The sequence below is a fragment of the Xenopus tropicalis genome, chromosome 1, assembly GCF_000004195.4.
Source record: "Xenopus tropicalis strain Nigerian chromosome 1, UCB_Xtro_10.0, whole genome shotgun sequence".
In the NCBI taxonomy this organism is placed as follows: Eukaryota; Metazoa; Chordata; class Amphibia; order Anura; family Pipidae; genus Xenopus; species Xenopus tropicalis.
This window is the reverse complement of record NC_030677.2, coordinates 6,417,838-6,489,926: the sequence shown is the minus strand read 5'-3', so window position 1 is coordinate 6,489,926 and position 72,089 is coordinate 6,417,838. Positions and strand designations below refer to the sequence as shown.

General features: G+C 43.3%; 1 protein-coding gene across 1 annotated transcript; it reads right to left on the bottom strand.

Moving 5' to 3' along the window:
* Nucleotides 1–14,141: 14,141 nt before the first annotated feature.
* LOC100487968 (vomeronasal type-2 receptor 26) lies at nucleotides 14,142–40,280 on the bottom strand. Its single transcript, XM_012956142.3, has 6 exons — nucleotides 40,036–40,280; nucleotides 27,087–27,378; nucleotides 20,450–21,283; nucleotides 18,558–18,776; nucleotides 15,774–15,897; nucleotides 14,142–15,046 (listed from the first exon to the last, which is right to left on the bottom strand). Exons 1-6 carry the CDS (start codon nucleotides 40,278–40,280, stop codon nucleotides 14,142–14,144), a joined length of 2,619 nt encoding a protein of 872 aa, XP_012811596.1.
* Between the last annotated feature and the right edge of the window lie 31,809 nt (nucleotides 40,281–72,089).

Genomic DNA, 72,089 nt, shown 5'->3' with positions numbered 1-72,089 from the left:
TGTTTTGAGAGAACAGAACCACATGCTGTACTGTGGCGCCATTATATGCTGGGCTCAGTCACATGGAAACCCAACATGTTTCTACCATGTATATTACATCTGCAAACAGCACATGTGCGCTGTAAAGTTCATACAATGGAGAATGCAGGCTTACACAGGCAGAACTTACTTTGATAAAAGGTCCTGTTTGAATTGTGCCCTGTAATGGTTAAACTGAGCTCAGGACAGGAGGTTAGTAGAAAAACATGTTTTTCCTGCAGTGCTAAAGCATAATTTCTATGGAAACCAGCAGTGCCATCTCTTCATTGGCTGCTAGACTGGAGGGCGTGTTTGGTAAGCTGAGTTGAGTAGTACTGAGCATGCTCAGTAGCCAAGAGCCAAATTCAATTCCTAAGGGAGGAGGTGAGTGGGTTACAGGAGTAGAAGTGATTATGGGGATGCTGCAGCCTTACTATTAACCCTTTGGTGGGTATTTAAAGATTTAATGAGGCTATTCCCTGATTACATCATTGTGTTTGGGCTTTACATGTCCATTACAGGGTTACAGATATAAGGATTGCATTGTGAAATGATGTTTTATCTTCCCAGCTCTATTCCCCAAAATTACAAATATCTTGTGGATTTCCTTTATATGATTAATGAATTCAACGTGTCCCAGAACCTGACCCTGGGGTACCATATATACGACTCCTGTGGGGACCCCCGGAAGGCAGTGAGGAGCGTATTACAGATATTATCTGGTACCAGGGAGCCGGTTCCCAATTACTCCTGTGTGGGAAAGAGAAACATTGCTGGGTTTATTGGGGATCTCACCTCAGAGACAACTGTTCCCATTGGCCACATACTCAGTGTTCTTGGCTACTCCCAGGTGAGGAACATAAGCCCTTACTTACAAGCCCTGTGTTTGCACAAGTACCGTTGTCTTATCTGATAAAGTCATACAGGGAAGTCAATGAAACATTTTAGGCCAAGGAACACTGGATCCATTCCCTTCCCCAGTTCCATTTATCTGCAGTGAAAATTACTGATTCCATCTGAGTGCAGCAACATGGGGCAACTGTCACCCTGAAAACCGTGAGAGGCGGGAATATTGGGGCAGAACTTCGCTCCATGTAACTGCGCTCAGGCGGAAGCTGCACATTTTACTGCAGATGCTCCATGTGCCCAATAGGGCTGTTCTGCCCCAATAAGGGGTAATTATATCTTAGTTGGGATCAAGTACAGGTACTGTTTTATTATTACAGAGAAAAGGGAATCATTTAACCATTAAATAAACCCAATGGGGCTGTTCTGCCTCAATAAGGGGTAATTATATCTTAGTTGGGATCAAGTACAGGTACTGTTTTATTATTACAGAGAAAAGGGAATCATTTAACCATTAAATAAACCCAATAGGGCTGTTCTGCCCCAATAAGGGGTAATTATATCTTAGTTGGGATCAAGTACAGGTACTGTTTTATTATTACAGAGAAAAGGGAATCATTTAACCATTAAATAAACCCAATAGGGCTGTTCTGCCCCAATAAGGGGTAATTATATCTTAGTTGGGATCAAGTACAGGTACTGTTTTATTATTACAGAGAAAAGGGAATCAGTTAACAATTAAATAAACCCAATAGGGCTGTTCTGCCCCCAATAAGGGGTAATTATATCTTAGTTGGGATCAAGTACAGGTACTGTTTTATTATTACAGAGAAAAGGGAATCATTTAACCATTAAATAAACCCAATAGGGCTGTTCTGCCCCAATAAGGGGTAATTATATCTTAGTTGGGATCAAGTACAGGTACTGTTTTATTATTACAGAGAAAAGGGAATCATTTAATCATTAAATAAACCCAATAGGGCTGTTCTGCCCCAATAAGGGGTAATTATATCTTAGTTGGGATCAAGTACAGGTACTGTTTTATTATTACAGAGAAAAGGGAATCGTTTAACCATTAAATAAACCCAATAGGGCTGTTCTGCCCCCAATAAGGGGTAATTATATCTTAGTTGGGATCAAGTACAGGTACTGTTTTATTATTACAGAGAAAAGGGAATCATTTAACCATTAAATAAACCCAATAGGGCTGTTCTGCCCCAATAAGGGGTAATTATATCTTAGTTGGGATCAAGTACAGGTACTGTTTTATTATTACAGAGAAAAGGGAATCATTTAACCATGAAATAAACCCAATAGGGCTGTTTTGCCCCAATAAGGGGTAATTATATCTTAGTTGGGATCAAGTACAGGTACTGTTTTATTATTACAGAGAAAAGGGAATCAGTTAACAATTAAATAAACCCAATAGGGCTGTTCTGCCCCAATAAGGGGTAATTATATCTTAGTTGGGATCAAGTACAGGTACTGTTTTATTATTACAGAGAAAAGGGAATCAGTTAACCATTAAATAAACCCAATAGGGCTGTTCTGCCCCAATAAGGGGTAATTATATCTTAGTTGGGATCAAGTACAGGTACTGTTTTATTATTACAGAGAAAAGGGAATCAGTTAACCATTAAATAAACCCAATAGGGCTGTTCTGCCCCAATAAGGGGTAATTATATCTTAGTTGGGATCAAGTACAGGTACTGTTTTATTATTACAGAGAAAAGGGAATCATTTAACCATTAAATAAACCCAATAGGGCTGTTCTGCCCCCAATAAGGGGTAATTATATCTTAGTTGGGATCAAGTTCAGGTACTGTTTTATTATTACAGAGAAAAGGGAATCATTTAACCATTAAATAAACCCAATAGGGCTGTTCTGCCCCCAATAAGGGGTAATTATATCTTAGTTGGGATCAAGTACAGGTACTGTTTTATTATTACAGAGAAAAGGGAATTGTTTAACCATTAAATAAACCCAATAGGGCTGTTCTGCCCCAAGAAGGGGTAATTATATCTTAGTTGGGATCAAGTACAGGTACTGTTTTATTATTACAGAGAAAAGGGAATCGTTTAACCATTAAATAAACCCAATAGGGCTGTTCTGCCCCCAATAAGGGGTAATTATATCTTAGTTGGGATCAAGTACAGGTACTGTTTTATTATCACAGAGAAAAGGGAATTGTTTAACCATTAAATAAACCCAATAGGGCTGTTCTGCCCCCAATAAGGGGTAATTATATCTTAGTTGGGATCAAGTACAGGTACTGTTTTATTATTACAGAGAAAAGGGAATTGTTTAACCATTAAATAAACCCAATAGGGCTGTTCTGCCCCAAGAAGGGGTAATTATATCTTAGTTGGGATCAAGTACAGGTACTGTTTTATTATTACAGAGAAAAGGGAATCATTTAACCATGAAATAAACCCAATAGGGCTGTTCTGCCCCAATAAGGGGTAATTATATCTTAGTTGGGATCAAGTACAGGTATTGTTTTATCATTACAGAGAAAAGGGAATCGTTTAACCATTAAATAAACCCAATAGGGCTGTTCTGCCCCAATAAGGGGTAATTATATCTTAGTTGGGATCAAGTACAGGTACTGTTTTATCATTACAGAGAAAAGGGAATCATTTAACCATTAAATAAACCCAATAGGGCTGTTCTGCCCCAATAAGGGGTAATTATATCTTAGTTGGGATCAAGTACAGGTACTGTTTTATTATTACAGAGAAAAGGGAATCATTTAACCATTAAATAAACCCAATAGGGCTGTTCTGCCCCCAATATTAACTAGTTACTTATAAATGTCCTGTATTTTATTAAAGAAAAAAAAATCAGGGCAGGTTGTCTAAAAATCAGTACCAGTTTTCACTGGGCAAGCTAGGTACATCCCAAGAAATGTCCCCTGAAGCAAAAGAGCATAATATGTTTAAACTCCCCCCATCAATTTTTAAATTTGTGAATTTGAGTTTGTTTCTCTAAATTGAATAAACTCTCATATCAAATGCTCACTTATTTATTAATAAGGAAAACTTGTTTGAATCAAAAACTTGAATGCCTCAAATTTTTCAAATTCACAAACTCGAAAAATTCAAGCTTGCCAATATGGCTTGACTTTCCTAGGACAAGTCCCACTGACTTATAGACACTTGCAAGCTTTTACATTTTTTTATTCAAGTTGCACTTAATAAATACCTGACATTTGAGGTTTTGAACCACAATTTGAATTCAAGTTTTTTAATGCAAAAAACTCGAATCATGAAAACAAACCCACATTTTTTTAACATGTTTTCATAGGAGGGAATGTAGTGCAAGTTTTTCAAATGGATCAGGTTTATATTGGGCATTCACCATGGCTTTATCTAAATGAAAATCAACGTCTAAAGTAAAGATTCCTTTTGGTGAAAACAGGATAATGGCGGAGATCATATTTAGCAGAGTGTAGGGGAAGGTCCTATTCTAGAAGCAATAGGTAGTGTTAGGGTTATTTAGCTAAACATGTCAGTAATAGTGTTTATTGCACAAGTAGTAGGGGCCCATTCATTAAACCACAATTTTTTTGTGGTTAAAATCACGATATGCAAAAAATTCGGAGTAACCACGATAATTTTTGATGTTAAAAAATGTTCCAAAAATTCTTTTATTACTCCTACAAAAATATTGTGGTTGCTTTCCAACAGTCAGACAAGATTTTCAGATCCAAACGTTTGTGAAAATCTGGTTTTAAACCTTCAATATATGATTTTGGAAGCCTTCTATAGGACCAACCTGGCCAAAAGATAGGGCTCAATGGCACTCTGCAGCTCCAACCCGACCCCAGGAAAGTCTCCCATAGGGCCCAATGGCACTCTGCAGCTCCAACCTGGCCCAAGGAAAGTCTCCCATAGGCCTCAATGGCACTCTGCAGCTCCAACCCGGCCCAAGGAAAGTCTCCCATAGGGCTCAATGGCACTCTGCAGCTCCAACCCGGCCCAAGGAAAGTCTCCCATAGGGCTCAATGGCACTCTGCAGCTCCAACCCGACCCCAGGAAAGTCTCCCATAGGGCTCAATGGCACTCTGCAGCTCCAACCCGGCCCAAGGAAAGTCTCCCATAGGGCTCAATGGCACTCTGCAGCTCCAACCCGGCCCAAGGGAAGTCTCCCATAGGGCTCAATGGCACTCTGCAGCTCCAACCCGGCCCAAGGAAAGTCTCCCATAGGGCTCAATGGCACTCTGCAGCTCCAACCCGGCCCAAGGAATGCCTCCCATAGGGCTCAATGGTACCCTGCAGCTCCAACCCGGCCCAAGGAAAGTCTCCCATAGGGCTCAATGGCACTCTGCAGCTCCAACCCGGCCCAAGGAAAGTCTCCCATAGGGCTCAATGGCACTCTGCAGCTCCAACCTGTCCCAAGGAAAGTCTCCCATAGGGCTCAATGGCACTCTGCAGCTCCAACCCGGGCCAAGGGAAGCCTCCCATAGGGCTCAATGGCACTCTGCAGCTCCAACCCGACCCAAGGAAAGTCTCCCATAGGGCTCAATGGCACTCTGCAGCTCCAACCCGGCCCAAGGAAAGTCTCCCATAGGGCTCAATGGCACTCTGCAGCTCCAACCTGTCCCAAGGAAAGTCTCCCATAGGGCTCAATGGCACTCTGCAGCTCCAACCCGGCCCAAGGGAAGCCTCCCATAGGGCTCAATGGCACTCTGCAGCTCCAACCCGACCCAAGGAAAGTCTCCCATAGGGCTCAATGGCACTCTGCAGCTCCAACCCGGCCCAAGGAAAGTCTCCCATAGGGCTCAATGGCACTCTGCAGCTCCAACCCGGCCCAAGGAAAGTCTCCCATAGGGCTCAATGGCACTCTGCAGCTCCAACCCGGCCCAAGGGAAGCCTCCCATAGGGCTCAATGGCACTCTGCAGCCAAGGAAAGCCTCCCATAGGGCTCAATGGCACTCTGCAGCTCCAACCCGGCCCAAGGAAAGCCTCCCATAGGGCTCAATGGCACTCTGCAGCTCCAACCCGGCCCAAGGAAAGTCTCCCATAGGGCTCAATGGCACTCTGCAGCTCCAACCCGGCCCAAGGAAAGTCTCCCATAGGGCTCAATGGCACTCTGCAGCTCCAACCTGGCCAAAAGGTCATGATACCAAAGCTTGAATGAATTCAGAAATGGTCGGAAGTTAACGAAAACCACAAAAAAAGTTGTGGAATTTTAATGAAATTATTGTGGACATTACGAAAAGTTCCAGAAGTTAGAAAAAATATGATTTTTTTTTTTAAAAAAACAACTTAATCATGGTTACTGAATGGGCCCCATAGTGTTTATCACTAAAACATGAAATTGGAATGAATGTGGGGAAAACAGAACGGACTAGACTTTTAAGGAACATGGCACACATTCAGCAGTAGAGCACTATGGAAGCCTGTTTCACCATTGGAGTTATTGGAAATGGACAAAAATACAAGAAAATACGAAAATATAAATGTGTTTATTCTTATTTCTTATAGCAGATAATCTTTTCATTGTTACAGATCAGTTATGGAGCTACAGACCCTTCCCTCAGTGACAGAGACACCTTCCCGTACTTTTTTCGGACAGTGCAAAGTAAAGAAGGACAGTTCTTTGCTATAACACAATTACTGAGATATTTTGGATGGAGCTGGGTTGGAATAATTACAAGTAACGATATAAGTGGAGACAGAGATTACCAGCTGCTAACCAGATATCTCTTCGGTGAAGGCATCTGCATTGACTTCACAATAAGGTTGAACAGTGAAACTAAGTCTGGAGAAAGTGAGTTGTTTGAGAAGATCAACCAAGAATCCTCAACCAGCGTGGTTATCTTCTGTGGGACAGTTAATTGGGGCAATGCTAATAACTTGGGTTTCGCATTACGTATGTTCAGTGAAAAGACGTTTATCTTTACATCTGACTGGTTGTATTACAGTGATATAATCAGTGAAGCTCGTGGATTATTTAATGGAAGTTTGGTATTTATGCAGAACATGGTCGACTCTACGATGTATGATGAGTGCTTCAGCCACTTCCTAGAGAGCATGAACCCATCTAATTACCCAGAAGACAAGTTGCTTGAAGCTATTTGGAATAAATACCTTTCCTGCAAAATGGAAAATATGACTTTGTTTAATTTGCTTCTTCTCTATAACCCTCCTGATTGCACAGGGACGGAACGACTCACAGATATTGCAGCCTTTGCTGAGACATTTCATACTAGGAATATGCTTCTTGCAGTTGAAGTGCTGTCTATAGCGAGTAGCAAGCTGCATTTTACTGGACATTCACTTAATCAAGGAAATTATGTAGAAAAAAGAAAAGGGATGATGTTTAAGTATCAGGTAAGACATTCAGATTATGAAAAAAATAGAAAAAAATAAAGGAAATACCTATGAATACAGAGTCGCCAAATGCTTCATCATGTATGTGCCTCTCCCTGATCCTCATGAATACTGTGCTGACAATTGCAGGAAGCAATGTATTCAAGGGAGGAACAGAGACTGCAGGAATTCTGCTCTTGCAGGACAATATAGAAATGATGGTTCCCATTTTCTGCAATATGAACTGTAGAGATCTAAAGGGTTAATCTGCCCCTATGACTTTAAACCCTACCATTGCCTTCTTTATCCTGTTACTGATGCCATTATTTAAGTATTAATTCCAGGGCTGTTAAACTTTCCAGAGTTAGTCACTGGGTATTTGCTGTTCAAAGTTAGAAAAAAGTGGGTGGAGCCACCAACAGCCAATCACATTTCACCTATTTAATTTCAATGGTGAAGTCCCCAAACTTTCCAGAGTTGGTCACTGGGGGGCTGCAGTTCAAATATAGGAAAAGTGGGTTGGGCCACTAACAGCCAATCAGATTTCATCCAATGAATTTTATTGGTTTAAATGTAAAATGCTGCCAGTCTCACACTGTTTATGCCAGGGTGCCCACTGTTTGGCACTGGGTGACTTCCACTCAAGGTTAGAAAAAGTGAGTGGAGCCACCAACCACCAATCACCTATTGACTTTTATTGGTTTAAATTTTAATTGCTACCGTTCTTTAACTATTAATCCCAGGGTCCCTAAACTTTGCAGAGTCAGTCAATGGGTAACTGCAGTTCCAGGTTAGAAAAAGAGGGTGGAGCCACCAACCGCCAATCAGATGTCACTCGTTGACTCTCAGTGGGGAGATTTAAATGGCTGCCAGTCAGACACTATTAAACCCAGGGGCCCCAAACTTTGCACAGTGGTTTTTACTGTATAACTGTGGCCCAAGGTTAGGAAAAGTGGGTGGAGCCAACAACAGCCAATCAGATTTCATTCAGTGATTTCACGTTTTTCAACCCAACATGAAGTTTGTTCTCAAACTTCCCTTTCTAGTTTACATTTTGCTACTTGGCATCACTAACACTGTACAACCCCCTACAGCTTTCTACCACTATGGGATTTTAAAGAGAAGCAAATCAGACCTTTGAGATAATGGAATAAAATGCAGATATTAATGCTTTATTATCATACTAAGTTCCTAGGTGGTTGTATACCGTATATACTTGAGTATAAGCCGAGATTTTCAGCACCAAAAATGTGCTGAAAAAGTCAGCATCGGCTTATACTCAAGCATATACGGTATCCATCTATATACAAGCATATATGGTATCCTGCCTTGCAACCCCCCACCCCCTGAGTGATCTCGCGCCCCCCGTGCACCCCGGGGGCCCCATGGGTCCACAGGGGACGTTACCATGCGTCTCCTCCTATGTGCGTCGGGTGTTTGTGAGAGACAATGACCAAACTCTCCTTCTGTGCTGGACGCCGCCAAACCTCTACCTATCTAACGCTGCATCTCTATCAAGCGGCCCGTGCCGCAGATCCCTCCTCCCTCCATTGTAAATGGGAGATTGGCGTAAGGCTCTGGCAGGCATAGTTGGCGGCAACCGCCATGTTGTTGCGTGTGGTCCCTAAGTCAAAGTGGAATGGGGATCGGGACGTAGGCACAAGTTGTGTTGTGAATAGGAAGCGCTGTTGGGGAAGCATAGCGCAGCGGCTGCAGTTCTGTTGTCCCCAAGCTGTATGTGTTATTGGGACCGATACTGCTTTCAGTGTTATTAAAGGGGAAGTTCTCCTTAAACATTGTGTGCTCACTCAGTGCCCCTGAAGAGACTGCAGCGTTGTTGTTGCGGTGGCCCCTCTGGGAAATGAGAACTGCGGGCTTCTGTGAGGGTGGCTACGTGAGGGTTTCCATAGGGGGCATGGGGGGTTGGAGAGAGCCCTAGGCTTATAATCGAGTCAATAAGTTTTTCCAGTTTTCTTAGGTAAAATTAGGTACCTCGGCTTATATTCGGATCGGCTTATACTCGAGTATATACGGTATATACCCCACACCAAAATATTATTTGATTTCTAGTTACAGCGCCTGCTGAAAGAAGTGCAGTTTCCGTACCAAGGCCGGTTACTGAAATACTTTAATGAAAATGGAGAGTTTATCTCAGCCTATCAAATCTCTAATTTCTATGGAACATTTAATGAATCCGTAGCTGAGACCAGAGTCGGACTGTACGTACCTTGGGCCCCATCAGACCAGAAACTCAATATCACTCCCAACGCAATCCAATGGAAAACAATAAACAGTATGGTAGGAAAATATACGGTAGGATTTATGATACTGTGCATGACAGGAATAGCGTAATAACTGTTTAGTGAGCAGTACATTGTGAGCAGCACTGAACATTCACAAAAATACAATTGTACATATCCGTTGCGACTTTCATTACATTACCCCATAAATATCAGTTGACTGGGTCTGGGTCAACGCTGACTGGGTCAATGGGATTTCCATTGGTCCCTTCATGGGTCACTCTGGTTGAGGGCACAATTAGGTATATACACTAGTGTTGGGCTTGGGGGCCTATTCACACGCAGGCTATCATTGCACATGGAATGGTCATTTTTTCTATCACCCATATTTGAGTCTCCCCTATTAGATTTGTGTTACTAAGTACTAACCCTACACATACATACTGATGTCCTAAGTGGCCTCTGCTTTCTCATGATCTCTTCCTAAAGCTTGACTTTGTAATTAGCAGAATATAAACATTAGGACCATTGGCTGGATGGCTACCAAGTGGAACTGTGAGAGGATGTGAGATGGGATCTGATTCATTAGGGGCAGTGGTTCAATTATACTTTTAGCTCTATACCTGCATTATTCTTGTAACTCCTCACTGTTCAACCTGTGGATGTTTGTCTCTTGTTGAAGGACAACTCAAAGTGCTGCAAAACCATAATGATGATAACCATAAATCATAGTCTAACCGTTGAGCAAGGGTAAACAGGAAACCTTATATAAATATCCTAGTACTGGGATAATAGCAGTATCATTATAATACTCATACTTTTATTTATTTTAAATTTAGATCCCAAGGTCTCAGTGCTCAGACAATTGCCCCCCAGGATTCAGGAAGGCACCAAGGCGCGGAGCCCAGACCTGCTGTTATGACTGTGTCCCTTGTTCCGAGGGGGAGATCTCCAATATAACTGGTATGAATGTATGTAGTAGACTATCCAATGATCTTGTTTATCCAAGTGAAATCAGAACTTGCACATTCTCTAGTCTGAGGCTACAGCCTATGGCAAGATGGCTGAGGGAGAGAGGCCGGAGAGATCAGTAAGAAAACTGGATCAGTATTAGGGATGAGCCCATTTTTTCACCAGGAATAGATTTGCTGCAAAATTCCGCATTTCCCCACTGGCAATTTTTTTTCACGAAACTGCCACAAAAATTTGGCGCAATAAAAATTGACTGGGTAACGAAAAAGTAGCGGTCGCATCAGAAAAAGTTGTAGTTGCATCAAATGTTATGTTCACGCACCCGGCTGAGCATGCGCAGTAGAGTGAAAAGAAGAATTTAAATTAAAAAGTTGGCGATTTGACTCTACTGCACATGTGCGGGGCCCTGGATTGCAGCAAAAGGAGAAGAAAGGAAAAGATTGAAAAAATTGGTGATTTTTTTGTCTCTGTGAATTTTTGCCACAGTCAAAAAATATTGATGGAAAAATGTGAAATTTGCTGCGAATCCATGCCTGGCAAAAAATGTGCTCATCTCTAACTAAAATGAATTGAGCACAATAATAAGTTTCTATTGGCTATATAAACGTATGTGAATTGCAAACGCACTCTTAATATTTACTGTGAATGAGTTTATGAATGGATGTAGGCTGGCCAGCCAATGTTTAACTAGAGTCATAAAGTTTGTTTTTGTGGTCTTGGTGTATATCTTGCTAAACATACTTATGTTAAGTTGTATTTGGATTGAGTTGGAAAGGCTCCTTCTCATGGTTTTGAGACTGTATCATTTTATTTTGACTGTTCATTTCCACTCGAGCCCCCCTGTGTCCACTTGAGAAAGGCCCAAAACCTGTTTTTTTCACAGCAGTTGATCTGATTAAATGACTGCTCTCCTCAATTCTAAGAGTTTATTACCCCTATGTGCAAAGTTGGGCAGCTAAATACTGTGTAACGTATTAGTGACATTGAACATGTATTTTCCCCATTTCTACTTAGACTATCTTTTTCCTAAAGTTGGAATGTTACTAAATATCATAAATGTTTTTGAACAATACTAGTTGTTTATAGAATTATTTGTCACCTTTATAGACAGTGAAAACTGTATCACTTGCCCAGACATGGAGTGGCCCAATGAGAAGAGGAATCGGTGCATGACAAAAACAGAAGAATTTCTTTCCTACACCAATGATCTGATATCTGTATTTATTTCATCATTCTCTGTTCTCTTCTTTCTTCTAACTGTGTTGATATTAGGAGTTTATTTTACTTACCGAGACACCCCCATAGTGAGAGCCAACACAACCGGAGCCTGAGCTTCCTCCTCCTTGTCTCCATCAAGCTGAGCTTCCTCAGTGTGTTTCTGTTCCTCGGTCGCCCTGTGGATATAACCTGCATGCTGCGCATCATCACTTTTGGAATCACCTTCTCCATAGCTGTCTCTTCTCTCCTGGCCAAGACTATCATGGTTTGTGTTGCTTTCAAAGCCACCAAGCCAGGGAGCTCATGGAGAAAATGGCTGGGAGTCAAACTGTCCAATTCTGTAGTCTTGTTCTGCTCATCCATTCAAATAATCATCTGCATGACTTGGTTGGCCATTTCTCCTCCCTTTCAGGAACTGGACATTCACACTTCCCCTGGAACCATCATCATTCATTGCAATGAGGGCTCAGCTATTGGCTTTTACTCAGTTATTGGGTATATGGGGCTTCTGGCAGCTGTTAGTTTTGTTTTAGCATTTTTAGCTCGGAGCTTACCGGACAGTTTTAATGAGGCCAAGTACATCACTTTCAGCATGCTGTTCTTCTGCAGTGTTTGGATCACAATGATCCCGGCCTATCTGAGCACCAAAGGCAAAAACACTGTGTGTGTGGAGATATTTGCCATACTCACCTCAAGCGCGGGCCTTTTAGCCTCTATATTTCTGCCCAAATGTTATGTAATTATGTTTAGACCTGAATTAAACACAAAATCTTGTTTATTTGAACATAACTCCAGGTAGTTATTGATTTATTACCAGTTCCATTATACACAATGGTTGCATACAATACATATTAAAATCGCATTTAGGAGAACATCAGACCACAAATTTATATGCTAATATTATCTGCTAAGCTTATAATAAAGAACATAAGCCATGTCTGCTAAAACCAATAAATATTGCCTCCTACTACTATTCATCTACTACTCATGTAATATTTTAAAATGCAAAATTAAAGAAATCTGCTTTGACCAGTCTACATGTAGCGTGTCATTCCTAGACGAGCCCATCATGGCCAGTATTTGTGGCTACTTGTAGTACTGATGCATGCTGTACATTTGAAATTAATCAATTTGTCCCAAATAGAGGTTGATCCCTATATATTAGGGATGCACCGAATCCCGGATTCGGTTCCAGATTCGGGCCAAATCCAGCCATTTTTTGATGGAATCCATGGTCCCGGCCGAACCGAACCTGAATCCTAATTAGCATAAATTAGCATATGCTAATTAGCATTCGGAAAGGGTTAAATATGTTTAAAAACATATGCTAATTAGGATTTGGATTCGGTTCGGGATTCGGCAGAATCCATCAGCGTGGGTTCAGTGCATCCCTACTATATATAGACATAAAAAGGCATTTGACTAACGTTTGTATTTCTTTTTTTCATGATTTGTGTTTTTTTGCACTAAAACGAAATTTTTTTCTAAATAAAAAAATTCATAATTTATTAGCAAATAAACAACAAAAAACACTAATACAAAACTTCACCATCAAAAAGTTGTCGAGGTCATGTAGAAGTCAATGAGAGTTGTCCTAGGCAAATTGTACCAATATTGAAGTCATGGTTTGAGAGGTTTTTGGGTTTTTCTTCAAAAAATTAGTGGAAAAATTTAAAAACCACCAAAAATTCTGGGTTTTCGTGTTTTTTTCATTTTAGTTCCACATTTTAATTTGTTCATGTATTTTCCATCTTTCCTGGTTTGGATTGTGTGTAAAGTTGTAGATAAAGCCGGGAGTTTCAATTCTGGATAGAGTAATAAGCCCTATAAAGTATTGAACTATATGTACTGTATTACCCTGTGGCAGGTCATTTTCAATTTCTAGCCACAATTTTTGTGTATCATTTTCCCAATCCATATTTCTTTATTATAAATTGCTTTTATTTTCCTTTTTCAAACAAAACAAGGTATAAATGGTGAAATAGAAAAAAAGAGATAGAGAAAGGGGAGAGTGAAAAAGAGAAGGAATCAAAAGTCGGAGGTTCGAAGACGATCAGATACCGTCGTAGTTCCGACCATAAACAATGCCAACTAGCGAGCAGCTTCCAGGAAACCAAAGTCTTTGGGTTCCGGGGGGGAGTATGGTTGCAAAGCTGAAACCCAACCCATATTTCTGTGGACCAGTATAGTAGCTTTATAGTTATTTAATATTGGGCATACTTAGTCCACCATGATCTATAGATTTTCCATACAATCCATGCCAATAAGGAGATGGGTAGGGGCAGGGTCTACATGCTTCCACCCTCCCACAGCTTTCCCAACGCAGTCATCATTGTATTTGTTGGAGTAGCCACAGGTCTCTTCACTTAAATGAAATGCAGAGACCTGTTCAAATTCTGCATTAAAGCAATGCAGAATGCAGAAATGAATTGGTCAGGTCTAACTGAATTGGTCTTGGTGATAGAAGTCCACAAAGTCCTTAATCAAGCAGTCTTTAATAACATTTACCTATTAACATTTTATACTTCACTAGGATTTGTTTGCAAATACATGGGATTTTGTGTTTATTTCTGGTTTAAACAGAATAACATAACATTTGGGCAGAAATATAGAGGCTAAAAGGCCGGCGCTTGAGGTGAGTATGGCAAATATCTCCACACACACAGTGTTTTTGCCTTTGGTGCTCAGATAGGCCGGGATCATTGTGATCCAAACACTGCAGAAGAGCAGCATGCTGAAAGTGATGTACTTGGCCTCATTAAAACTGTCCGGTAAGCTCCGAGCTAAAAATGCTAAAACAAAACTAACAGCTGCCAGAAGCCCCATATACCCAATAACTGAGTAAAAGCCAATAGCTGAGCCCTCATTGCACTGAATGATGATGGTTCCAGGGGAAGTGTGAATGTCCAGTTCCTGAAAGGGAGGAGAAATGGCCAACCAAGTCATGCAGATGATTATTTGAATGGATGAGCAGAACAAGACTACAGAATTGGACAGTTTGACTCCCAGCCATTTTCTCCATGAGCTCCCTGGCTTGGTGGCTTTGAAAGCAACACAAACCATGATAGTCTTGGCCAGGAGAGAAGAGACAGCTATGGAGAAGGTGATTCCAAAAGTGATGATGCGCAGCATGCAGGTTATATCCACAGGGCGACCGAGGAACAGAAACACACTGAGGAAGCTCAGCTTGATGGAGACAAGGAGGAGGAAGCTCATGCTCCGGTTGTTGGCTCTCACTATGGGGGTGTCATGGTTGGAAATGAAGACTACAAGTACTAACAGAGTTATAAGAAAGAAGAGAACTGAGATTGATGAAATAAATACAGATATCAGATCATTGGTGTAGGAAAGAAATTCTTCTGTTTTTGTCATGCACCGATTCCTCTTCTCATTGGGCCATTCCATGTCTGAGCATCTGATGCAGCTTATGCTGTCTGTAAAGATGGAAGATAGTATACAATAAGAGTATATACTGTACATATGGAATATGGTCACCTGTAATCAATGTTGCATTGCTGTTACTTGTGCAAATACTGCAAAATTGTGCTCTTCTTACACAGATATTAACAAGACATTTTGTGTATTCTGCAAATAGATTTAGCTTAATGTAACGAGTGAAATACACACACAAATTAAACAAAATCCATAAATAATGATTATACATTAGAGAAATAATTTATTTTGCCAAAAATGTCAAATAAGATTAAAAAAATGTTTTTGCCATTTAAACAAGAAATGAAATTACTATATTTTAGGACCTTCTGCCAAATATATTTTCCAGTAATGAATTACTCAGGAGGAAGTGAAAACACATGAAAGTAAGAAAAGGTCCAGGACCAGACGCTATGCACCCCTGGTACAGAAACGGGCTGAGCTCTGTGATTGGCAAACCAGTTTGCTGGCATGGTGCCAAGGGATTGGGGAATTGCCGATATGGCACCACTGTTCCACAAGGGATTCTGCTCTCAGCCTGAAAACTATAGTCCTGTTAGTCTGATTTCATATATATAAATATGCTTGTGTGTTGATAGATCTGTGTAGGGGGGTAAATATATGCACTGGGGGTCCTTTGAAACAGGTTGAACTTGATGGACTTTTATCTTTTTCAACACAAATGCAACTATAGCCAATGAAACTGTATTGTATATATTCTGTATGTACCAGTAATGTTGGAGATCTCTCCCTCAGAACACAGGACACAGTCATAACAGCAGGACTGGGCTCCGGGCCTTGGTGCCTTCCTGAATCCCGGGGGGCAACTGGCTGAGCACTGGGCTCTTGGGATCTAAAATAATGAGAGTTGTAATGTAAAAACCAGTCATCATTATTGCACTATGCTAAAGGAGAACTATTATTAAATAATATTTCTGTAGTGTTGAAAAGATAAAGTCAAGGCAAATATTTGATCATTTACAGCATTTAGACATTATGCCCCATTCTGAATTTATGCCTCATTTTATTTAAAGCAACCGCCCAAGCCCCCCCCCCCTCAGAATACCTGGCTCCCTGGTCTGTGTCACTGACAGAGCTTACAATCTGGCCACTCCCCCAGCAGCAAAAAGAGGCAGAGAAGAAGTTATGGAATGGACACAGGCTGGACTGGGTGCCTACAAAAGCTGCTTATGCACATACAGTATATAATTAAAGCTGGCAAGTCTTTGCACTCTAGCACCATCTAGAGGCAGAATTTCACATTCAAAAAGATGGTGTCTGGACATGGTGAGACAAAATGTGAAAATTTTCTGGCTGCATCTGTGCATTGCCCTTTTTTGAGAAGCTTCTTTACACTTTACCACCACTGTTTTTCATAGAAACAGCAAAGTTTGCGATGGTGCCAGGGTGAATGCCAGTTCATAGTGGGAAAAGAAAGATCTGTGATGTCACTATCATGGGATCCCCTGGTCCTTAGGCCACTAAGAAACATATGTTCTAACACACCAACATACCAACACACCACCAGTTACTGGCTTGGAATTTTCTGTGCTATGGTCCAGGGCTCAATTCAGACTATAGGTGCTTTTTGCATGTATGTTGATAAAAACTGGATTTTTATGTACTTAATTTTAGGATATTATTTTATAATTGCCTTTATTCTTGGATTACTGAAATACATAATATACATATATAAATTAAGAAGTAAGATCCTAGTGGGAGCGGGTCAGTCATCACAGAATACAGGCTGATTCTCTAGTTTGGACCTTAATCTAATGTCCCAAATATGCTGATCTTGACTTTAATCTAATTTTCCAAAATAAAAGACATAAAGCTCAAACTTTTTTAGCTACATACATGCAAAAGTAAAAAGCAGCCTTAGTCTGCACTGAACCCTGCAAAGTAGCACTGAGAATTTCAAGGCCGGAATTCAAAACTGTACACTAGTGATCCCCAACCAGTGGCTCAGGGGCAACATGTTACATAGTAACATAGTAAGTTGGGTTGAAAAAAGACATACGTCCATCACGTTCAACCATAATGCCTATATATAACCTGCCTAACTACTAGTTGATCCAGAGGAAGGCAAAAAAACCCCATCTGAGGCCTCTCTAATTTGCAGCAGAGGGGAAAAAATTCCTTCCTGACTCCAAGAAGGCAATCGGACCAGTCCCTGGATGTTGCTCCCCAACCCCTTGGATGTTGCTCTCAGTGCCCCCAAACCAGGTAGTTATTTTTGAATTCCTGACTTGGGGGCAAGTTTTGGTTGAATAAAGACAAGATTTCCTACCAAATAAAGCCCCCTGTAAGCTGATAGGGTGCATAGAGGCCCTTAATAGCCAATCACAGCCTTTATTTGGCTCCTCAATGAACTTTTATGGTGCTTGTGTTGCTCCAACTCTTTTTCCATTTGACTGTGGCTCATGAGTAAGAAAGGCTGGGGATCCCTGCTCTACACCATCAAATCAAAGGATGCTCCAGAGTTGCAGAACATATGGATAATGACTTTCCCTCTTACCCTCCCCTTGCAATCTGAATGCATTGTTCATATGTGCATTAGCAAGATTCTCTAAGGGTCGGCCAACTGATAAATTTCCATATTATTTTAGGGTGGTTTCCTTTGTCTAAGTCATGGTTATAGCGGGATCTACCCTGGCTTTTCTATGGCCATTGCGCTCTCCTTCATTGCCAATGTGATGCCTAGTATACAAAGGGTTACCAATGTATGAGGCATCAAAAGTGAGTAGCCCCATGAAAACACTATATTTTTGGAAAGTAAACAAAAAATTGTCAAATCATAACTTAAAGTTAGCATTTTTTTTAAATTAATTAATGAAAGTCATCTGAAAGCTTGCCTTTGGTAGCATCCTGTACTTTATATATCATAGTATGGGATATGTATATATGTATTGACCCTAAAATGAAATGAGTGCATATCTTGTCTGTCACTTTGGCTGCTGCACAATATGCACCCGGCTTGTGTTATCTGATTTGTTCCCACTCCGGTTACAATGGGCAGTGTACAACTTTTATTGGAATTGCCCTCAATATAGTAAAAAGTCTACAATGTGAGTTGTGTGTTGAAAGTATGTAAAAAACCCTAATAAATAACTATATTAGTGTAACTGGTGTGTTTTTGTGTGAGACAATGAAGGGCCCCAGGAACTGATGGGAAATGCCATGTGGCCCCGTATTCCCAGGGGTGATACTGAGGGGCCCGGGAAGTGAGTACAAACAGCAAATGGAGCACATTTTGCACATAACTGAGCTGTATAAAAGCAAAGGCCACTGGTTTACAGACCTGAAGGACAATGAGAACCAGATAACAGAGAGGGACAGATATAAGTTCTAGTTGTGACATTTACAAATAAGTTTAAAATCACTGAAAAATAAATGTATGTAGAATAATTGCATAGAATTACCTGTTTATTCAATATGGGAAAAGCAGTTTATGGGGGGGGGGGGGGACAACTGAAAGGAAACCATATAAATGTTAGGGAAACAGATTCTTACCTGCCCTTTACTGGTCTTCCATGTAATTTCATCAGGTGACACACGCAGTGCCCGATCTGATTTATTCCATGGGCAGAAATGTCCAACCCAATTCACATAGAGCTTTCCGAATAATTCGATATAACAGTTATACAACAGATATTCAATCTGAAAATTTCCATTTTTATCCAAAAAGTGATCCTTGCCTTTTATTTTTATTAATTTTAAAAACTGATGCAACTGTGAAATACAAAAATGTGCATTTAATAGGAAAGTTATTAGAATGGATCTATCATAGATATGAAGCCTCTGCACCCCATAAATAAAAGGGAGCTTTGTACTTAATCCCTGCCCAGAGGAGGTGTTAATCCAACCCAGGCTCCCCCCCCACTGTATTTTCTGACACAGACCATGTGCAATTTATGTCAGGTCTAGATTGACTTCAACTGTGCATGGTGTTGGGGCAAAGATTGCAGTAAAGAGAAGAGGACCTGAGTGACCCAAGTTGGGGCCTGTACCCCGCACTGTACTGCACTGGATTATGGATAAGGAGAGGAGAGGAGGAAAGCCTAGTGGAGGGGCCCTGGGTTGACAGAAGGGTTCTCTACTCTTTTTAATAAAGGGCTTCAGAACTCCTTCTGTATCGTTGTCTTCTTTCTTTTGTGTTGGAGAACCCTGTCTTGCCAATGTGCCACCAAATTACAAGAAACATCATCAGGAGCTACTGCTGCTGCATGGGCTGATGGGGTTTTAGTTTGCCCTCATTTTCAGGGAGCTCATAGAATTCAGTTGAAGCACTAGGTGCGACTTGGGGGAAGACCGTTGCATTATGGGCAAGAAATGTGGCATTTTGTTGTTCTTTGTGCACTTTGCATGTCTTTTTTTTACAAATGCTGAGAACATTAAAACAAACATAAGAACATTTGGCATTTGGCTATATAGTTACATTCAGAGAAGATCAGTAGATTATAAAGTAATGAGCTTATAGAGGTGAAGCCACTTTGCGTTATGTGTCTAACACAGAATAACTAAACTCATTTAACTCACTTATTTAAATCCCATTTAACTGACACAATTGCATCACAACATCCCGTCTAATGAAGGAAAGTTTAGTCATTTTGGATGTTTCTAAAGATGAGCCTCTATTTGAGGGGCCTTAACTTGAGAATATAAGGCAGTATAGAAGCTATGAAGAAGGTTCCTTTTTTATTTCTAGTCAGTCTGTAGTTATATGATTTCATTTCTCAGTCTTAAATAGGTTTATACATTTTTTACCATGTTGGATAGCAACTAGCACTTATATTGTAGTGTCACCACTGTGACCTACAGCACTTATATTTGCCTACTTGTGTCTGTAAGTTACCCTCCCATATAGATTGTAAGCTCTACGGGGCAGGGACCTCCATCCTCTTGTATTTATCTATTATCTTAATAACCCCCTGTCTGTATTAATGAATTCTACTGTACAGCGCTGCGTACATAAGTAGCACTTTATAAATAAAGATATACATACATACATACATACATACTTCCCAGATTGACCTTACCCCTTTAAATATATTTGTTTTTGTATAATCCAGCTTCATTGAGGCTTGGTGACTTATAAAAGCCTCAAAAGCTGTCTTTGTTTCCATATAAAAGGATTGGGTGTCCCATTGTATGATCTGATCTTTGTGAGCCCTTTTAACTGAATCATAGAGAGGTGTATATGTTTTCCGATAATGTTTGCTTGTTTTACTGATATATGATATTATCTGGCCTCTTGAGTACAGCCTTGGGAGTGTTCCAAAACAGCAAGTTCATCCATTCCTACAGGACAATCAGTTTGTGATGAAGTATTATGAACTTGCAAATAAAAGTGTAGTGTCATTTAGTTGGACAGAGACAACATTGGATAGGGGGGCTTGTATTACCTGGTTTCTGTAACTGGAGATTCTTTTGCTGTTTGGTGGAGATTTGCTACTAAATGAGAAATGCATCATATAAAGGGCACGATACATCACTTGAACTGCACTGTACACAAGGGCAGAGTGTAATACATTGTTAAAATTCCCAATATCTGTAATATGTTCCTGCCCGGTGCAGTTGTGGAGAGTTCCAGAATAAATGGTTTCATACAACTGATTCTTATCTTGATCTTCTGACAAACAGAAATGATACTGCATCCAGATATCTTCAAGTACCTTATCTTCTGGGTAATTGTAAGGGTGAATGTTCTCTAGAAAATGTTCAGTTCTAGTTGTAATGAAATTAATTGGCTTTTGCATAATTATCAAGCTCCCATTAACAATTCCCATGATATAATTCAGTGAGTCTCCATTAAGTGCCCAGTTAGAAGTGAAGACCACTGTGTTTTTATCAAGAACATCAATAAGTTTTATTAGTTCTTGTTGAAATGTAACAGAAAATGTCCCAAAAATAATAGTTACATTGACTGAAGATTGTTTAATGATTCTCTTCCATTCTTCATAGTAATTGAAATTATTTTTAGTCAACATATCCCTTTCTTTCCTCATCTTTATGTCGAATGCAACACAAATTCCAAGCCTGGAGAGATGTTTTGTCAGCAGTTGATGTTCTCTGTCTTCATTGTCCTCTTCAGTTCTAATTATCCCAACCCAGGTCCAGCCAAAATAATACAGAAACTCGGCCAAAGCTTCATAATGGGCGTCACTGTGTAAGAGCCGGAAGAAGTACGGGAAGGAGAATCTGTCACTGAGCATTGGGTCTGTAGCTCCATAACTGATCTGTCAATGTAGTGAGAATGTTTAAAGCACATTTAAACCCTACATTTTCTAACCATGTATATACATAGTTGGGCACATCTCCCCCACCCAAACAGCACCATTTGTACTGCATATATCCCCTATGATCGTCAGCACCATCACATTTTCCTAAAACAAATACATTAGCAGGTTTCACCCAACAGCCATTTTCCATCTGACTTCATCAGTGACATTTACATCTGCAAACAGAATATGTGTGCTGGAAAGTTCATGCAATCAACAATGTAGGCTTACACAGGCAGAACTTACCTTTATAAAAAGTCCTGCCTAGACTGAGCACTGTGGTGGCTAAGCTGAGCTTAGGAGTGAAGGTTAGAAGAAAAAAATAGGAGGAGACAGCTAGAGAAGAATTTTTCTGGAAATCAGCAATGCCATGTCTTCATTGGCTGCTAGACTGGAGGGCATTTGGTAACCTGAGTTGAGTAGAACTGAGCATGCTCAGTAGCCAAGAGCCAAAGAAAATTACTAAGGGAGTGGGCTGGGTGAGTTAGAGGAGCAGAAGGACTCCTAAGTGATAAAAGGTATGTTGCAGCCTTACTATTGACCTTTTAACAACCAAAGTGGCAGTCTATATATATATATATATAGCAAGACAATGAGCCGCACACGCAGGGACTTTGTTAGAAAACAAAAAATTTCTTTAATGAAAACGATCCAACGTTTCGAGCACCAACTGTGCTCTTCCTCAGGGAAGAGCACAGTTGGTGCTCGAAACGTTGGATCGTTTTCATTAAAGTAATTTTTTGTTTTCTAACAAAGTCCCTGCGTGTGCGGCTCATTGTCTTGCTATATACATGGTTTTTGCAAGCACCTGGGGCATTTGATTACTATTAGGGTGTGCTCTGTTCTTTTCTATATATATATATATATATCAGTCTTGATGGTGTCTGCACTCCAAGGCTTTAATATTCAATGGGGTGCACAGCCAAAATCTGAGTATTTAGCATGAAATAATCCATGGCCGGCACACCCTTAAAATTCAAATTATTTCATGCTATATATATATATATATAGACTGTATTCTTGGATATTATGCTTGTTCAAGAGATCTTCCAAGCCCCCCTTGAAGACATTTAAAGAATCACAACATCACCCAGCATCCCCCAGCAGGGCATTCACCAACCTCACTTCCCTCACCATGAGCAATCCACTACTCAGCATCCCCCAGCAGGGCATTCCCCATCCTCACTGCCCTCACTGTGAGGAACCCCCTACCCAAAATCCTCCAACAGGGCATTCCCCAACCTCACTGCTCTCACCATGAGGAACCCCCTACCCAACATCCCCTGGCAGGGCATTCCCCAACCTCCTCACTGCCCTCACCGTGAGGAACCCCCTACCCAACATCCCCTGGCAGGGCATTCCCCAACCTCCTCACTGCCCTCACCGTGAGGAACCCCCTACCCAACATCCCCTGGCAGGGCATTCCCCAACCCCCTCACTGCCCTCACCATGAGGAACCCCCTACCCAACATCCCCTAGCAGGGCATTCCCCATCCTCACTGCCCTCACCGTGAGGAACCCCCTACCCAACATCCCCCGGCAGGGCATTCCCCAACCCCCTCACTGCCCTCACTGTGAGGAATCCCCTACCAAAAAACCTTCAACAGGGTATTCCCCAACCTCACTGCCCTCACCGTGAGGAACCCCCTACCCAACATCCCCCAGCAGGGCATTCCCCAACCTCACTGCCCTCACCGTGAGGAACCCCCTACCCAACATCCCCCAGCAGGGCATTCCCCAACCCCCTCACTGCCCTCACCGTGAGGAACCCCCTACCCAACATCCCCCAGCAGGGCATTCCCCAACCTCACTGCCCTCACCATGAGGAACCCCCTACCCAACATCCCCCAGCAGGGCATTCCCCAACCCCCTCACTGCCCTCACCGTGAGGAACCCCCTACCCAACATCCCCCAGCAGGGCATTCCCCAACCTCACTGCCCTCACCGTGAGGATCCTCCTACACTGCTTCAAATGAAGGTTCAGTTCATCAAGTCTAAAGGGGGGGCCTCTGGTTCTATAATATTTTGTATGGGAAAAAGATCCCCGCTATCTCCTTAGTGCCTTGCTCAGCCTTCTCTGATGTACTGTGTGCATGGGTACAAGGGAACCCTAATTGGCTTGTGTTGATAGCCACAACTGAGCAAATTAATCAAAAAAGTCCTTATTGATGGCATGCCTGCAATAATGCTATAGTCACTAGGGATGAGCGAATTTTTTTGCCAGGCATGGATTCGCAGAAAATTTCCGCATTTCACCATTGGCGAATTGTTTCACGGAACTTCAGTGAAAATTGCGTCAAAATGGACGCGGGCACAAAAATAAGAAGCAGGCAGCAAAAAAAGATGACGGGGACAAAAAAGTTATGCGACAAATGCGTTTCGTAGATTTTTTGCCCTTTTGTGAATTTTCTTGTTCTTTTGCAAATTTTATGGCGAAGCGAAACGGGACAGATTCGCTTATCACTAACAGTCACAATAAACATAAATAAAATTTACAAGCACCGACACAAATCCACATTGGCACATTGCAGTGAGCGCTGGTTAGTGAGCCCCGGCAGTGACACTAGAATTCTGGTTATACACAAAGCATTGTCAGTAGGAAACATAAGCTATACCATCATAACACTGTTGAGACTGACAGTTAGAATGCCAAAGGCCAGCAAGGTTGGGACTTCTCCAAATGGAAGTTTATTTGCTAATTGTAATGACTGACGAATAGAACATTTATAAAAAATAAAAAGATTTTTTAATAAAGAAATCACATTTCTCTATTTTAAATATAGAAAGATGGAATCTAGGAAAAAGCAATTAGTTCTGTATAAACATCATTTTTGATTAAATGTCTTTCCCCCTCTTACAATTACTCCTAAAGAATAAGTAAACCTAAGAAAAATGTAATGTAAAATGACTCGGGGTACTTTTTTAAGCACTTTTGCAATTCACATTTTTTATCAGTTTCAGAGCTATTTAAGTTTTTATTACCTGCCAAACCTTGGTCCCTACCCCATGTCCATTTTGTCACAGCGCCGTTCACCACCTTGCAACTCTACACTGCAAAAACCTTATCCCCATACCCAAAGCCACTGTCCAGATATCTTCTGCCCTCTGGCTCAGTCTCTAACAAACATACCTCCATTCATTCAACCTCTTTGCAATAACTAAGACCTGGCTTTCTTCTACAGACAGTGTGCCACCTGCTGCCCTGCGCTATGGGCAAAATCTGGAAACACAGCAGTGGGTGTACCAATACATTCTTCCACCTGCTGTTTCTGTCATTTTCCTCATTTGTGGTTCACTCTATGATGCTCTTTTCTCCTGCATCACGGGACCTTCTGGACCAACCTTGTCCTTTAACCCTTTCCCTGCCAACGACGTAGCTCCTACGTGCTGGCATAAAAGATGTTAAGTGCCGAGCACGTAGGAACTATGTTTTCTTTATCTTGCGCTCATTCTCTGTGCTCGCTGCTTAATCTGAGTGCAGAGAAGGAGCGTAGGGTAAAGAACCACCTAGGGAACGAGCAGAGGGGGGTACATAGTGGCCCCTGGGGCACGATCGCCCAGGGGCCCCATGGGAAAAGCCTGACATCTAGATTCTACATGTCAGGCTTTTGCTGCTCTTCCCCCCCCTTCCTGAGCTCCCCCCCTCACTTCCTGTACTGCCCACACATGGACCCGACTGCTGCTGCTGTGCCTGTGATCTTCTGTGTCTGTCCTGTGATCTCCAGCTGTTTGTGCCCAGGTTGGTGCCAGATACACACACAATCACACACTTATTACACTAATACACACTTATACACACACTCTTACATTTTGGTGGGGGTTTCACACATTCACAGCACTTACTTGCACACTCACACACATGCACACAAAACACATTTTGCCATGTGTACACACACACTTACACACTTCCAATTTTGTATTTTTTTTTTTATCGCATCGTTGTTTTTCTTGCCTGAAAAAAATGTTTTATTGCCATTGCGGATAGCGTATTCGCTAACTGCACTGCACAATACCTTTTGTGTATTATTTTTGTGTTTTTATTACATTTTCTGTGATTTTGGTGCATTTTTAGTCATTTTATTGCATTTTTAGCCATTTTATTGCATTTTCAGTTATGCGTAGTTGTTGTTCACTTGACTTTGTCTGTAAAACTAATTTGCCCAAGCCCAAATACTAAAACTGTGATTATGACTGCAGATATCACTAGGAAAAAAACATTGATTTGAATTTTTTTTGGATTTTAGCAATTTTACTGCATTTCACATTGTTCTTTGTTACTTGTCTTTGCACATGGACATTTTGCCTGCTGTACTTCAATCTGGCTTTGTCTGCACCCCACATAGTTTGGTAAATCTATGCATATAGGGCATCAAACTGTTCAGTAGACCCCTGGCCTTCAGATAAGAGGCTGCATACTGGAAGCTTTGAGAGGATTTTTGGAAATATTATCAAAATTGCCAAATTTAAGAAAGCTTTGCAGCTTGGTACTTTGTAGTAGAAAGACATGGGTACTCATTTTAGATTTGGGGGAAAGTGTACTTTCCAAAAATATATGGCTTTCTGGGGTGAGCATACTTTTTACTAGCATTATCCCACATATAATGATGTAAATGTGTTGATTTTGCAGAAGCTGAAATGACAGAAATGGCAGATCCTATGGGGGTATGTTCACATTGGGGCCCCTACATGCCACATACTTAGGTAAACCTATACATATTGGGTCTCAATATAAAATATTATTTTTTTAAATTTTTTTAGACATTTAGAAGCCTATATCGTGTTACAGAATTGGAATTACACAAAAATTCCACCATATTTTGAAAGCTTAGGTTGTCCTGAAAAAAAACAATATAGAGTTTTCCTGGGTAAACTAAAAGTCCCCCCGAGGAAAGGCCCCTAAAGTGAAACAGTGCAAAATGTTCAAAAACTGTCTGGCAGTAGAAGTTCCACTTTGTCCAAAATGGCTGGCAGTGAAAGGGTTAAGAAACAAGATGGTGGAGTCAACTGACAGAAAACAGCAATTTATATTTTTGAGTGAAACAGTGGAAGAATGTATATTTAGCATTGGCCCTTTTTATTGGTCTCATGATGTATACAGTTGAATATGTTTTCTTTAACACCCCAGTTACCTTTGCAGTAACTGTAGGCTATTGCCTGAGCTGCAAGAAACCTATTATGTCTAATACAGCTGTCCATAGACTTTATCTATATTGCACCTCCACATTAAGATGCCAACAGAGAGTTCAAGTTCAGTGTTCCATCCTAATTTACAGACAACTTCACTCTGTAGCTGTAATCTTTGAAGAAAGTGTTCCAACCATGCCAGTTGCCCCTCTCCTGCCATTACAGTGTTCTTGCACTATATAAAATTCCATATAATGCAGTTTAAGTCAAATAAGAAACTCACCCAAGGAGACAGCAAATCTATGTAGTCACAGGGAGTAGAACAATTTGTATCACCAAGGATAGGTGGCTCTCAGAAAAGAACATAACTACTGATTTGGCCAGGACCAGTGTTACTCATATCCCAAGATACATCATGATGTGAGTGGGTTTATAAAACTAGAATACCTTACAAGCTCAGGTTCATCACGTTGTACTGATCAGATCCCAACAAATATTTGCTCTTGCTGGAGCTCATCAGTGTTGGACAGGGTTTCTGATTAGAAAGAAAGTGGCTTCACACAACATCTCCTTTGTATGTAAAACACCAAGCATTTTGACTGTATAGCAAACAAGCTGAATATAATGTTTATTTCACCTGGGTATATCCATAAAGACTCAGAATCTGGGCTATGGGTACAGTCGTCTCTGAGGTGAGATCCCCAATAAATCCAGCAATGTGTCTCTTTCCCACACAGGAGTAATTGGGAACCGGCTCCCTGGTACCAGATAATATCTGTAATACGCTCCTCACAGCCTTCCGTGCATCCCCACAGGAATCAGATATATGGTACCCCAGGGTCAGGTTGGGTAATAGAATTCGGTCTTTGTTAATGTTCTCAATAGCAAAAAGGAAATCCACATAATGTCTGTAATACTGAGGAGAAGAACTGGAGAAATGAATTGATCAGATCAGTATCCAGGGACTTACTATATATACAAATACTTAGAACGTGCATTCTTACTCAGCCATTGGTTTACAATCAAATATTGTTCATCAATTAAAATGCAATACATTCTTGTTTTGTCTGTTTTTACCTTGGGACAACAGCAAGTCGGTGGGACTACAGATGAGATTTTATCTAAGCAAAACAAATTACTAGTGATCAGCAAATCCGTGGTGTTTTACTTTGCATAAAGGTTCACAAAACTGCTAAAAAATTATGTAAAACCACAAAATGTTTCTGAAATGCATTGGAGTCTATGGAAATGAAAATCATATTGTATTTAAGTAGTTTTAGAGCTGAAATAGTATCTACATTCTCTATCAATATTGAACCTTCTAGACATCCTTCCACGCAGGTGCTTAGGCCAATAATTGTACAAATCAGTTTGATTAAAAGTGACTTTTAATTTTCCACTAATCATGCTCTTTAGAGAATACAGCTGTCTGTAAAACAAGCAGCAGGACTTTAAGGGTCTCCCTAAATGGGTGAAGGCTTCAATCCCATTGTCGATGGTATAATGATGTGTTACAAGTGGGAAATGGGAAGGTGAGTCCTTGAGGCAGGGGCTGTTACAGGGTGGAGCAGGTGTAGACAGGACGGAGCAAGCATTGATTAGAGAGGATGGGACGGAGCGGGCGTAGACTAGACAGAACTGGATGGAGCAGGCGTAGACTAGACAGGACGGGACAGAGCAGGCGTAGAATAGACAGGACGGGACAGAGCGGGCGTAGAATAGACAGGACGGGACGGAGCGGGCGTAGACTAGACTAGACAGGACAGAGCAGGCGTAGACTAGACAGGACGGAGCGGGTGTAGAGTAGACAGGAAGGAGCAGGCGTAGACTAGACAGGACAGAGCAGGCGTAGACTAGACAGGACAGAGCAGGCGTAGACTAGACAGGACAGAGCAGGCGTAGACTAGACAGGACGGAGCGGGTGTAGAGTAGACAGGAAGGAGCAGGCGTAGACTAGACAGGACGGAGCGGGAGTAGAGTAGACAGGACAGAGCAGGCGTAGACTAGACAGGACGGAGCAGGCGTAGACTAGACAGGACGGAGCGGGTGTAGAGTAGACAGGAAGGAGCAGGCGTAGACTAGACAGGACAGAGAAGGCGTAAACTAGACAGGACGGAGCGGGTGTAGAGTAGACAGGAAGGAGCAGGCGTAGACTAGACAGGACAGAGCAGGCGTAGACTAGACAGGACAGAGCAGGCGTAGACTAGACAGGACAGAGCAGGCGTAGACTAGACAGGACGGAGCGGGTGTAGAGTAGACAGGAAGGAGCAGGCGTAGACTAGACAGGACGGATCGGGTGTAGAGTAGACAGGACAGAGCAGGCGTAGACTAGACAGGACGGAGCAGGCATAGACTAGACAGGACGGAGTGGGTGTAGAGTAGACAGGACAGAGCAGGCGTAGACTAGACAGGACGGAGCAGGCATAGACTAGACAGGACGGAGCTGGCATAGACTAGACAGGACGGAGCAGGCGTAGACTAGACAGGACGGAGCTGGCGTAGACTAGACAGGACAGAGCAGGTGTAGACTAGACAGGACGGAGCTGGCGTAGACTAGACAGGACAGAGCAGGCGTAGACTAGACAGGACGGAGCAGGCGTAGACTAGACAGGACGGAGCAGGCATAGACTAGACAGGATGGAGCAGGCGTAGACTAGACAGGACGGAGCAGGCGTAGACTAGACAGGACGGAGCAGGCGTAGACTAGACAGGATGGAGCAGGTGTAGACTAGACAGGACAGGATGGAGCAGGTGTAGACTAGACAGGATGGAGCAGGCGTAGACTAGACAGGATGGAGCAGGCGTAGACTAGACAGGATGGAGCAGGTGTAGACTAGACAGGACAGGATGGAGCAGGTGTAGACTAGACAGGATGGAGCAGGCGTAGACTAGACAGGACAGAGTGGGCGTAGACTAGACAGGACAGGACGGAGCAGGCGTAGACTAGACAGGACGGAGCAGGCGTAGACTAGACAGGACGGAGCAGGCATAGACTAGACAGGACAGGACTGAGCAGGCGTAGACTAGACAGGATGGAGCAGGCGTAGACTAGACAGGACGGAGCAGGCGTAGACTAGACAGGACGGAGCGGGCATAGACTAGACAGGACAGGACGGAGCAGGCGTAGACTAGACAGGACGGAGCAGGCGTAGACTAGACAGGGCGGAGCAGGCGTAGACTAGACAGGACGGAGCAGGCGTAGACTAGACAGGACAGGACGGAGCGGGCGTAGACTAGACAGGACGGACAGGCATAGACTAGACAGGATGGAGCAGGCGTAGACTAGACAGGACGGAGCGGGCATAGACTAGACAGGACAGGACAGAGCGGGCGTAGACTAGACAGGACAGGACGGAGCAGGCATAGACTAGACAGGACGGAGCAGGCGTAGACTAGACAGGACAGGATGAAGCAGGCATAGACTAGACAGGACGGAGCGGGCATAGACTAGACAGGACAGGACGGAGCGGGCGTAGACTAGACAGGACGGGGCGGGAGTAGACAAGACAGGATGGGACAGAGCAGGTGTAGACTAGACAGGACGGGATAAGCGAGGAGCAAAGGAGCAAGACTAAGGAGCAAAGCAGCAAGGCCACAGTGCTTAATGTTAACCAATGTTCAGGCAATGTGTGTGAGGAGGGCTGGGCTTAAATAGGGCAGAGTCAGCCCTGATTGGCTGACCCCACCTAGCCAATAAGGCTGCTGGGGTGATGTTACCTAGCCCAGGACACAGGTGAAAAGAAACACAAGGCAATCACCTGCTTTCATGGCTCAATGCTTAGGGGGAGCAGCCAACAACCTGGAATCAAACCCCAGTAGATCCTAACATGGTGCCTGTGATGTTCTGGTTTTTTTGTGCTAAACAGACTGTAAGGTTTGATATAATATCCTATAATCATATATTCATATATGCATGTATTTTGATACTTTGATACACTTTGATGCTTAGCATATCATACTCCATTTTAGAAATGTACCTCCATTTTGTAACAGCAACCAGCAAGGTTTGAACATCCCATAATAAGCTGTTTTTCCCAAATAGTACCCTTGCACAACTTGCACCTGACAAAACATAAGCCTTGAGAAACAATTTAATCTTATCTGTGCACTAACGCCTTTCTACTCCTTGTATCCTCCTTTAAATTCCTGTCCCGCATTAGCCATCCTTGAAGGCCATCCTTGAAGATAATGAGGTTCTACTCCATCTTTATTTTATAATGATTCCTTTGTCCCTGTACGTACACAAGTGGTATAAATACTATGATCACGTAAGAATAAACTGGACAAGTTTGAACTTCCCTTGGAGCTGTGTCTTTCTTGCCCCCGTATACGCCTTTGTCCTGGTAGGAGGGCTCCCACGGATTACTAAATCTAAGATCGGCGGTCAGGGACCTTACACAGACCAGAGGGTTTAAAGCCATAAGTTCAGTTGCATTTAAAACCCTATTCATTAAAGGTACTTTCACCAAAATGTGCTCCTTGCACTTCCGTATAACTGAACTCGGCACCACTTAGTCCTTCTTGCCTCCTGTCCCGCATTAGCCATCCTTGAAGATAATGAGGTTCTACTCCATCTTTATTTTATAATGATTCCTTTGTCTTTGCATGTACACGAGTGGTATAAATACTATGATCACGTAAGAATAAACTGGACAAGTTTGAACTTCCATTGGAGCTGTGTCTTTCTTGTCCCCGTATACGCCTTTGTCCCGGTAGGAGGGCTCCCACGGATTACTAAATCTAAGATCGGCGGTCAGGGACCTTACAGTTATGGTACCAGGAGTGGGGTGTTGTCAGCTGGAAGGGTGAGTATAACTCTATTAATTTTGAGTCTGGCTACGGCACCGCCACATCCGTATTTTTGGCAGCAACATCGGAGTCTGCCTATAAGTGATTTATTGCGCTGCTGAGAGTGCAAGGTGATTTATTGCGCTGCTGAGAGCGCAAGGTTTTGTGTGCGCTGTAGGAGCGCAGGATTTACTGAGGTAAATTTATAGTCTGCTGTGGTAGCAGGAGTTTGGCCGCTCAATTGTTCACATTTGATTGGGAGCCTCCTGAAGGGATTTTCTTATTTTTCTCTATCTGCCAATATTGTACTGTATATATATAAATGTTCACATAAACACGCAGGGCATTAAGACTGATCGCATATCGTCGTGGGTATTGTTGGGACCTTGATCTCAGTTCAGCCCCGACGACTTTGCTTTGCCAAGCGTGCTTATATTTTTTGATCTTTGGAAATTAACGGCATTAAGAGTTAATTGTGCAAAGTAGTCAAAGGTAATAAGGAGTTTTTTGGTAAACATAAAGATAAGCCTCTAAAGGTAGGCACAGGTCTCTTGTTGCGATACTGTTGGATGAATTACTGTTTGTCTGTGTTGTGTCTTTGTTATTGTCTTTAGAAGTAAATGTTATATTTTAAACCGGTTATCTAAAATTTATTGCAACATTAAGGAATACCTCTGAATGAGCTAATAAGGTTTTTGCTTTTACGGAATTATTGCAATTAAGTTTCATTATAAGGAGTTGAAAATAAATGAAATAAAATTTCTAAGAAATTATCACTACACATTCATGATAAACTTGCAAGGAATACTGAACCTGGTGTCAGTATGATTCTATCGGTGTGCACCCACACGCTTTGCTGAACTAATTTGAACAGGAATAAATACCGTGAGGACTGATTGTGTCTTTAAAAAATTTAAGCCCAATGTGAGACTGCAGGTTTTGTCTGTCTTTAAGCCAAATATAAGGGTTCCGGACAGTTGACACGGAAGGGACGGAGACTGATCACCTCCGGGACACGGTGGGAACTTAGATTTCAGTTTCTTTACCGTGTCATCCCCATATCCTATTGTGAATTAGTCCGTAGTCCCAGTGGCTTCCTGGCAGCCAGCAAAGACAGGTTCCTCTGGCCTGCAGCCCCTTAACTGAACCTGGACATTGGTATTTATTGCCTGATTTATGTTTCTTGTTTCTATGTCGTCTTGTGTCTCCCTGTAATTGGTCTCTGTTAACCGTCCGTCTGAAGTTGTGCCTGTGAAGGTCAGTAACAGGACTCTTATGTGCAGGCATTAGAGGGGTTAATAGCTACATTCCAGCTGAGCGCTGTGCATGCTGGAGTGGGGGTAATTACACTGGATTGTGTGTGGAATATCTTAGCTTTGGTGGGTTAACCTAGTACAGTGTACAGGGAAGATATGTCGTGTAATAATTGCGTATGTGGACTTCTGTTTGGTATTACAGAAGGGGGGTGGCAACTAGCTAGTATCACGGAAGGGGGGTATCCTGAAGTTTACCTGGGTAGGAAACGTGTAATGCCCAGTGTTCCGGACATTCTGTGTTACCGGCTTAATGTCCATTTCCCTGTGGGACAAGAAAATTTAGGGAAAAGTATAATACAGATTTGGGAAAATGCTATTTCCAGCGGATACTCACCCGTGGAGTGTGCTTGCCACCCTAAGGAAGGGATGTTAGAGTGTGAGCAAGACGAACAAAACCGAGTCAGAAATTTATTGGCAAATTGCCGGTAGCTCTGTTCAGTGTTAGATACCGACTAAGGGGGGGCTGTAAACTGTCGCCTTCAAAATTTTGTTTCAATCAGCTCCCAGATTAAGGTGTTACTTTCCCCAACAGCTGCAATTACACTCTGATGTTTTAACTAATTTTGTATCTCAATTAATTTGTGAACTAACTAAAGTGCATGGTTAGATGTTCTCTTTTGTTCCAGATCCAACCTTCACTGAGGGAACTACAGCCCGAGGACTAAATGATACTAAAGAAATTCGTTTGGAACTACACCTCCCACTACAAAGGATCCCAGTTCTGGAAGGAACACTTACATCCGTGCAATAATAACTTATATCCTTTTCTGTATTACACAGTTCTGATACATTCCTCTAATACATAGCCTCATGCCTTATTTATCTTAGACATATGTGTCAGGGTTAATGCATGTAGAAATGGAAGGATTATGGTTTAATAGACAGTCTATGGCAGTTGTATTAGCCTGTAAACAAGAAGGTTTCAGAGAATATTAGAGGACATATGGCACAATTATATTAGTGTACGGACATTTGTCCATTAGATCAAATTAACCTGCCGTGTGGGCTATTTTCCAAAATTAATGTAGGATGTGTGTCTTGTACCCCCTACAAAGCATTCTTAAAGACCCACACACCTGCTTATCAAAAACAGTATCCCTGGTATCAAGAGAAGATATACGGGCCATCAACAGACTCATGCACCCGATGGTACACGTTGTAACAGACATTAACCCCTTATTTACCTCTACACCTTCAGACTCAACATACTACAGTGTCATAAATTTAGGGAATGCATACCATTCTATATCAGTAAGTGAGAAGACGAGGCCCTTGTTTGCCTTCACGTGCGATCGGCGTCAATCACCTTTGCACAATTAGCAATGAAGTACGCCGCTAACAGCGTGATTTATGGGTATGTACTCCGCGAATCTCTAAAGGGCTGGGGATATCAGTGAGGGTCAACTCCCCTGCAATATGTTGATGATTTGTTGTTATGTAGTGCAGACCAAGAAAGTTGTGAAAAAGACACTATTTCACTGCTGAATTACCTGTGTGAGGAGGGGCACAAGGTATAATTAAAAAGGTGCAGTATTGCAAACCATCTGTACAGTACTTGGGTTTCTTGCTATCACAGGGGCAGAGACTAATAAACCCACAGAGAATTCAGGCAATCTCAGCCATAGAAAGCCACAAACTAAGGAACAATTGCTCACATTCTTGGGCACGGTTGGTTTTTGCAGACAATGGATTCCAGACTGTTCATATTTTGAAAGCGTCTTAAGGAGCATACTTACAGACTCTGAATCTGACAATTTGCAATGGACTGAAACTGGCACAAATGCATTTAAAGCTTTACTGGGGGTATTGGCATCTGCACCTATACTCAGTCTGCCTAACTATAATCTGCCTTTGTGTTGTACTGCAGGAAATTGTAAGACCATGGTTGCAGGCTTAGCCCAGATTTACGGAAACAGTTAAAGACCCATAGCATACTTCTTTAAGGTGCTACCGCTCATTGCGCAAGGCATATCTGCCTACCTGTGGGTGCTAGCAGCTTGCGCGGTAGCTGTTGAGTCTTTTATTGCTAATACCTTATTCTATCCTACAACTTTCTATACTTTACAAGTGTTGATGGTAAGCCTATTGCGCATGCTATTTATATAGAAGAATTGTGACAAGCCCTTATGCTTCCACACACCCTAGTGGTAGTTAAGTGCCGTGGGCACTCTACCGCCGGTGGCTGCCCACCCAATTGACCCCCCTGCGCAGCCCCCACCTGATATTACTGCATTATGTGTGCCACATCTCTGCCACATGATTTGCTCTTATATGAGCTACAGTTATATGATAATATGTTGACCATCGACAATAATGGTCTCTGGTCAAAAGGAGGGATAATAGGTCTCCAGAAATATGCAGCACCACTGTTCATTATGTAGTTCACGGTGTCAAGTAAACAGGAAAGTCACAGCAAGTGCATATAAAAGGGAAAGTCATAGCAAGTGAAACATTGAAACTGGAGGGTATCAATACCCCTTTGTCATAGTAGACAGGTTCAGTAGGTAAATGGGAGCAAAAAAAATTCCATTTGAAATCTTAATGGGTAAGCCTTTTCCCACTCCGTGGACAAGGACTCCCTTAGATCACTATATCAGGCGATTTGGATCAGATACGGGAACAATATGTAACTGAATTGATAAAGGTTTTGAATAGTCACAACAATGATGTTTATCTCTCTTTTCACAGAAACCTACGCATCCATATTAACCAGGAGACATTGTGCGAGACTCCATCCAAAGAAAGGGGGAACCACCCCATACGGAGATCTCACGACCGTGATAGACATCACCAGAACCGCAGTCCTGACATCTGACAGCAATCAATGGATACACAAAATGCACCTAAAGAGGGCCCCCACCCCGTGCGGATTACTCCACAGGATACACCATCCTCAGATGACAACGGTGACCCCCCCCTTGAGGCCCTACCCAGTCCTCGCCCAAGGAAACGGCGATTGAGTCTGAAAATCTACCTCATCATTTTCCTCAGCAAAATTCTTGTTTTAGCAGGATTTGTCTACTTATCATTTTCCTTAGCACCATGTGTGCACATCACCATGAGGAGTTACCCTGTTTGTGTGGACAGTCTCCGGACCGCCCCAACAGGAACATAACAGTAGACAAGAGAGCATTAGACATACGTGATGACAATTGTGGGAATACATGGCACGGATTGTTCTTAACACTAGTTACAGGTGTTTAAAGGATGTCACTAGTGCAACTGAACTGATTGAGACTTGTTTTGTAGCTGTTGCTACTCCCACCATTGTGCTTACTGACATTTTCCATGCTAAAAATGACTCTGAAGTGCAAGATTCTGATATTGAAACACATGTCTCTGTATATGCTTATGTTACAGATCAAAATGCTACTAGACGCATGCGAAAGAAATTTGCTTCCATAGTTACTCACAATGTAACTGCAAGTGACATATACTATAACATGACTTGTAATGTTAGCGACATCCCTGTGTGCATTCAGGCACGTGTGACTAAGAGTACTGACCCGCACCCAGTGTGCAGTAGGATGACTTCTCAATGCATCATTATCACCACAAATATGTCATGTAATGATACCATCCTGGCACCTAGTTTAGCTAAGCATGTGCCAATGCCCAGAGGTTGGTTCTGCTCTTGTAGGAACAACTCGTTTAATTACATTCCAGCCAATATTTCTGGTGGACCCTGTGCATTAACTAGACTTAGTTTAGCTGTTCCTACAGCCCACCCCGGACAGACCACCCAGGCCCAATGCCCTAAGAGAGGCACAGATTATGAATACATACCTAGGATTGCAAGACACCTAATGTCTAAGTCTGAAATAATAGCGCTAGGATTCTCACTGGTAGGAGTACCAGGATTGACTGTATATCAGGGTAAACAAATTAATGAAATCGTTTGCATCATAGTTAAGAGCATTAATGCTGCCAGCATTGCAATTGCAAATCTATTGACTGACATAGGAGACGCTAGAAAAGTTGTACTACAAAATCGTGCAGCGATCGATTATTTGTTTTTCAAGCATAATCCTGGTTGTGAATACTTTGAAGGCTTATTCTGCTTTAATTTTTTCGAAGTTGTCGTTATTATTATCATTTGTTTGATTATCATTCAATGTGTGCCTTCATTAATCCACATGTGTTATTCATGTTATAATGATATAACTTTAAGTGTTATCACTTCGTGATAAAAGGGAGGGTACCTAAAATTCTCCCTCCATAGATTTCATCTTCAATATGTTATCACTTCGTGATAAAAGGAGGGATTGTAAGGTTTGATATAATATCATATAATCATATATTCATGTAATTATATCTTCATATATGCATGTATTTTGATACTTTGATACACTTTGATACTTAGCATATCATACTCCATTTTAGAGATGTATCTCCATTTTGTAACAGCAACCAGCAAGGTTTGAACATCCCATAATAAGCTGTTTTTCCCAAATAGTACCCTTGCACAACTTGCACCCGACAAAACATAAGCCTTGAGAAACAATTTAATCTTATCTGTGCACTAACGCCTTTCTACTCCTTGTATCCTCCTTTAAATTCCTGTCCCGCATTAGCCATCCTTGAAGGCCATCCTTGAAGATAATGAGGTTCTACTCCATCTTTATTTTATAATGATTCCTTTGTCCCTGTACGTACACAAGTGGTATAAATACTATGATCACGTAAGAATAAACTGGACAAGTTTGAACTTCCCTTGGAGCTGTGTCTTTCTTGTCCCCGTATACGCCTTTGTCCTGGTAGGAGGGCTCCCACGGATTACTAAATCTAAGATCGGCGGTCAGGGACCTTACACAGACCAGAGGGTTTAAAGCCATAAGTTCAGTTGCATTTAAAACCCTATTCATTAAAGGTACTTTCATCAAAATGTGCTCCTTGCACTTCCGTATAACTGAACTCGGCACCACTTAGTCCTTCTTGCCTCCTGTTGCACCTTGTAATGCAGAGAAACCCTGGAGCTACCGGCACCTCTGGGGAACTTTATTTGCTGCACTTTCTGTTGTAAATGACCCCTAATATATTTCTGGTCGGAAAGGATCACATGGAGAAATATAAGTCTGAATTCACAAAGAAATTGCCACTTCTGGGAAATAACTGCAATGTGAGTTCCACTGGAACTTCCCACTTAGCAGCTGATTTATCAAACTGTGAAATCCTAAAAGATTCCCAGCAGTTCAATATTTTCCCCATTTATCAAAATTTTTCAAAAAAATTCCCAAAATGAATTGAGAAATTAATCAAAGCCGATACCTGTGTCATTTTGGGAGCAGCCAAAAGCCATTTTGATCTATGGGGGACAAAGAATCAGACAGTTATTACCTAAGAAAAAAGACTGTGAAATATAAAAGGTTTGGAAACATTTCACATGTATACCAACCAATGCCTTTATAATTCAGCCCCAAGAGAAAATCATGTTTCATTTTTCAGTTTGCCCATTGTATTTTGCCTCTTTAGTTGTAGCTCAATTACAACCATGGGGCAACAGGGAGACAAAGGCCAGAGCTTAGTCATATATCTGCCCTATTGTAGAAGTGACCGATTTGAAATGTAAATATTATTTTGCTTTATGAAAATCCTATGGAACAGAAACATGTGACGTAAGAATGGCCTTATGGGTCATGAATCACAGAACTGTGCAGTTGTTACCAGTTTGAACATGGCAGTTGCACAGGCTAATGTCACCCCAACTGGTTTAATAACCCCAGTCAGTCACACAATGAATTAACATGGAACTAGATGAAACGACTATAAAAAGTCAATTGTCCCTGTTTGTTGGCAAATGCTGCTTTAGGGATGGCCCTTTCCATTTGATTCCAATTTTCTTCTCTGTACATTCAGTGCAGGCTGGGAATTAATAAGAGATGATATAAACCTATTATGGGTTAAGATGTATCCAGCCAAAAGCCCAGGAAACCAACAAGTTATTCTTTCTGTGATTCTATATAAATACAGCAAACTATTCCTGCTATAAATGCCCCTGAAACATAATATACTGCATCTGCATCAACATCCGTCCAAAAAAACACCAGTCTATAACTGCCCCAAATTTCCCAGAAATCCACAACACTTGCCCCATGAAGGCTTTAAGCTTCTCCTAAATGAAACTTGTACCAAATGGTCCAGAAATATATCAATATATTAACCTTAATTGCTCCAAAAAATCATTGTGGTAGAACTGCTCTGAATTATAAACTGACCTACAGTAACTGAAGCTCAGATTCCCCCGTTTCAGATTTTTTAGCACTAAAAGTTTCTGAAAAAAGTCGCAATTTTTCTAAGATTTACTATGTGACAATACTGCCAAAAATCCAAACCTCACAATTCTCCAGCTAAAACATGTAGAAGTCAATGTAGAAGTCAATGTAGAAGTCAATGTAGAAGTCAGTGTAGAAGTCAATGTAGAAGTCAGTGTAGAAGTCAATGTAGAAGTCAATGTAGAAGTCAATGTAGAAGTCAGTGTAGAAGTCAATGTAGAAGTCAATGTAGAAGTCAATGTAGAAGTCAGTGTAGAAGTCAATGTAGAAGTCAGTGTAGAAGTCAATGTAGAAGTCAATGTAGAAGTCAGTGTAGAAGTCAGTGTAGAAGTCAATGTAGAAGTCAATGTAGAAGTCAGTGTAGAAGTCAATGTAGAAGTCAGTGTAGAAGTCAATGTAGAAGTCAATGTAGAAGTCAATGTAGAAGTCAGTGTAGAAGTCAGTGTAGAAGTCAATGTAGAAGTCAGTGTAGAAGTCAATGTAGAAGTCAATATAGAAGTCAGCGTAGAAGTCAGCGTAGAAGTCAATGTAGAAGTCAGTGTAGAAGTCAATGTAGAAGTCAGCGTAGAAGTCAATGTAGAAGTCAATGTAGAAGTCAATGTAGAAGTCAATGTAGAAGTCAATGTAGAAGTCAGTGTAGAAGTCAATGTAGAAGTCAATGTAGAAGTCAATGTAGAAGTCAATGTAGAAGTCAGTGTAGAAGTCAATGTAGAAGTCAGCGTAGAAGTCAGTGTAGAAGTCAATGTAGAAGTCAGCGTAGAAGTCAGTGTAGAAGTCAGTGTTGAAGTCAATGTAGCAGTCAATGTAGAAGTCAATGTAGAAGTCAGTGTAGAAGTCAGTGTTGAAGTCAATGTAGCAGTCAATGTAGAAGTCAATGTAGAAGTCAATGTAGAAGTCCTACCCTTCCCCGGAGGATCCTTATTTTGTTTTGAAATTTTAGAGGTTTTGGATTTTCTGCAGCTTTTTCCCATGTGTAATTTTTTCAGTTTAGACTTTTTAGTAAGTGTCAGACATTCGAGGAAATGAGTTTATTTGAATTTTTTAAAAGAAATTTTTTTTTTTTAGCTTTATAGTAAATCTGCCCCAAGATGTTTCTAAAATAAACCAAGCAATATGTGTCCCAGCTGTACCTGATGTACCTGATGTACACTCACATGATAAATGCCCCCTTGTTCAAATAAAGTTCTGTTCCCTATGAGATCCTACTTACTGGACACACAGGATCCTGCTGGAAATGCCCTCTGGATGGGGGAAATTAATTGTGTAGGAATTCATGGTTAGCACCCCTCCGATCATAATGTCTCCTTCCTGTATATATTCATATTCCTCATACGTTTTAATGATCTCCAGGTGACAGGCAGGATTGGGGGGCTGCACATTAGATCTGCAGGGTCCCACATACAGGGCTGTCAGACATATCAGCACTATGAAGGGATTATATGCAGCTTCACTCATTGTAGGTATAAAGTCTAACCCAGTACCAGGCAGAGGGTCCGAGGTCTCCCCCAGTAACAGTCAGTGGCACAGAGGGACACAGGGGCCCCAGGGTTGGGCTGTGTGTGTAGAACAGAGTAAGGGGCCCGGCTCATCCAACCCTCATTTTATAGAGAGCAGAGAGAGGATTTGCCCCAGTAACAGTCAGTGGCACAGAGAGACACAGGGGCCCCAGGGTTGGGCTGTGTGTGTAGAACAGAGTAAGGGGCCCGGCTCATCCAACCCTCATTTTATAGGGAGAGGATTTGCCCCAGTAACAGTCAGTGGCACAGAGAGACACAGGGGCCCCAGGGTTGGGCTGTGTGTGTAGAACAGAGTAAGGGGCCCGGCTCATCCAACCCTCATTTTATAGAGAGCAGAGACAGGATTTGCCCCAGTAACAGTCAGTGGCACAGAGAGACACAGGGGCCCCAGGGTTGGGCTGTGTGTGTAGAACAGAGTAAGGGGCCCGGCTCATCCAACCCTCATTTTATAGAGAGCAGAGAGAGGATTTGCCCCAGTAACAGTCAGTGGCACAGAGAGACACAGGGGCCCCAGGGTTGGGCTGCATGTGTAGAACAGAGTAAGGGGCCCGGCTCATCCAACCCTCATTTTATAGAGAGCAGAGAGAGGATTTGCCCCAGTAACAGTCAGTGGCACAGAGAGACACAGGGGCCCCAGGGTTGGGCTGTGTGTGTAGAACAGAGTAAGGGGCCCGGCTCATCCAACCCTCATTTTATAGAGAGCAGAGAGAGGATTTGCCCCAGTAACAGTCAGTGGCACAGAGAGACACAGGGGCCCCAGGGTTGGGCTGTGTGTGTAGAACAGAGTAAGGGGCCCGGCTCATCCAACCCTCATTTTATAGAGAGCAGAGAGAGGATTTGCCCCAGTAACAGTCAGTGGCACAGAGGGGCACAGGGGCCCCAGGGTTGGGCTGTGTGTGTAGAACAGAGTAAGGGGCCCGGCTCATCCAACCCTCATTTTATAGAGAGCAGAGAGAGGATTTGCCCCAGTAACAGTCAGTGGCACAGAGAGACACAGGGGCCCCAGGGTTGGGCTGTGTGTGTAGAACAGAGTAAGGGGCCCGGCTCATCCAACCCTCATTTTATAGAGAGCAGAGAGAGGATTTGCCCCAGTAACAGTCAGTGGCACAGAGAGACACAGGGGCCCCAGGGTTGGGCTGTGTGTGTAGAACAGAGTAAGGGGCCCGGCTCATCCAACCCTCATTTTATAGAGAGCAGAGAGAGGATTTGCCCCAGTAACAGTCAGTGGCACAGAGAGACACAGGGGCCCCAGGGTTGGGCTGTGTGTGTAGAACAGAGTAAGGGGCCCGGCTCATCCAACCCTCATTTTATAGAGAGCAGAGAGAGGATTTGCCCCAGTAACAGTCAGTGGCACAGAGAGACACAGGGGCCCCAGGGTTGGGCTGTGTGTGTAGAACAGAGTAAGGGGCCCGGCTCATCCAACCCTCATTTTATAGAGAGCAGAGAGAGGATTTGCCCCAGTAACAGTCAGTGGCACAGAGAGACACAGGGGCCCCAGGGTTGGGCTGTGTGTGTAGAACAGAGTAAGGGGCCCGGCTCATCCAACCCTCATTTTATAGAGAGCAGAGAGAGGATTTGCCCCAGTAACAGTCAGTGGCACAGAGAGACACAGGGGCCCCAGGGTTGGGCTGTGTGTGTAGAACAGAGTAAGGGGCCCGGCTCATCCAACCCTCATTTTATAGAGAGCAGAGAGAGGATTTGCCCCAGTAACAGTCAGTGGCACAGAGAGACACAGGGGCCCCAGGGTTGGGCTGTGTGTGTAGAACAGAGTAAGGGGCCCGGCTCATCCAACCCTCATTTTATAGAGAGCAGAGAGAGGATTTGCCCCAGTAACAGTCAGTAGCACAGAGAGACACAGGGGCCACAGGGTTGGGCTGTGTGTGTAGAACAGAGTAAGGGGCCCGGCTCATCCAACCCTCATTTTATAGAGAGCAGAGAGAGGATTTGCTCAGTAGAATGAATATAGGCACAGCCACCGGGGAAGATTTGGGCTATTCTGGAAATGTCACACTGACAAATTTACTCTTTCCTATTGGAAATAACCCTCCAGGTTGCTGTCTCCTTTACGCCAAAGTTGTGACCAGGGAATTATTTCGCCCGGCATGGATTCACTGCAAATTTCTGCACTTCGCCATTGACAAATTTTTCACGAAACTGCTGCAGACATTTGCCACAACAGATATTCGCGGAGTGAGAAAAAAGTCACGGTTATGGAAAAAGTTAGTGGTCGCGCCAAAAAAGTAGTGCAGTAGCCGAGTTTCGCGAATTTTTCACTGTTTTCCAAATTTTTCAGCAGTTTTGTGAATTTGTCACCAAAGTGAAACGTGGAAGATTCGCTCATCACTTCTCCAAAGGCAAAATAAAAGTTGATGGTAATGACACAGGCTGATGCCTCTGTAACCATTAGGGATCAGGACAGATAGTGGCTGTAGAACTTGGATCAGAACAGTATGTTGGCACTGAAGGCGTTACAAGATAACCTAGGAAATAAATACTTGAACTGGCAACAGGTAGAGAGTTTGGAAATTGGGCTTTAATCTTAAAGGCATCACCTGTGAGTAACTTTTATCAAAGGGGAAAGGTGAAATTATTTCTTATATCGCTTTCTACCAAAGTGCTTGATCGCAAGCAAGGCGGCCATTGAAGGCGCTAATGTCGCTATGTACCAAACGCCATTGGCAGAGTAAATGAGGGCAATGCAAAAATTTTTCTTCTAATTTTTGCAAAGACAATGCTATGAATGAATTAAAGAAACAGTGGGTGCCTATGATCTTGCATGGAGAGATTTTTGCAAAGAATCTTCATGAACAAAATATTAATTGGATAAAGAGGGATAATAGTTTGAGAGAATATTGTGATTCTGATAATGCAGGAGTTGGATTTGCAGATATTCAAATACGTAAAATATAAAAGACATAACAATAGTAGCCCTGTATATACTGAATGGCCAATACACAGGGCGTTTCATTTCACATTAAAGTAATATTAAAATGGCTGCAATGTGAAGGTGGAGACTTACATTCTGTATTCCTAAAGTTCTTGGCTGAGACCAAGCACCCCATTTTGAAAGTACAGTTATGTGAAATATATGTTCAGTTTGGGAATTCAACAATATACACGTGCCACTCATGGATCAGATGGTTTGTTAGTAAGACTAAATGGTATTTTGAAATCTAGATTGTTAAAAATTGTTTGGCCTTGCAATGGCACTGATGCCCAATAGACTTATATCTCTGTCCTAACATGGACTCATGCAGGGGACCTGTGGTAAAAACTGGCAAAAATGTTGCTTATCACTAATATTAAGCATTCTGATCTATATACAAGTGGGATAAGTATGAGCCTTCGAGATGTGTCTGGAATCAACAATCTCATTGTGTCCCTGTTTCACTCTATGCTCTAAAATGAATTTATATTTATCACAAATGCCCATAGAAGACTAAAGTCAGCAATCAAGATGAAATTTAAAAGGAAAAGTAGTAATAGCTGCACTGGTAGACTAAAGGAAAGGGTACAGTTGGTGGGAATACAGGTATGGGATTCATTATCCTGAAATCTCCAGAAAATTCAAAATTATGGGAAGGCCATCTCTAATATGCTACATTATAAGCAAATACATTATTTAAAATGATTTCCTTATTCTGTGTAATAATATAAAAGCAGCTTGTATTTGATCCCAACTAAGATATAATTACCCCTTATTGGGGCAGAACAGCCCTATTGGGTTTATTTCATGGTTAAATGATTCCCTTTTCTCTGTAATAATAAAACAGTACCTGTACTTGATCCCAACTAAGATATAATTACCCCTTATTGGGGGCAGAACAGCCCTATTGGGTTTATTTCATGGTTAAATGATTCCCTTTTCTCTGTAATAATAAAACAGTACCTGTACTTGATCCCAACTAAGATATAATTACCCCTTATTGGGGCAGAACAGCCCTATTGGGTTTATTTAATGGTTAAATGATTCCCTTTTCTCTGTAATAATAAAACAGTACCTGTACTTGATCCCAACTAAGATATAATTACCCCTTATTGGGGGCAGAACAGCCCTATTGGGTTTATTTAATGGTTAAATGATTCCCTTTTCTCTGTAATAATAAAACAGTACCTGTACTTGATCCCAACTAAGATATAATTACCCCTTATTGGGGCAGAACAGCCCTATTGGGTTTATTTAATGGTTAAATAATTCCCTTTTCTCTGTAATAATAAAACAGTACCTGTACTTGATCCCAACTAAGATATAATTACCCCTTATTGGATGCAAAACAATCCTGTTATAATTATAATTTTGCTTGTTCTGGATTGTTCCTGATTGTTCTTTATCTTCATTGTTCTTGGTTGTATTTTGGGGGGGGGGAGTTCTAGAGTTCAAGAGAGTTTGGGGGGGGGTTGAAACCAAAGCTGCATTTTTCTTTGCCAGATTTGTTTATCTTACCTGTTTCTCTCTAGTCTCTGCCTTGCCTGTGTTGCAGAAGTTTATATTTGTTAGATTTTTCTGGCTTCTGATCATATTGTGATTTACTTGATTTTTTGTGTGACTGGTTGGGAGCATTTTGCACTAGGGTGTATATTAGTTTGAAAATATTTTGTTGGCAACATGGCCAGAAAGTTGTACTCGACTGAAGAGGAAAATACTCGGGGAATGTTATTGTTCTTTTGGTTGTTCAGCATTCTTGTCTCATTTCCAGGGATTCATTAGTGTCCCTGTATTCTCTACGGGATGTTGGCCTTGTTTTTGGCCTTTATAGATCTTTTGGGTTTTGTACCTCTTTGTTTCCCACCCCTTACTGCTTTGTGGGGCGGGGCTTGGTAGATCCCATGAGTACTGACATGGAGGGATGCTGAAGAAAAGGAGAATTTCACTTACCTTCTTGATGTAAATTCTATTTCTTCTAGTCCTGACATGTCAGTACAGGTTTCCCATCCCAATTTTGCTTCCTGTACTGCTATGGCTAATGTATAACAGTGATGAGGAGGAAGTCAGGTGGTCTTATAGGGCAGGATTTATTTTAATTGGCTGGGTATAGGTCCTACCTCCTGTGTGGGAGGGGCAATGCTACCCATGTGTACTGACATGTCGGGACTAGAAGAAATAGAATTTACGTCAAGAAGGTAAGTGAAATTCTCCTTTTTATTATTATTTTTGCACAGTTTGGGTCTTTGTTTGCAGTTGTGAAATGAAAGTTATAGTTTGTTGGTAGATGGGAGTTTACATTTCAACACTTTCTGCTAATTGTAGCCTTTCTCCTTATTATGAGTAATAGTATTGTGCTGATGGCTGTTTTGGTTGGAGAGAAACTGGGGAACTGACAACTCATTGGCTCAGATTTCAATGCAGATATTGAGGCCTTTATTTCTGGGCAATATATATTTTGTGCTTAGTGCAGGAATTCAGATTTTTGCAGAATTGTGGTGCTATGCAACTTATGCAATAATTCATTATTTCACATCACCTCTTTAGCTAATGCCAGGGCCAGAAATAGGGGGAGGCAGAAGAGGCACCTGCCTAAGGATTGGGGGGCACCAGTCAGGAACCTCTCCTGCCTACCCCTAGCCCATGCTCCCTTCTCTTGCCCCTGCCAGTTGTCATTACTCTGTGGGGGCAATGACTCCCCATTTCACGGAGAGTGGGGGGTAAGGGGCAGGGGCGAGTAGCCCGACTGGGTCACCTAGGGAACCCGGTTGGCTTGGCCTGCCCCTCACTAATGACACAAGATTTATTTTTGGCATCTCAAACACTCTGCTTTCAGTGGGATTAGAAGCTACCTGTATTTCTTGTCTACAGCTTCTTATTTTGCCAGTGTGAATATTTGGGGGCAAATATTTCTGCAGATTTTCTGTTTGGTGTTATATAATAAAAAAAAAACAAGCAAACAAGAAAAAAAAAGAAACAAAAAAAAGCAGCATCACCCGAAGATTCGCAGGAATACAGATGAAACTATACAGTCAAAAGATGTTCAACTAAACAGATAAAAGTAAATAGAATATAATTTGGGGATAAATTGGGCAGGTTTTTTTAGTTGTTATTGCAATTTTGGGGAGAAATGTAACTTTGGATCTTTTTTTCTTTATTTCAGGTCAAACTGCAAACTTATATGGAGAACTGCGTCCACAATTCTGCATGTAGGGAAGCAAGAATGGCGCTGCTGAATAGCTACAGGTGTGCACTTTCAGAAAACATATAGTTTGTGGGGGTATTTCACAGGTAAGGGGGTGTTTAGACTGAATAACTGCATGGTGTGCACTTAGAGCGTATGTATCGCCCCTGTTTTGGGCTGTTTATAGGCCGTGTCTTTAGGTGCACCCATGCATGTGGGGTATCGTTTTGTTCAGAACATGTTGCAGATTGATATTTTAGTGGTTTTTTTTAGTGATGAGCGAATTTGTCCCGTTTCGCTTCGCCGAATTATTCGCGAAACGGCGAAAAAATTCGCGAAACGGCGAAAAATTCGCGAAACTAATTTGTCGCGCGGCGTAATTTTTCGCGCGGCGTAATTTTTCGCGCGGCGTAATTTTTCGCGCGGCGTAATAAATTTGGCGCCACCGTTTTCGTTGCGCGGCGCAATTTTTTGTCGCGAGGCGTAATTTTTCGCGCGGCGTAATAAATTTGGCGCCACCGTTTTCGTTTCGCGGCGGAATTTTCCGTCGCGCGAAAATAACTGTAAGCGCGCGGCGAAAATTTCGCGGCGCGACGAGCACACAAATTCTACAGGTGGTTTTGTTTGTGGGTTGCACCTTTTTCACTGAGAACAACATCCAAGGGGTTGGTGAGCAGCATGTTGCCCCCGAGCTGATGTAGAGAGAGATATTCTGAGACAATTTGCAATTGGTCTTCATTTTTTTTATTTATGAGGGCCGATTCACTTAAGTGCGTTGAAACGAGCGCTATTTCTAGCATGCGTTAAAAATTTTATCGAGATGCTGTGTGTGTTATTTAAGTCGTGAAGACTATTTTCATGCTATATTGGACGCATCACATCAACGCATCGCGCACAAATAGTCGCCATATGCAAAAAAACGCACGCCATATTAGCCAAACACGGCATTACTTTCGGAAAACTACTGTTCTGAAAATGCCCATTTCCCTGCAAACTGGCGGCTGCATCACTCTGGGGCCAACACAGACTTGAATAAATCCCACTGCAAAGTACATATTTTGTTGCCAAAAGCTCATTTACTGCACTTTTCTATAATTACCGCCTGCCCCAAGTAGGGGTTCATTTTCGCATAGCCTAATGCGATATTTAGCGCGTCTAAGTGTGAATCATGCGTTAGTATTATTTCTATGTGCAAATTAACGCATGCGGTTCCTGTTATCTGGTTGCTAGTTTCCAAATTACCTTAGCAACCATGGGCTTGCTAACATAGAGTTTGAATGCTGGGGATTTTGGCTGCCATGGTCAGTGACCCCTTTTTGAAAACTGCAAAGAGTTAAAAGAAGATGGCAAACAATTCAAAAACTGTGAACAAATAAATAATGAAGACCAATTGTAAAGTTGCTTAGTATCACTACAGGGTTATGGGAGATAGCTCTCAGTACAAGTGAGGGAATACAGGGTTATGGGAGATAGCTCTCAGTACAAGTGAGGGAATACAGGGGTAGGGGAGATAGCTCTCAGTACAAGTGAGGGAATACAGGGGTATGGGAGATAGCTCTCAGTACAAGTGAGGGAATACAGGGTTATGGGTGATAGCTCTCAGTTCAAGTGAGGGAATACAGGGGTATGGGAGATAGCTCTCAGTACAAGTGAGGGAATACAGGGGTATGGGGGATAGCTCTCAGTACAAGTGAGGGAATACAGGGGTAGGGGAGATAGCTCTCAGTACAAGTGAGGGAATACAGGGTTATGGGAGATAGCTCTCAGTACAAGTGAGGGAATACAGGGGTATGGGAGATAGCTCTCAGTACAAGTGAGGGAATACAGGGGTAGGGGGGATAGCTCTCAGTACAAGTGAGGGAATACAGGGGTAGGGGGATAGCTCTCAGTACAAGTGAGGGAATACAGGGGTAGGGGGGGATAGCTCTCAGTACAAGTGAGGGAATACAGGGGTAGGGGGGATAGCTCTCAGTACAAGTGAGGGAATACAGGGGTAGGGGAGATAGCTCTCAGTACAAGTGAGGGAATACAGGGGTAGGGGGGATAGCTCTCAGTACAAGTGAGGGAATACAGGGGTATGGGGGATAGCTCTCAGTACAAGTGAGGGAATACAGGGGTAGGGGAGATAGCTCTCAGTACAAGTGAGGGAATACAGGGGTAGGGGAGATAGCTCTCAGTACAAGTGAGGGAATACAGGGGTATGGGAGATAGCTCTCAGTACAAGTGAGGGAATACAGGGTTATGGGAGATAGCTCTCAGTACAAGTGAGGGAATACAGGGGTAGGGGAGATAGTTCTCAGTACAAGTGAGGGAATACAGGGTTATGGGAGATAGCTCTCAGTACAAGTGAGGGAATACAGGGTTATGGGAGATAGCTCTCAGTACAAGTGAGGGAATACAGGGTTATGGGAGATAGCTCTCAGTACAAGTGAGGGAATACAGGGGTATGGGAGATAGCTCTCAGTACAAGTGAGGGAATACAGGGGTATGGGAGATAGCTCTCAGTACAAGTGAGGGAATACAGGGGTAGGGGAGATAGCTCTCAGTACAAGTGAGGGAATACAGGGTTATGGGAGATAGCTCTCAGTACAAGTGAGGGAATACAGGGGTATGGGAGATAGCTCTCAGTACAAGTGAGGGAATACAGGGGTAGGGGAGATAGCTCTCAGTACAAGTGAGGGAATACAGGGTTATGGGAGATAGCTCTCAGTACAAGTGAGGGAATACAGGGGTATGGGAGATAGCTCTCAGTACAAGTGAGGGAATACAGGGGTAGGGGAGATAGCTCTCAGTACAAGTGAGGGAATACAGGGGTAGGGGAGATAGCTCTCAGTACAAGTGAGGGAATACAGGGGTAGGGGGGATAGCTCTCAGTACAAGTGAGGGAATACAGGGGTAGGGGAGATAGCTCTCAGTACAAGTGAGGGAATACAGGGGTAGGGGGGATAGCTCTCAGTACAAGTGAGGGAATACAGGGGTATGGGAGACAGCTCTCAGTACAAGTGAGGGAATACAGGGGTAGGGGAGATAGCTCTCAGTACAAGTTGATACAGGGACTGGTCCGATTGCCATCTTGGAGTCAGGAAGGAATTGTTTCCCCTCTGCGGCAAATTAGAGAGGCTTCAGATCGGGTTTTTTGCCTTACTCTTAATTAACCAGTTAGGCAGGCTATATATAGGTATTAAGGTTGAACGTGATGGACGTATGTCTTTTTTCAACCTATCTTGCTATCTTACTATGTTACTATGCTTATAATTGGCCATTCTACTACATGCTAATAATTAACTTAAATGTGAACCACCCTTTAAGTTAATCTGCCATGTTTTGCTTTGTGGCAAAATTCCCAAACAGGTTGCAAAATTCGCTGAATTGCATTGCAGTCAATGGGAAGACCAATTCCCATGCAGTTTGGCTGAGTATACTGCCTGCTACACACATGCCCTACATTGTTAGAGAACCTCCTATCCGCTATGCTTCAAGTGTTTTCTCCCAAGTGAAAAAAGGCTCCCATTTTGCCAGTTTCTTAAAAACATGTCTGTGATTTTTTACATTACTTCTGGTTGACAGTTAATGGTATCTACTACTGCACTAAAAAAGTACCTAAAAGTACAATCTATATTTTATATGTTACTACTAGCTTACAAACACAGCCACAACTAATAATAAATATGAACAGATACCATCTGGGTGCTTTGTATCCCACATTAACATGAATATACTGTATATTTTTGTGTAAATGTAATGAATCTACTAAAATACTATGTAATGTTACACAACTTCAAGTATCATCTGATCAGTAGTTAAATGAAATAAAATCCAAATGTTGAAGTTTGAAAATAAACAAAATTTTTATTTAACAAAATTGCACAACGGTGCACTACATAAAAGCAGGAGGAGGAGGAGGAGGAGAAGGAGGAGGAGGAAGAGGAGGAGAATAGGACAGGATGGCCTCCTGAATCTCCCTCAAGTTCTGCCGCATAAGGGCCACATCCTGCCCCATAAGGGCCATATCCTGCCTCAGAAGGCCATAGTCCTCCCTCATAAGGGCCACCTCTTGGCGGACCTCTTGTAGGAGGTCCAAAAAAATATTTGCCCCCCCTGTTTGGGAGGCAGCATCCCGTGCTCCTGGGGGTGCTTCTGGCGCTGCTGGTGGTGCTGCTGGAGGTGCTGGCTCTGCCTGATCATTGGCAGGCTGGGGATCCTGTGCAGGAGCTGGTGGTGCCTCTGCCTCTGCCCCATTATCAGCCTGCTCCACCTGTAGCCATTCGTCTGTCAATGAAAGAATTACAGTTTGAGAAATACAGCACTTGCTTTTGTACCGAACAAATGATACAGGCTGAGATGTGTCATGTAACTACAGGAAAACCATTATCTATAAGCATGGAAGGTATGGGGCAGGGCATCTATAAGCATGGCAGGTATGGGGCAGGGCATCTATAAGCATGGCAGGTATGGGGCAGGACATCTATAAGCATGGCAGGTATGGGGCAGGGCATCTATAAGCATGGCAGGTGTAGTGTTCAACAGCAACCCTGTTATAAGATGTTTGTTATGTTTTGTTAATGTTTAGTGCTATGCAACACTGCTGACATTAGAGGGCGCCCTTTCCAGCAAACCAGATAGTATCATAGTCACTATGGGATGACAGTCATGTGACCCATTATGGTGTCATAGCCATGTGAGCAGAGCTGGCAGCCTAACAGCTTGTAAAATAAAGCCTATAGCAAAAGCCTCTGTGTATGTGTGGGTCCAAACCTTACAGAAGGTATGGGGCAGGGTATCTATAAGCATGGCAGGTATGGGGCAGGGCCTCTATAAGTATGGCAGTTATGGGATGGGAAACACCATTAAGAGATAATCTCTATTTAAATAATCTGCAATTATGGCTATTGTTCCAATCCTAATGTTAAAGTATTTTCACAAACACATTTTTGCTCAAAAATAGCAAATTAAATAGAAAACAAGTGAGTGGTAATTTAGAAGAAAAATCTTTATATTAATTTTTAAGAAAATCTACCTTCCACTTCTCCCCTCAGCTCTTCCACAAGCTCAGTGTGGCGCCGCTTGATGTCGCTCCACAGACGCTGCAAGACGCGGACACTCAGATTGACCTGGTGATCCCTCCTGAGGCGCCGCCGCAGTCTCCTAATAATGCCCCTGCGGAGGGATTGGATCCCGGGAGTCCCTGCTGGGATATTATCATATCCCTCCCGGTGCAGGAAGCATATAAAATACCGCAGCTGCGCCTCAGTCATGTTACCAGGTCCAGCCATGTCCACGTCTTGCAATGTTTTCCACTCCTACTGGTCACAGGGCAGGGCACCAGGTATTTATACTAGGGACACACCCTATTGACGCGCGCGCCGCGTAACGCGCATGCGCGCGCCGCGTAATGCGCATGCGCGCGCCGCGTAATGCGCATGCGCGCAAATTAGCGTGCGAGCGACGAATTCATCGCGCTCCGGGCTTGTCGCGCTCCCGGCTTGTCGCGCGCACGAATATTTCGTCGCGAAACGTACATTTGTTCGCGCAAGCGTATATTTAGTCGTGTAGGTGTACTTTTGGTCGCGCGCACGAATATTTCGTCGCGAAACGTACATTTGTTCGCGCAAGCGTATATTTAGTCGTGTAGGTGTACTTTTGGTCGCGCGCACGAATATTTCGTCGCGAAACGTACATTTGTTCGCGCAAGCGTATTTTTAGTCGTGTAGGTGTACATTTGGTCGCGTAAGCGTATATTTGGTCGCGAAATTGTACATTTGGTCGCGCAAGCGCATATTTTGTCGCGAAAATGTACATTTGGTCGCGCAAGGTTATATTTTGACGTGCATATGTGAATTTTTACGCACAGGCCTCTAGTTTGACACTTAATGAGCCTCAGAACCATTATGCTTTTTTGGCTTGCACCTCCATTAAATTAATTATAATGAAATGCAAGCCTTCAATACAAGTACATTACAAGTACAACGATGTTTACCTCAGCACAAGTTTAGAATTCAAATGGCAATTATCGCCAGCAGCTGATCTTGGTTCAAACCTTGTGCCTACATACCATCACTGTTTTACCTCAGCACAGGCTTTTGGGATCAGACGGCGCAAATTGCAGCACGGAAAATTCTTGTGCCTACAGACCAACGATGTTTACCTCAGCACAAGTTTAGAAATCAAATGGCAATTATCGCCAGCAGCTGATCTTGGTTCAAACCAACCAAGCAGCAGCAGCAACAGGTTCTTAGAAAACAACAGACCACAAATTAGAAGACATTGGTCCATATTTTAGCAGAAGTCGCAACGGTATAATTAGGAGCCATTTCCGGCCCCATAGTAGATGATATTTTGCCAAAGTAGCAACATTGCAAGTAGCCAGTATAGGCCATAATTAGAAGAAATTAGATGATACTGTGGCGGCAGAAGCAGCAGCAGGTTATTAGAAAACAACAGACCACAAATTAGAAGACATTGGTCCATATTTTAGCAGAAGTCGCAACGGTATAATTAGGAGCCATTTCAGGCCCCATAGTAGATGATATTTTGCCGAAGTAGCAACATTGCAAGTAGACAGTATAGGCCATAATTAGAAGAAATTAGACAATACTGTGGCAGCAGCAGCAGCAGCAGGTTCTTAGAAAACAACAGACCACAAATTAGAAGACATTGGTCCATATTTTAGCAGAAGTCGCAACGGTATAATTAGGAGCCATTTCAGGCCCCATAGTAGATGATACTTGCAGGCATAGCAACATTGCAAGTAGCCTTGATAGGCCATAATTAGAAGAAATTAGACGATACTGTGGCAGCAGCGGCAGCAGCAGCAGCAGGTTCTTAGAAAACAACAGACCACAAATTAGAAGACATTGGTCCATATTTTAGCAGAAGTCGCAACGGTATAATTAGGAGCCATTTCCGGCCCCATAGTAGATGATATTTTGCCAAAGTAGCAACATTGCAAGTAGCCTTGATAGGCCATAATTAGAAGAAATTAGACGATACTGTGGCAGCAGCGGCAGCAGCAGGTTCTTAGAAAACAACAGACCACAAATTAGAAGACATTGGTCCATATTTTAGCAGAAGTCGCAACGGTATAATTAGGAGCCATTTCAGGCCCCATAGTAGATGATACTTGCAGGCATAGCAACATTGCAAGTAGCCTTGATAGGCCATAATTAGAAGAAATTAGATGATACTGTGGCAGCAGCAGCAGCAGCAGGTTATTAGAAAACAACAGACCACAAATTAGAAGACATTGGTCCATATTTTAGCAGAAGTCGCAACGGTATAATTAGGAGCCATTTCCGGCCCCATAGTAGATGATACTTGCAGGCATAGCAACATTGCAAGTAGCCTTGATAGGCCATAATTAGAAGAAATTAGATGATACTGTGGCAGCAGCAGCAGCAGCAGCAGCAGCAGGTTATTAGAAAACAACAGACCACAAATTAGAAGACATTGGTCCATATTTTAGCAGAAGTCGCAATGGTATAATTAGGAGCCATTTCAGGCCCCATAGTAGATGATATTTTGCGAAGTAGCAACATTGCAAGTAGCCAGTATAGGCCATAATTAGAAGAAATTAGACAATACTGTGGCAGCAGCAGCAGGTTCTTAGAAAACAACAGACCACAAATTAGAAGACATTGGTCCATATTTTAGCAGAAGTCGCAACGGTATAATTAGGAGCCATTTCAGGCCCCATAGTAGATGATACTTGCAGGCATAGCAACATTGCAAGTAGCCTTGATAGGCCATAATTAGAAGAAATTAGACGATACTGTGGCAGCAGCGGCAGCAGCAGCAGCAGGTTCTTAGAAAACAACAGACCACAAATTAGAAGACATTGGTCCATATTTTAGCAGAAGTCGCAACGGTATAATTAGGAGCCATTTCCGGCCCCATAGTAGATGATATTTTGCCAAAGTAGCAACATTGCAAGTAGCCTTGATAGGCCATAATTAGAAGAAATTAGACGATACTGTGGCAGCAGCGGCAGCAGCAGGTTCTTAGAAAACAACAGACCACAAATTAGAAGACATTGGTCCATATTTTAGCAGAAGTCGCAACGGTATAATTAGGAGCCATTTCAGGCCCCATAGTAGATGATACTTGCAGGCATAGCAACATTGCAAGTAGCCTTGATAGGCCATAATTAGAAGAAATTAGATGATACTGTGGCAGCAGCAGCAGCAGCAGGTTATTAGAAAACAACAGACCACAAATTAGAAGACATTGGTCCATATTTTAGCAGAAGTCGCAACGGTATAATTAGGAGCCATTTCCGGCCCCATAGTAGATGATACTTGCAGGCATAGCAACATTGCAAGTAGCCTTGATAGGCCATAATTAGAAGAAATTAGATGATACTGTGGCAGCAGCAGCAGCAGCAGGTTATTAGAAAACAACAGACCACAAATTAGAAGACATTGGTCCATATTTTAGCAGAAGTCGCAACGGTATAATTAGGAGCCATTTCCGGCCCCATAGTAGATGATACTTGCAGGCATAGCAACATTGCAAGTAGCCTTGATAGGCCATAATTAGAAGAAATTAGATGATACTGTGGCAGCAGCAGCAGCAGCAGGTTATTAGAAAACAACAGACCACAAATTAGAAGACATTGGTCCATATTTTAGCAGAAGTCGCAACGGTATAATTAGGAGCCATTTCAGGCCCCATAGTAGATGATACTTGCAGGCATAGCAACATTGCAAGTAGCCTTGATAGGCCATAATTAGAAGAAATTAGACGATACTGTGGCAGCAGCGGCAGCAGCAGCAGCAGGTTCTTAGAAAACAACAGACCACAAATTAGAAGACATTGGTCCATATTTTAGCAGAAGTCGCAACGGTATAATTAGGAGCCATTTCCGGCCCCATAGTAGATGATATTTTGCCAAAGTAGCAACATTGCAAGTAGCCTTGATAGGCCATAATTAGAAGAAATTAGACGATACTGTGGCAGCAGCGGCAGCAGCAGGTTCTTAGAAAACAACAGACCACAAATTAGAAGACATTGGTCCATATTTTAGCAGAAGTCGCAACGGTATAATTAGGAGCCATTTCAGGCCCCATAGTAGATGATACTTGCAGGCATAGCAACATTGCAAGTAGCCTTGATAGGCCATAATTAGAAGAAATTAGATGATACTGTGGCAGCAGCAGCAGCAGGTTATTAGAAAACAACAGACCACAAATTAGAAGACATTGGTCCATATTTTAGCAGAAGTCGCAACGGTATAATTAGGAGCCATTTCCGGCCCCATAGTAGATGATACTTGCAGGCATAGCAACATTGCAAGTAGCCTTGATAGGCCATAATTAGAAGAAATTAGATGATACTGTGGCAGCAGCAGCAGCAGCAGGTTATTAGAAAACAACAGACCACAAATTAGAAGACATTGGTCCATATTTTAGCAGAAGTCGCAACGGTATAATTAGGAGCCATTTCAGGCCCCATAGTAGATGATACTTGCAGGCATAGCAACATTGCAAGTAGCCTTGATAGGCCATAATTAGAAGAAATTAGACGATACTGTGGCAGCAGCGGCAGCAGCAGCAGCAGGTTCTTAGAAAACAACAGACCACAAATTAGAAGACATTGGTCCATATTTTAGCAGAAGTCGCAACGGTATAATTAGGAGCCATTTCCGGCCCCATAGTAGATGATATTTTGCCAAAGTAGCAACATTGCAAGTAGCCTTGATAGGCCATAATTAGAAGAAATTAGACGATACTGTGGCAGCAGCGGCAGCAGCAGGTTCTTAGAAAACAACAGACCACAAATTAGAAGACATTGGTCCATATTTTAGCAGAAGTCGCAACGGTATAATTAGGAGCCATTTCCGGCCCCATAGTAGATGATATTTTGCCAAAGTAGCAACATTGCAAGTAGCCAGTATAGGCCATAATTAGAAGAAATTAGATGATACTGTGGCGGCAGAAGCAGCAGCAGGTTCTTAGAAAACAACAGACCACAAATTAGAAGACATTGGTCCATATTTTAGCAGAAGTCGCAACGGTATAATTAGGAGCCATTTCAGGCCCCATAGTAGATGATACTTGCAGGCATAGCAACATTGCAAGTAGCCTTGATAGGCCATAATTAGAAGAAATTAGACGATACTGTGGCAGCAGCGGCAGCAGCAGGTTCTTAGAAAACAACAGACCACAAATTAGAAGACATTGGTCCATATTTTAGCAGAAGTCGCAACGGTATAATTAGGAGCCATTTCAGGCCCCATAGTAGATGATACTTGCAGGCATAGCAACATTGCAAGTAGCCTTGATAGGCCATAATTAGAAGAAATTAGACGATACTGTGGCAGCAGCGGCAGCAGCAGCAGCAGGTTCTTAGAAAACAACAGACCACAAATTAGAAGACATTGGTCCATATTTTAGCAGAAGTCGCAACGGTATAATTAGGAGCCATTTCCGGCCCCATAGTAGATGATATTTTGCCAAAGTAGCAACATTGCAAGTAGCCTTGATAGGCCATAATTAGAAGAAATTAGACGATACTGTGGCAGCAGCGGCAGCAGCAGGTTCTTAGAAAACAACAGACCACAAATTAGAAGACATTGGTCCATATTTTAGCAGAAGTCGCAACGGTATAATTAGGAGCCATTTCAGGCCCCATAGTAGATGATACTTGCAGGCATAGCAACATTGCAAGTAGCCTTGATAGGCCATAATTAGAAGAAATTAGATGATACTGTGGCAGCAGCAGCAGCAGCAGGTTATTAGAAAACAACAGACCACAAATTAGAAGACATTGGTCCATATTTTAGCAGAAGTCGCAACGGTATAATTAGGAGCCATTTCCGGCCCCATAGTAGATGATACTTGCAGGCATAGCAACATTGCAAGTAGCCTTGATAGGCCATAATTAGAAGAAATTAGATGATACTGTGGCAGCAGCAGCAGCAGCAGGTTATTAGAAAACAACAGACCACAAATTAGAAGACATTGGTCCATATTTTAGCAGAAGTCGCAACGGTATAATTAGGAGCCATTTCCGGCCCCATAGTAGATGATACTTGCAGGCATAGCAACATTGCAAGTAGCCTTGATAGGCCATAATTAGAAGAAATTAGATGATACTGTGGCAGCAGCAGCAGCAGCAGGTTATTAGAAAACAACAGACCACAAATTAGAAGACATTGGTCCATATTTTAGCAGAAGTCGCAACGGTATAATTAGGAGCCATTTCAGGCCCCATAGTAGATGATACTTGCAGGCATAGCAACATTGCAAGTAGCCTTGATAGGCCATAATTAGAAGAAATTAGACGATACTGTGGCAGCAGCGGCAGCAGCAGCAGCAGGTTCTTAGAAAACAACAGACCACAAATTAGAAGACATTGGTCCATATTTTAGCAGAAGTCGCAACGGTATAATTAGGAGCCATTTCCGGCCCCATAGTAGATGATATTTTGCCAAAGTAGCAACATTGCAAGTAGCCTTGATAGGCCATAATTAGAAGAAATTAGACGATACTGTGGCAGCAGCGGCAGCAGCAGGTTCTTAGAAAACAACAGACCACAAATTAGAAGACATTGGTCCATATTTTAGCAGAAGTCGCAACGGTATAATTAGGAGCCATTTCAGGCCCCATAGTAGATGATACTTGCAGGCATAGCAACATTGCAAGTAGCCTTGATAGGCCATAATTAGAAGAAATTAGATGATACTGTGGCAGCAGCAGCAGCAGGTTATTAGAAAACAACAGACCACAAATTAGAAGACATTGGTCCATATTTTAGCAGAAGTCGCAACGGTATAATTAGGAGCCATTTCCGGCCCCATAGTAGATGATACTTGCAGGCATAGCAACATTGCAAGTAGCCTTGATAGGCCATAATTAGAAGAAATTAGATGATACTGTGGCAGCAGCAGCAGCAGCAGGTTATTAGAAAACAACAGACCACAAATTAGAAGACATTGGTCCATATTTTAGCAGAAGTCGCAACGGTATAATTAGGAGCCATTTCAGGCCCCATAGTAGATGATACTTGCAGGCATAGCAACATTGCAAGTAGCCTTGATAGGCCATAATTAGAAGAAATTAGACGATACTGTGGCAGCAGCGGCAGCAGCAGCAGCAGGTTCTTAGAAAACAACAGACCACAAATTAGAAGACATTGGTCCATATTTTAGCAGAAGTCGCAACGGTATAATTAGGAGCCATTTCCGGCCCCATAGTAGATGATATTTTGCCAAAGTAGCAACATTGCAAGTAGCCAGTATAGGCCATAATTAGAAGAAATTAGACGATACTGTGGCAGCAGCGGCAGCAGCAGGTTCTTAGAAAACAACAGACCACAAATTAGAAGACATTGGTCCATATTTTAGCAGAAGTCGCAACGGTATAATTAGGAGCCATTTCCGGCCCCATAGTAGATGATATTTTGCCAAAGTAGCAACATTGCAAGTAGCCAGTATAGGCCATAATTAGAAGAAATTAGATGATACTGTGGCGGCAGAAGCAGCAGCAGGTTCTTAGAAAACAACAGACCACAAATTAGAAGACATTGGTCCATATTTTAGCAGAAGTCGCAACGGTATAATTAGGAGCCATTTCAGGCCCCATAGTAGATGATACTTGCAGGCATAGCAACATTGCAAGTAGCCTTGATAGGCCATAATTAGAAGAAATTAGACGATACTGTGGCAGCAGCGGCAGCAGCAGGTTCTTAGAAAACAACAGACCACAAATTAGAAGACATTGGTCCATATTTTAGCAGAAGTCGCAACGGTATAATTAGGAGCCATTTCAGGCCCCATAGTAGATGATACTTGCAGGCATAGCAACATTGCAAGTAGCCTTGATAGGCCATAATTAGAAGAAATTAGACGATACTGTGGCAGCAGCGGCAGCAGCAGCAGCAGGTTCTTAGAAAACAACAGACCACAAATTAGAAGACATTGGTCCATATTTTAGCAGAAGTCGCAACGGTATAATTAGGAGCCATTTCCGGCCCCATAGTAGATGATATTTTGCCAAAGTAGCAACATTGCAAGTAGCCTTGATAGGCCATAATTAGAAGAAATTAGACGATACTGTGGCAGCAGCGGCAGCAGCAGGTTCTTAGAAAACAACAGACCACAAATTAGAAGACATTGGTCCATATTTTAGCAGAAGTCACAACGGTATAATTAGGAGCCATTTCAGGCCCCATAGTAGATGATACTTGCAGGCATAGCAACATTGCAAGTAGCCTTGATAGGCCATAATTAGAAGAAATTAGATGATACTGTGGCAGCAGCAGCAGCAGCAGGTTATTAGAAAACAACAGACCACAAATTAGAAGACATTGGTCCATATTTTAGCAGAAGTCGCAACGGTATAATTAGGAGCCATTTCCGGCCCCATAGTAGATGATACTTGCAGGCATAGCAACATTGCAAGTAGCCTTGATAGGCCATAATTAGAAGAAATTAGACGATACTGTGGCAGCAGCGGCAGCAGCAGCAGCAGGTTCTTAGAAAACAACAGACCACAAATTAGAAGACATTGGTCCATATTTTAGCAGAAGTCACAACGGTATAATTAGGAGCCATTTCAGGCCCCATAGTAGATGATACTTGCAGGCATAGCAACATTGCAAGTAGCCTTGATAGGCCATAATTAGAAGAAATTAGATGATACTGTGGCAGCAGCAGCAGGTTATTAGAAAACAACAGACCACAAATTAGAAGACATTGGTCCATATTTTAGCAGAAGTCGCAACGGTATAATTAGGAGCCATTTCCGGCCCCATAGTAGATGATACTTGCAGGCATAGCAACATTGCAAGTAGCCTTGATAGGCCATAATTAGAAGAAATTAGACGATACTGTGGCAGCAGCGGCAGCAGCAGCAGCAGGTTCTTAGAAAACAACAGACCACAAATTAGAAGACATTGGTCCATATTTTAGCAGAAGTCGCAACGGTATAATTAGGAGCCATTTCCGGCCCCATAGTAGATGATATTTTGCCAAAGTAGCAACATTGCAAGTAGCCAGTATAGGCCATAATTAGAAGAAATTAGATGATACTGTGGCAGCAGCAGGTTATTAGAAAACAACAGACCACAAATTAGAAGACATTGGTCCATATTTTAGCAGAAGTCGCAACGGTATAATTAGGAGCCATTTCCAGCCCCAAAGTAGATGATATTTTGTAGGAGTAGCCACAATATAATTAGGAGCCATTTCCAGCCCCAAAGTAGATGATATTTTGCAAGAGTAGCCACAATATAATTAGGAGCCGTTTCAGACCCCAAATTAGAAGAAATTAGAATTTAAGAAATAGTAGCAACATTGTAAGGACCCTTGATAGGCCACAAATTAGAATATGATATGAGATGATATAGTGGCAGCAGCAGCAGCAGCAGCTAGATTATTAGGGGAGTATAAGGCAGCAATTGAGAGAGGAGGGTACATCTGGGAGGAGAGGAGGAAGGAGAGGAGGCTAGTCCCTGATGTCAGCAATGGGCACATGGATATCCCCGCTTATCCATGCCTCATTCATTTTAATAAATGATAGCCTATCCACGCTGCCAGTGGATAGGCGTGTCCGCTTCTCCGTGACCACCCCACCTGCGGCACTGAAGACACGCTCTGACAGGACACTGGCAGGGGGGCAAGCCAGCACCTCCAGAGCGTATTGTGCCAGTTCTGGCCACTGGTCGAGCCTCGACACCCAAAAATTCATGGGGTCATCATCAGTGTGCATGGCGTCCTGCACACTCACAGACCCCATGTAGTCAGCCACCATATTCTCCAGCCGTTTTTGGTGGTGACTTTGGGTGCTAACCAGGCCTGCTGCTGCCTGGCGAGGCTCGAAGAAGCTTCTCCACACATCCATTAGATTCCCACCACCTCTAGCTGCGCTGCTGCTGCTGCTAGACTCCTGTCTCTGCTGGATGTGTGGAGTAGTGGAGGCCTGAGTGTCAGGCTGGGGGAAGGCCTCCATCAGCTTGGCGCACAGAGCCCTTTTCAATTGACCCACCCTCCTCTCTCTCTGGCTGGGTACAAGGAACTGCGCCATCTTTTCCTTGTACCGTGGGTCAATCATTGTAGCCACCCAGTAATCCTCCCGGTCTTTAATGGCGCAGATCCGGGAATCACTCCGGAGGCATGTCTGCATATGGGCAGCCATGTAGAAGAGGTGTCCCCGACCAACCTCTTCTTGACTGCCCTGGAGATGCAGCAGGTCATCTCCTGCCTCCTCCCCCTGCTCTGTGTCTTCCCAGCCGCGGACAACAGCTGGGGTGGTAGGGTGGCGTGGGCCCTGCTCCCCCTGCTCAGCAGGCACCCAGTCCTCCTCTCCTTCATCCTCCTCATCAGGCATGTCCTCCTCATCATGCCTCGCAGCCCCTTCCACCTGCCTACGGGGCCTGCACTCCTCCTCCTCCTCCTCAGGCACGTCACCCTCCTCTAGCAGGCCATCCAACGTGCGCTTGAGGAGGAAAACCAGGGGTATGATGTCGCTCACACACGCACTGTCCCTGCTAACAAAGCGTGTGGCTTGCTCAAAGGGGGCAAGTACTCGGCAGAGCTGCCTCATCTGCTGCCACTGCTCTGCACTGAAATACCCCAAATTTGCCCCCTGAGTACCCCTGGCACTGTGCTCCAGCAGGTAGTTGCTGACCGCCCAGCGCTGCTCTACGAGGCGCTCCACCATGTGCAGGGTCGAATTCCAGCGCGTCGGCAGGTCACAGATCAGCCGGTGGGGTGGCAAGCTATGTTGCCGCTGCATCCGTGACAAAGACGCGCTGGCGGTGGGGGACCTGCGGAAGTGGCCGCATACCCTACGTGCCTTCTCCAGCACAACTCCCAACCCTGTGTAGCTCTTCAGGAAGTGCTGAACCACAAGGTTGAGAACATGTGCGAAGCAAGGCACGTGGGTCAGACGGCCTAGGTGGAGGGCGGCCAGCAGGTTGCGACCATTGTCGCACACAACATTCCCTGCTTGGAGCTGGCGGGGAGCGAACCACCGCTGCACCTGAGTCTGGAAGGCGGCATGGAGCTCAGGTGCAGTATGACTCCTCTCTCCAAGGCAGAGGAGTTGCAGCACAGCCTGGCAGCGCTTGTACTGCACTGAAGCGTAACTGCGGGGACGCTTCAGGGGTGGCTCATCCATAGTGGAGGAGGAGGAGGAGGAGGAAGTGGCCGTGTGGGGTTTGCCCTTTACCCCACGGGGAGGCACCTCTAGCCTGAGGGGAGTCCTGCTGCCTGCACCCTCCCCAGCACTCATGAGGGTGACCCAGTGGGCAGTGTATGAAATGTATCGCCCCTGCCCATGCCTGCTGGTCCAGGTGTCTGTGGTGCAGTGCACCCTGCCCCCAACAGCATAGTCGAGGGACAGGGACACATTATCCACCACCTGCTGGTGGAGGGCAGGGACGGCCTTCCTGGCAAAATAATGGCGGCTGGGGATCCGCCAGTTAGGGGCAGCGCAAGCCATCAGCTCTCGGAAGGGGGCTGCGTCAACCAGCTGATAGGGCAGCAGCTGCACTGCCAGAAGCTTTGCCAGGCAGGCATTGAGCCTCTGCACTTGGGGGTGGCTGGAGGAAAGAGGTGCCTTGCGGGCAAGGAACTGGGGGAGGGAGACCTGCCGGGTCAGGGGCTGTGCAGATGGCAATAAGGAGGAGGAGGAGACAGAGGGGGCTGCAGAAGAGGCAGAGCTGCACAGTGGCCGCCTCCTACTGTGAGCCTCAGAATCCTCTTCCCTTGCTACAGGGATTGGGGAGCTAGCACCTGTTCCCTGGGGAATGGGAGGAGGTGGACAGGAAGCACCGCTGCCGCCCGGTGCCCTGCCACTTTGGTGCTGCTCCCACGTCATCCTGTGATGACGTTTCATATGGGAACTTAATGCTGATGTTCCCATATGTGACCCTGTCTGCCCCCTACGTACTTTCTGTCGGCAAAGGTGACAGACTGCTACTGATGGGTCCTGACTCTGGCACGTAAAAAATGCCCACACTGCTGAAGTGCGGGCCACCACCTTGCCTGCTGTGGAGGGCTGGGGACCTGAAGGCTGAAGGTCCCTGCCCATACGCCCAGAACCTGTGGACCCAGGTGCAGTGCTGCCCTGTTGCCTACCCCCCCTAGCAGTGGTTGGTGGGGTCTTCTGCTTCTTTGGGGCCGGCTCTTCCTCAGCATCACTAACAACAACACACAGCTCCCCCTCTGAACTGCTGCTGTTATCCTCCTGAGCCGGCACCCAGGATCTGTCCCCATCATCCTCCCCCAGATCAGACCCTGCATCCACATCCACATCTGGCTCATCAGCCTGCTGCCCTGCCATTAGGGGACCCTGCCCAACATCCCCTACAGCTGATGTGGTGTGCTGTGCCACATACACCTCCTCCTCATCAGACTGGAATGCCCCCCCCCATACCTGTCTGATCATCAAAAAGATCCTGGGTGTCTGGGCTGAAGTCCACCTCAGGATCAAATAATAAGGGGGATAGCATGCCCCTTATCACTGAGCTAGCAGGTGATGCCACCTCCTGCTGCTCACTAGAGTCTGCAGCAGACGAGGTAGCCTGGGTGAGCCAGTCCATAACTGCCTCTGCCTGCTGCGACTGAATAGGTCGCGAAGTGGTGGCAAACAAATCTGGCAAAGTCTTGCGACTTCCAGTTGCCCCACTGCGACCTGCCACCTGCTGCTGTTGCAGCTGCTGCTGCTGTGACTGCTGCTGTTGCAGCTGCTGCTGTGGCTGCTGCCCTATATTGCCCAGACTGGGCATAACACATGTGCTGGGCTCTTGCCCACAGCCAGCACCACGGCTTCTCCCACCTAAACCACCCTTGCCTCCCACCCCACCCTCACCACCCACACCTCCCTTCCTCCCACCCTCACCACCCACACCACCCTTCCTCCCACCCCCACCACCCTTGCCTCCCATCCCACCCTTCCTCCCTCTCCCACGGCCCGTCATCCTGGACCAACTAAAAAAGAAAAAAAAATAGGGGGGGTTTGGATATTTGGGGGAAGGTAGAGATAAATAAATAAAAGACTAAACCCCAGAAGTGTGCACCCACAAGGGATACACACACACAAACAAAGACAGACAAACGTAGCCCTAACAAGGGCTCTTGGGTCTCACAGGGGAGCAGGCAAGCAGAAGAGGGAAAGCAGTGAACTGAAATCCACAACTTCTACTTGCACTGACTCACAGAAAGCAGTAACAACTCCTACCTCTAGCTAAACAGACAACTCACACACCTCAGCTCCTACTCTATCCACTACCAAAAACGCACTGAGTAATGGCCGCCTCTGCACCTCCTTATATGGACAGTGGGAGGGCTCCAATTTAATTGGCTGATGTGGAAGAAATGGGCAAGGCTAAAATGACGTTTCCGTTTGTCGCGCGTTTTTTTTTTGTCGCACAGCGGAAAAATCGGCGCACGTGGCAAAAATTGCCCGCGCGCGACTAAAATTGGCTGCTCGCGTCAAAAATTGCTCGCGCACGATCAAATTTGGCCGCGCGCGCAAAAATAACCGCGCGACAAAAAAATTTGGACGTGCGTAAAAAATTTTCCGCGCGGCGAAACGAGCCGCACGGCGAATTTTTGCCGCCGTTTCGCGAAACATTTCGCCGGCGGCGAAACGCAAAAGTTCGCCGCGAAACCGACGCTGGCGAATTTTTTCGCTCATCCCTAGTTTTTTTTCATTGTTATGGCAATTTTGGGGAGAAATCTAACTTTTTTCTTTATTTCAGGCCAAACCACAAATTTCCAGAGAGAACTGCGCCCACAATTCTGCATGTAGGAAACCAAGAATGGTGCTGTTGAATAGCTACATGTGTGGATTTTCAGAAAACAAATAGTTTGTGGGGGATTTTTAAAGGTATTTAGACTGAAAAACTGCAAGGTGTGCACTTAGAGCGCAGCTCCAAACTTTCCACCTGAAATTGTCCTTATGTATTGCCCCTGTTTTGGGCTGTTTGGAGGCCGTGTCTTTAGGTGCACCCATGCATGTGGGGTATCGTTTTACTTGGGATAACTTTTTCTATATTTTAATATTTTTTTATTGTTATGGCAATTTTGGGGAGAAATCTAACTGGATCTTTTCTTCTTTATTTCAGGCCAAACCGCAAACTTCTATGGAAAACTATGTCCACAACTCTGCATGTAGGAAAGCAAGAATGGCGCTGCTGAATAGCTACAGGTGTGCACTTTAAAAAAACATATAGTTTGTGGGGGTATTTGACAAGTAAGGGGGTGTTTAGACTGAAAAACTGCAAGATGTGCACTTAGAGCGCAGCTCCAAACTTTTCAGCTGAAATTGCCCTTATGTATTGCCCCTGTTTTGGGCTGTTTGGAGGTCTTTAGGTGCACCCATGCATCTGGGGTATCATTTTACCTGAGATAACTTGTTCTTTCATAACCTGCCTTCATTTGAAAATTTTCATTGGTGTTTTATTCTCAAATTGACTTTGGACTTTGTGACTGTGATAGTGTTAAACTGTGACTGTGTTACGGTATCTGTACGACAGGCGCTACATTTAGAGCAAAAACGACACCACTAAAAATCTAGAGGTGCGCATTTCTAAAAATGTCTGACTTATTCCATTCCATATCCGTATTCCATTTCTGTCATAAGATATGCCATGTTAAAATAGAGATGGTCTTTTCACTTTTGTTTCAATGTAAAATTGCACAAAATGCTGTTTTATTATTGGGGTGTCTTCTGGACAAGAAAAGTGGGTTACCAATACACAGGGCCGCCATCAGGGGGGCACAGGGGGTAGAGTTGTCCCGGGCCCGGACGATTTGAACTTTAAAAGGGGGCCCGGCTGTGCTACAGTTTTCTTAGTAGCCCGGGCCCCCTTTAATGAATTCCGGGCCCCTGTCATTGGTGGTCAGCGGGTGATCCTATTGGTCGCGCCCCGTGCGTACATGCACGTCAGTACGCACGGGGCGCAACCTTATAAAAGGGCCTGTCTTCTGCCGGCACTCAGAAGCGCCGAGGTTTCGTGAAGGAAGTACCTTGCCGGGTGAATCCGCTGAAGATGCCGCCGCCGCCGCCGCCGCCGCCGCTGCCGCTGCATACCAATGTATTAGGGGGGGGCTGCTGGCTACCAATGTATTAGGGGGGGCTGCTGGCTACCAATGTATTAGGGGGGGGGCTGCTGGCTACCAATGTATTAGGGGGGGGCTGCTGGCTACCAATGTATTAGGGGGGGGGCTGCTGGCTACCAATGTATTAGGGGGGGCTGCTGGCTACCAATGTATTAGGGGGGGGCTGCTGGCTACCAATGTATTAGGGGGGGGCTGCTGGCTACCAATGTATTAGGGGGGGGGCTGCTGGCTACCAATGTATTAAGGGGGGGGGGCTGCTGGCTACCAATGTATTAGGGGGGGCCCTGCTGGCTACCAATGTATTAGGGGGGGGCCCTGCTGGCTACCAATGTATTAGGGGGAGCCCTGCTGGCTACCAATGTATTAGGGGGGGCCCTGCTGGCTACCAATGTATTAGGGGGGGCCCTGCTGGCTACCAATATATTGGGGGGGGGGCTGCTGGCTACCAATGTATTAGGGGGGGGCCCTGCTGGCTACCAATGTATTAGGGGGAGCCCTGCTGGCTACCAATGTATTAGGGGGGGCCCTGCTGGCTACCAATGTATTAGGGGGGGCCCTGCTGGCTACCAATGTATTAGGGGGGGCCCTGCTGGCTACCAATGTATTAGGGGGGGCCCTGCTGGCTACCAATGTATTAGGGGGGGCCCTGCTGGCTACCAATGTATTAGGGGGGGCCCTGCTGGCTACCAATGTATTAGGGGGGGGCCTGCTGGCTACCAATGTATTAGGGGGGGCCCTGCTGGCTACCAATGTATTAGGGGGGGCCCTGCTGGCTACCAATGTATTAGGGGGGGCCCTGCTGGCTACCAATGTCTCATGTCTGTGAGTCCTTTGTACTGGTGGGAGGGGGGCCCAGAAAATTTTGTTGTGAGGGGCCCTGTTATTTCTGATGGCGGCCCTGCCAATACATATTTGGTATTGTTGGATTCAGCAGAATCGGGGCTTTTACAAACAGTAAAATTTTTGTAAGTTAATATAATTGTTCTTGGGAAAAAAAACAAAATAAAAATACTTTTGTTTCACTTTTTTTTTTACATATTTCACTCAAAAAATGTATTAAATCTCCAGAAAAAGTACAACATTTTATTACAATGTTCAAGCCCAATTCTTTCTAGAAAAAACAATATATAACATGCTTTATTTCATGTAGGTTTTCTTGTAAAAAAAACTGAAGCAAATGTAATGAGTGCAAAATGTCTAAAAATCGCTTGGCAGTAGATGTTCACTTTTGGGACAAATCGGCTGGCAGTGATAGGGTTAAAGGATTTTTTCCAGTGAAATCTCTGTACAGAATGGCAACATCCACCAAGCAACAATTCAGCATTAACTACAGATATACCCAATACATACAGTGCCAGCCTCAAGGTTATTTATGAACAAATGAAACAACACAGAACCATTGGCAGGGCCCTGAGGTACCGCACTTACTGGTCCAACTACAAAATATTAAATTATCCTCACTAATTGCAATTTGTTTAGTGATGTATGTAATATTATGAAGTGCTTGCCTGTCAATATTATATTGGGAAAAATAATCTAACTAAATCACACCCACTTCCATCCCAATGTCTAGTTTTCTGCTCACGTACAAAGGGAAATCACCCCAAATAGAAACACCTAAGGTCTACTGAACAGTTTGATGCCCAATATGCATAGATATACCGAAGTTTGCGGTATGTACTGACCCCAAAATGAAAATAGCGCATAAGGATTTTTCGCCTGCCAACTATTATGTGCCGTAACCCCTCCTAACTATACAGAGCCCCCTGTCAGCGTATTATGTGCCGTAACCCCCCTAACTATACAGAGACCCCTGTCAGCGTATTATGTGCTGTAACCCCCCCAACTATACAGAGCCCCCAGTCAGCGTATTATGTGCCGTAACCCCCCTAACTATACAGAGACCCCTGTCAGCATATTATGTGCCGTAACCCCCCTAACTATACAGAGACCCCTGTCAGCGTATTATGTGCCGTAACCCCCCTATCTATACAGAGACCCCTGTCAGCGTATTATGTGCCGTAACCCCCCTAACTATAGAGCCCCCTGTCAGCGTATTATGTGCCATAACCCCCCCTAACTATACAGAGCCCCCTGTCAGCGTATTATGTGCCGTAACCCCCCCTAACTAGACAGAGCCCCCTGTCAGCGTATTATGTGCCGTAACCCCCCTAACTACACAGAGCCCCCTGTCAGCGTATTATGTGCCGTAACCCCCCCTAACTAGACAGAGCCCCCTGTCAGCGTGTTATGTGCCGTAACCCCCCCTAACTAGACAGAGCCCCCTGTCAGCGTATTATGTGCCATAACCCCCTAACTATACAGAGCCCCCTGTCAGCGTATTATGTGCCGTAACCCCCCCTAACTATACAGAGCCCCCTGTCATGGTATTATGTGCCGTAACCCCCCTAACTATACAGAGACCCCCAGAAAACAATATATTTTTGTAAAGTACATATTCTGATTAATTAAAAATAGGTAAAGTTATTTTTGTACACCAAAGTACCACATGGCAAAGCTATGCTAAAAAAAGATCAGGAACACTAATACAGGGATAAAAATGCAATAAAACCACAAAAATTGTGCAAATTAGTGAAACAACAAAATAAGTCACACAACAGTGTAATTAGGGGTCAGAATATCTGATCCAATAGTCATGCTGTAAAAAAACAGTTTTTAGGGAAATAAACTAAAAATTAAAAGTGGTAAAATGAAAAAAATAAGAACAGTAAAAAAAGTTTGTGTATACATGTGTGTACATATGTAAACGTTGTGTGACAGTGTGTAAATTGTGTGCTGTATGTGTAGATATTAGTATCAAAGTAGCCTTGGATACTAACAAACAGAATATCCAAGGCTATTGTGATACTAATATCTACAGTTAGTATTAGTGGTTGTAATATAGTTTATGTATGTGAGTATATAGATTGGTAAGTATAGATTGTGTGCTGGGTTTACTCGGATGGGTTAAACTTGATGGACTGACATGACTAACATGACAGCCCCCCTGGCTCGTTGCCCAGGGGGCTGTCATCGCTAAGAACTCTCTGCAGAAGGGGTACATGCCGTCTCTGTAGAGGGAATCTTTAACTTCCAAACAATGTGCATGGCATGTCGTTGCCAGGTAAAGGGTTAAATGATTCCCTTTTCTCTGTAATAATAAAACAGTACCTGTACTTGATCCCAACTAAGATATAATTACCCCTTATTGGGGCAGAACAGCCCTATTGGGTTTATTTCATGGTTAAACGATTCCCTTTTCTCTGTAATAATAAAACAGTACCTGTACTTGATCCCAACTAAGATATAATTACCCCTTATTGGGGGCAGAACAGTCCTATTGGGTTTATTTAATGGTTAAATGATTCCCTTTTCTCTGTAATAATAAAACAGTACCTGTACTTGATCCCAACTAAAATATAATTACCCCTTATTGGGGCAGAACAGCCCTATTGGGTTTATTTCATGGTTAAATGATTCCCTTTTCTCTGTAATAATAAAACAGTACCTGTACTTGATCCCAACTAAGATATAATTACCCCTTATTGGGGGCAGAACAGCCCTATTGGGTTTATTTAATGGTTAAATGATTCCCTTTTCTCTGTAATAATAAAACAGTACCTGTACTTGATCCCAACTAAAATATAATTACCCCTTATTGGGGCAGAACAGCCCTATTGGGTTTATTTAATGGTTAAATGATTCCCTTTTCTCTGTAATAATAAAACAGTACCTGTACTTGATCCCAAGTAAGATATAATTACCCCTTATTGGGGCAGAACAGCCCTATTGGGTTTATTTAATGGTTAAATGATTCCCTTTTCTCTGTAATAATAAAACAGTACCTGTACTTGATCCCAAGTAAGATATAATTACCCCTCTTTGGGGCAGAACAGCCCTATTGGGTTTATTTAATGGTTAAATGATTCCCTTTTCTCTGTAATAATAAAACAGTACCTGTACTTGATCCCAACTAAGATATAATTACCCCTTATTGGGGGCAGAACAGCCCTATTGGGTTTATTTAATGGTTAAATGATTCCCTTTTCTCTGTAATAATAAAACAGTACCTGTACTTGATCCCAACTAAGATATAATTACCCCTTATTGGGGACAGAACAGCCCTATTGGGCTTAATTCATGGTTAAATGATTTTTGGGTAGACTTAAGGTATGGGGTTCCAAATTACAAAGAGAACCTTTATCATGAAAACTCCAGGTACCAAGCATAGTGGATACCAGGTCCCATACCTGTAATAAGTCTTGGGAAGGACAAATTGGGTTTATTTGCAGAGTTTAAATTTATTTGTACCTAGTTATTAAAAGTATCTAATGTTCTGTAGATTACTAAAAAATATATTGATAATATTTGGGCAGTACAGAATACATTCATAAATATTTACTCACATTTGTATGTGTTTAATTCAAAGCAGATTTTTTTTAGTATTCATTGCTGGTTTGAACAAAATAATATAACATTTGGGCAGAAATATACAGGCTAAAAGCCCCGCGCTTGAGGTGAGTATGGCAAATATCTCCACACACACAGTGTTTTTGCCTTTGGTGCTCAGATAGGCCGGGATCATTGTGATCCAAACACTGCAGAAGAGCAGCATGCTGAAAGTGATGTACTTGGCCTCATTAAAACTGTCCGGTAAGCTCCGAGCTAAAAATGCTAAAACAAAACTAACAGCTGCCAGAAGCCCCATATACCCAATAACTGAGTAAAAGCCAATAGCTGAGCCCTCATTGCACTGAATGATGATGGTTCCAGGGGAAGTGTGAATGTCCAGTTCCTGAAAGGGAGGAGAAATGGCCAACCAAGTCATGCAGATGATTATTTGAATGGATGAGCAGAACAAGACTACAGAATTGGACAGTTTGACTCCCAGCCATTTTCTCCATGAGCTCCCTGGCTTGGTGGCTTTGAAAGCAACACAAACCATGATAGTCTTGGCCAGGAGAGAAGAGACAGCTATGGAGAAGGTGATTCCAAAAGTGATGATGCGCAGCATGCAGGTTATATCCACAGGGCGACCGAGGAACAGAAACACACTGAGGAAACTCAGCTTGATGGAGACAAGGAGGAGGAAGCTCAGGCTCCGGTTGTTGGCTCTCACTATGGGGGTGTCCCGGTAAGAAATGAAGACTCTCAGTATTAGCAGAGTTATAAAGAAAGATAAAACAGAGAAAGCTGAAAAAAACATGGAGATCACGTCATTTGTGTATGATAGGAAAGCTTCACCTTTGGCAATACACTGAGTCCTCTTTTTATTAGGCCATTCTGTGTCGTTACATGGGAAACAGAGTTCACTATCTGTATAAATAAAAAGTGAGAAAAAATTAAGTGAGAGATTGTATATATAAAGTTATTATCTTAGTAATCCTGTTAGCACAGACTTCCGTATTTGAAGGAATTTTTCCAGTAAAATCTCTCTACAGAATGGCAACATCCACCAAGCAACAGTGCAGCATTAACTACAGATATACCCAATACATACAGTGCCAGCCTCAAGGTTATTTATGAACAAATGAAACAACACAGAACCATTGGCTCTACATTAGCATTTTGT

Excerpts from the sequence above, each read along its gene's own strand:
- LOC100487968 (XM_012956142.3), bottom strand. The coding sequence starts at position 40,280 with ATGAGTGAAGCTGCATATAATCCCTTCATAGTGCTGATATGTCTGACA. Across the intron at positions 27,379-40,035 it reads AGCAGGATCCTGTGTGTCCA|TTCTTCTCCTCAGTATTACA; the intron begins GTAAGTAGGATC and ends TCATTTCTCCAG. Across the intron at positions 21,284-27,086 it reads GTCTTTATGGATATACCCAG|ATCAGTTATGGAGCTACAGA; the intron begins GTGAAATAAACA and ends CTACATTGACAG.